The following is a 72,089-nucleotide window of genomic DNA, read 5'->3' as shown; positions in this document are numbered from 1 at the left end:
TTTTGTGATGTAGAATGGATTATGGATGGTATAGAGGCACGGCAAGGCTTGGGGATGGTGTGTGGGTGTTGTGTGGAAGGTGTGGATATGAAGAATGGTGGTGGAAATCGGCAGAGATGGAGGAGGAATGGTTTCTGAGGTTGTGGATGGGTTTTGACGAATTTGGGAGAGTGTGTGGCTGAATGGAATTTTTTGTGGCTGCAACCAAGAGGTTTATTTAAAGGAAAACAGAAATTAAAACCCTAGGTTGATTAGGAAATCAGAAATTAAGTCTAAGGATTCTAGAATTAGGAAATAAAATCAGAAACTTAAAGGAAATAGCAAGGGAAATTCGGCTAGGGTTTAAAACACAAAAGGAAAGTGTTTTAAAGCCTAGAATCAGGAAATAAGGAAGAGGAAATACCAAGGGGAGTGTGGCAAGGGTTCAAAAGGTGCAAGAGATGTGTATTTGATGTCCTAGAATGCTTAGGAAGTCTTCATAATTGCTGGAACTTTTAGGGACATTTAGGAAAAAATCAAACCAAAGTAGGAAACTTTGGCTTAACTTTCCTATTTCAAGTAGGAATCCTTGTTGGAGTAGGAATCCTTGTTCTTCTAGGAATCCTCATGTGATTAGGAATCCATCTTCAATTAGGAATCCTCATGTGATTAGGAATCCATCTTCAATTAGGAATCCTTCGTTGATTAGGAATCCTTCGTCGATTAGGAATCCTCCTTCATGTAAGCACTTTCCTACTTCAACTAGGAAACCTTGTTCAAGTAGGAATCATCATCTTCAAGTCCTCAAATTCGTCCAAACCTTGGCTCCAATTATGTGATAATCATTCCAAGCCCAATTTTGCTCCAAAAAGCTCCAAAATGCATCTTCTTGCATCCTTTGGCCTTAAAACCTGAAAACATATAAAACTAGCTTAAAAGACTACTTTAACTAAGAAAACACCATGGAAATGCATAAGAACTAGCTAACTAAGGCGCATAAATACGCTCCTATCAGTTTTTGTGTGAGTCTATGTTTGAAACATTGAGGACAATGTTTGGTTTAAGTGTGGGGGGGTAAACAAAGTGTTTTTGTGTCAAATTCGTAGGATTTTACCACCTAACATTTCAAAGGTTGTTTTTCATTGTTTTTAAGTGTTTTTAGAAAGTTTTGATGTGTTTTTATGTGGCTTTACCAAAAAATCCGAAAATTCAAAAAAAAAATAGAAAAAGTTTTGAAAAAACCCAAAAAGAGTCGTTTTAAAGTTGTTTTTGTGTGTTTGTTTGTGTCTTAGGGTACCTTCCAACACAATGATGAGGATTCGGTTTGTAATTGCATGATTGTTAAAGAGAGTTATAAACATGGATGAAAGTTTGATTTACTCTTTGGTTTATGCTTGGTTGTGGTTATAACTTATGACTTCACATGTAACCATAAAGAAAAAAAATCAGTTTTTGTAACATTCTTGAAGGAAGGAACTCAAACAAACGCTACAACCTTGTGAAACTTGAGCCTAAATGTTTATTTGGAGAGTTAAAATCTGTGCATTCTTGTTTTCTAAAGTCGTTGCATGATCTCATTATTCTTTGCTTGGTTACTACTTAGAAGGCGTTTCATCATTTAGTTCCAAACACTAGAACTCATGCCAATGTCATTCAAAACATGTTATTGAATTGCATAACACATATTCAAGATGAAGTTGTTTAGTAGTACCACCATAGCCAAAAAGCCTTCATTCCATGCATTTGTTTTTGTAGGTTGAACCCCGTTGAGCCATGTTTATCCTTACCTAGCCTAGATTAGGACCATCCATACCTTTGTTCTTGAAGCATAGTAATAAATGACTCAAAATGAATTCCTTTTGGTCTTTATTGGCAGAACATAAGTGTGGGGGAAGTGAGTTTTGTTGTGGGTGTGCCAAAGTCTTGAATGAGGCATGAAAAAGAAAAAAAAATTGAAATTCGTGGAAAAAGAAAAAGAAGAAGAAAAAATGTGAAAAGTATGAAAAAAGAGTTGAAAAGATGTGAAAAAGAGTTCTAAAGTGTTGATTGTTGAAGAAAGGGTCCAAAAAGTTGCATTTGACCCTAAATATGCATGCGTATTCCCCTTTGTGTTTAAAGTTGTTTTCTGCACTCTAAAGTGAATTCTAAGTGTCAATTTCATTGCTTTGCTTACTATTGTTTTAAGAACGTTTGTTTATCCTTTACCCTTCTTTGTTAGCCAATACCCCAAGCCCCGTTACAACCCTTTACTTTAATCTTGAGTGTTATGTGTTTCAATTTGTGGAGTTTAACATTGGTATGAGCATATGGTGTGATGTGAAAATTAACTTGACACACAAATTAAACCCTATGGATGACAATTGTAGTATATGAACAAATAGGGATCGTTCTAGACCAGGGATTAACTAGGGATGCTAATCAATGTAAAACTGACTCAAGAACCTAAAATTATAATGTAGGACACTAAACTAGACTCAATTAATGCAAAACTAGAATTTAAAACACCTAAACAAACTAAAAACTCAAAACAGCAACTAGAAGGCTCAAAACTGCCTTAAAACCACTTTCTGGGCAGTTTTGAGTACCTAACACTAGTTTGGACGAATTTGGACTATGACTTGACTCAAAACACTTAAAAACACAACTAAATGGATTTCTAACTAATCTAACACTTTAAAATAAATGGGGGATTGATTGTGACGAAATTAAAACTTTAAAACTTAACTTTGAAAACAAATGCAAAGCAAAACAGATTGTGATAAAATAGAATGGTGAGAAGCTAGTTAGAGGGTTCCTTATCCACACATGAACATATGCATACAACTCAATCTCCAATTACTCTTTCAACAAACCATGAATGACAATGCCCCAAATTAACTAGATTGCACCAATTAATTCTCAGATTTCCCTAGATTCATTGAATTGAATGGAATACGCATTACAACCAAATTATTCTTATCAAGGACCCTAACTATGGAATACGCATGATAGAGACACATATCAAAGATCATTAAGTTTAATGGAAATCATAAGCATTGACGAGGCATTCATAACTATGGGATACGCATGTTACTCTTGCCTAGGATTTACTTAACACAATCGTGACTAGCGACTTTCACTACTTATGAATACAAGTTAATAACGATTAGGTGAAATTCCCTTATATCCTAGCATCAAGTTTAGGCATGCAAATTAAGTGTCGACCCTCAACCCACATACATAAACAAGTTATCAATCAAATAGATAAGTAAATCACATTCACAATTTCTGAAATCATAATTGGAAGAAATCAAATCATATAACACATATGTCCATGGCTTCAAATTCACCTCTAACTAAAAAGAAATTAGTTCCACATGTCTAACATAATTGAAAGGCAAGTTAAATTAAACATGAAAACAGAAACAAAGAAAGAAAGAACTCCAAACACTCCACTAATGGCAGATTGCATGTGCAAGGCTTCTCCTTCCTTTGGACTGCACGGCACTCCTTCTTTCTCCTCCTTTAGTGGCTGCACAAGGTGGTGATGGTGGTGGGAAGGCACGGCAAGGGTGAATTGTGGCAGAAATATGGGAGTTTGGGGGTGGAAGGTTGATGCAAAGAGAGAACTAGGGTTTTTGGCGTGAATGAATGATATGGGGGCTGGTAGGTTCGGCCAAGAGGTTTAAGAGAGTATATATAGGCACTTAAAAACCCTAGCAATCAGATTAGGGTTTCTAGAAACCCAAATCCACCAGAAAATAGGTTAAAACAATCAGAATTTGCAAGGGAAAAGGCCTAGGGTTCGGCTGGTTTAGTGGGCTAGGGTTTAGGCTTCTAGAATGCCTTGCAAGGCAAGGAAATCAGAAATTTTAAAGGCCTAGGTGCGGCAAATTAGTGGGCTAGGGTTAGGGTTTGTAGATAGGGCTTCTAGAAAGCCCAAAACCAAGAATAGAAACTCTCGAAAATGGAAACTTCCAACTTTAGAAACTTTGGTTTCTAATTCTGAATTCTTTGTTCTTCACATTCATTTCTTCATTTCTTAAGCTCCTTTGCCCTTTAAACTCGTCCATTCCTTGTGCTTTCCAATCTAAGCTCCATTTTGCTCCAAAAGGCTCCAATTTGCATCCTTTTATGTCATATGCCCTTTAAGCCTGAAAACACATGAAAGTAGCTCAAAAGACTACTTTAACGACGAAAACATAACGAAAATGCATAAGAACTAGCTAACTAAGGCGCATAAATATGCTCCTATCAAATTCCCCCACACTTAGCTTTTGCTAGTCCTCGAGCAAAACAAAGAAACAAAAGAAAAACAAAACGAAACAAAACAAACAAAAATAACCTAAACCTTCCAACGTTGCCTCAGGGATTTCCAATGCACATGACATATTAAAAATCATCATTCCCACAGATTTTAGCTATCTTTACACTTAAGCACATACTTAATTATAGTTACCACGTACTAGTTCGCATTTAACCAAGTAAAACATGATTTTGAATGTAGTAACATGCCTTAGAGAATTTGCTCAAATCCTCACTAGATATGCACTCAATTTTCACACAGATTTTCTGACTACACACCCTATACTAGTTATATGTGAGAAGATTGATGTAAATATGAAAACGAATGCTCACATATGTTATAACAAGGAAAGCTTTTTCTGAATTTAATAAGCATGTATATGATCTCATGAAAGGAATGCTACTACTTAGACGCGAGAACCAGTGACACCATATGCTCATACCAATCCCAAACTCCACAAATTGAAATACACAACACTCAAGATAGAAGTTAAGGGTTGTAACGGGGCTTGGGGTATTGGCTAACAAAGAAAGGTGAAGGGTAAACAAACGTTCTTAAAACAATAGTAAGCAAAGCAATGAAATTGACACTTAGAATTCACTTTTGAATGCAAAAATCAACTTTTAAACTCAAAGGGGAAATTCATGCAACACTTAGGGTCAAATTCACTGTTTTGGACCCATTCTTCAACAACCAACACCTTAGAGCTCATTTTCATGCTCTTTCAACTCTTTTTCACACTTTTCACATTTTTTATTTTTTTTTCCTTTTCTTTTTCTTTTCTACCCCATGCCTCATTTAAGACTTTGGCACACAATACACAAGGCTCACTTTCCCCCACACTTGTTTTCTGCACACCCTTGATCAAAAGGAATTCATTTTAAGTCATGCTTACTATGCTTTAAGAACAAGGGTATGGATGGTCCTAATCTAGGCTAGGTAAGGATAACGTGGGTTAACAAACAATATAGGCTAAACAAGGCTCAACGGGGCTAAAACCTACAAAAACAAATGTATGGAATGAAGGCTTTTTGGCTATGGTGGTAACTACTAAACAACTTCATCTTGAATACGTGTTATGCAATTCAATGAAATGTTTTGAATGAAATTGGCATGAGTTCTAGCATTTGGAACTAAATGATGAAACGCCTTCTAAGTAGTAACCAAGCAAAGAATAATGAGATCATGCAACGACTTTAGAAAACAAGAATGCACAGATTTTAACTCTCCAAATAAAGTTTAGGCTCAAGTCTCTCAGGGTTGTAGCTTTAGTTTGAGTTTCTTCGTTCAAGCATGTCACAAAAACTGATTTTTTTCCTTTTTGATTACATGTGAATTCATAAGTTATAACTACAACTAAGCATAAACCAAGAGTAAATCAAACTTCCATCCATGTTTATAACTCTCTTCAATAGTCATTCAATTAAAAACCGAATCCTCATCATTGTGTTGGAAGGTACCCTAAGACACAAACAAACATACAAAAACAACTTAAAAACGACTCTTTTTGGGTTTTTTTTTTAAAACAAATTTTCAAATTTTTATGGGATTTTCGGATTTTTGAATCAAAACACATTAAAACACACCAAAACAGCCTAAAAACACCTAAAAACAGCAAGAAACAACATTGGAAATTATGAGTGAGAAAACCCTACGAATTTGCATCAAAACACTTTGGTTACCCCCCCCACACTTAAACCAAACATTGTCCTCAATGTTTCAAGCATAGACTCACACAAAAACACATAAACCAACACTAACAAACTAAACATGGCAGAAACGAAAGAAACAACAAAGAGAAGGGTTTAGAAACGCAAATCTGGAATTGGAGTGCTCTCTAGGTCTTCCTTTGTCAAATGCATGGGTTGCCTCCCACGAAGCGCTTGCTTTAACGTCTTCCAGCCGGACGGTACCTCCGTTTAAGCTTGACTATGTGCCACGGCATGGAGGGGTACCTCCTCCACGACATGCTCCTCAAACATCTCGTAATAGGGCTTCAATCGATGCCCATTCACTTTGAATTCTTGTTGCGTCCTTGCACTCTTGATTTGCACTGCACCATGAGGGAAAACATTAGTGACAATAAAAGGACCAACCCATTTGGAACACAACTTACCCGGAAACAACCGAAGGCGAGAATTGAACAACAACACTTTCTGCCCAATAGAGAACGTCTTGGCACGAATCATCTTGTCATGGAATGCCTTCGTTTTCTCCTTGTAAATCCGGGCATTCTCATATGCTTCATTTCGGATTTCCTCAAGCTCACACAATTGGAGCTTCCTATGTAAACCTGCGGCATCAAGGTCCATGTTAAACGTTTTGACGGCCCAGTGTGCACGATGCTCTAACTCGACGGGAAGATGGCATGGCTTCCCATAGATGAGCCGAAAAGGTGACATCCCAATGGGGGTTTTGTAGGCAGTGCGATACGCCCACAATGCATCGTTTAAGCGCAAACTCCAATCCTTCCTCGTAGGCCCCACGGTCTTCTCAAGAATTTGCTTGATTTCCCTATTCGAAACCTCGGCTTGCCCGCTCGTTTGAGGATGATAAGGTGTGGCCACCTTATGCGTGACATTGTATTTCTTGAGCAACGCCTCGATGGTTCGATTACAAAAATGGGAACCTCCATCACTGATGAGCACGCGTGGCATTCCGAACCTTGCAAAAATGTTAGTTTTCACAAAATCTGCAACCACTCGAGAATCATTAGTTCGGGTGGCTTTTGCTTCCACCCACTTCGACACATAATCCACAACAAGTAATATATAAAGAAATCCATGTGACGAAGGAAAGGGACCCATAAAATCAATACCCCAAACATCAAATATTTCAACACTAAAAATGGGGGTTTGCGGCATTTGTTGTTTAGGACCTATATTGCCCGTTCTTTGGCATCTATCACAAGACATGCAAAATGTTCTAGCATCCCTAAAGATGGTAGGCCAATAGAAACCACATTCTAATACCTTAAGTGCGGTTCTATTAGTGCCAAAGTGTCCCCCACAAGCATAAGTGTGACAAAATGTTAGAATAGCATTAAACTCAGAATCGTGCACACACCTACGTATAACTTGGTCAGGGCAATATTTCCATAAATACGGGTCATCCCACACATAAAACCGTGCCTCTTTCTTCAATTTATCACCTTGGTGTTTAAGTAATTCACTAGGAACATGTTTAGACACCAAATAATTCACCAAATCAGCATACCACGGTTCACTTACCTTGACGGACATCAGTTGCTCATCTGGGAATGTCTCCATGATAGGTACGGCATCCTCCTCATGTACCATACGGCTCAAGTGGTCAGCCACCACGTTTTCACTTCCCTTCTTGTCCCGGATTTCGATATCGAACTCTTGGAGAAGAAGCATCCAACGAATGAGTCGTGGTTTGGCCTCCTTCTTGGTGAACAAATACTTCAATGCTGCATGGTCAGTATAAATAATAACTTTAGTACCAAGCAAATAAGAACGGAATTTATCTAAAGCAAATACAACAGCTAGAAGTTCTTTTTCAGTGGTGGAATAATTTAATTGTGCATCATTTAAAGTCCGAAAGGCATAATAGATAGCATGCGGCCTCTTGTCCTTCCTTTGCCCCAAAACAGCTCCTAATGCATAATCGGAAGCGTCGCACATAAGCTCAAAAGGAAGGCTCCAATCCGGTGGAACTATGATAGGGGCCGAAGTTAGCATGTCCTTTAGGTGATTGAACGCCTTCTCACACTCCTTGTTGAAGTCAAATGCCACATCTTTCTGGAGGAGACGGCATAGAGGGTTTGAGATCTTGGAGAAGTCCTTGATAAATCGCCTATAAAATCCTGCATGACCAAGAAACGAACGAACCTCTCGAACCGAAGTAGGAGAGGGTAAGTAGCGTACAAGATCTATTTTCGATTTATCCACTTCAATTCCTCTTTCTGAAACAATATGCCCTAAAACTATGCCTTGTCTAACCATAAAGTGACATTTTTCCCAATTAAGCACAAGGTTAGTTTCTACACATCGTTTCAAAATTAGTGTGAGATTTTCCAAACATCCATCAAATGAATCACCAAACACACTGAAATCATCCATAAATACCTCAATAATCTTTTCCACAAAATCTGAAAAGATACTTACCATACACCTTTGAAATGTGGCCGGAGCATTGCATAAACCAAAAGGCATGCGACGATAAGCAAAAGTACCAAAGGGGCATGTGAAAGTTGTCTTTTCTTGGTCATCAGGCGCTATGACAATCTGATTATATCCAGAATAACCATCAAGGAAACAATAAAAAGAATGACCGGCTAACCTTTCAAGCATTTGATCAATAAACGGCAAAGGGAAGTGGTCCTTCCTTGTGGTGGCGTTGAACTTCCTATAATCAATGCACACTCGCCAACCTGTTTGGATACGGGTTGGCACAAGCTCATTCTCGGCATTCTTCACCACAGTCACTCCGGACTTCTTTGGAACACATTGCACCGGTGACACCCAACGACTATCAGAGATCGGATAAATCACTCCACAATCAAGAAGTTTGATAATCTCCTTTTTCACAACTTCCATCATTTGAGGGTTAAGACGGCGCTGAGCCTCTCGAGTTGGTTTAGCCCCCTCCTCTAGAAGTATGCGATGCATGCACGTAGTTGGGCTAATTCCCCTAATATCGGCCAAAGTCCACCCAATGGCCGTCTTGTGCTCTTTCAACACTCGGATCAACTTCTCCTCCTCTATGGCCGTGAGTGATGAAGAGACAATGACGGGCAATGTCTCGTTGTCTCCCAGAAAAACGTACTTTAAATGATCGGGTAACGGTTTAAGCTCAAGTACGGGTGCCTGAATCACTGAGGGTAACATCTTATTAGTGGAAACTGGAATTGAAATTGGGTTAGAAGGCTTAACATGGTGTTGAGGGAGTGACTCAAGGGCAGCCACTATCTCGGCCTCATCCTCACTTCTAGGCACGGCAACACCATTTTTGTGCCCAATTCCTTGTGCAATTGTCGTTTCAAGTGTATCCCTCTCCAAACAATCGAGGAAATCCTGCGCCAAATCATCAATTATATCAATAGAAAAGCAAGAATGATCGTCCTTAGGAAATTTAATACTTTCAGAAAGATTAAAATCAATGACTTCCCCATCAAATTCCATCGTTAAAGTTCCTTTAAACACATCTATCTTGGTGCGGGCTGTTTTCATGAAGGGCCTCCCTAATAGAATCGGCAATGGGGTGGAATGGGGTGAATCCTCCATGTCAAGCACGTAGAAATCCGCTGGAAAAATCAAGTTACCAACGTGCACCAAAACATCTTCCAAAACACCCTTTGGATATGCATTAGAACGATCGGCTAATTGAATTATCACACCATCATTTTTAAGCTCACCTAAGTTCATAGATGCATAAATCGAGTATGGCATAACATTAATCGAAGCCCCTAAGTCTAACATGCATTGTTCAAACTTAGTATTACCAATAACGCACGAAATTGTAAAACTACCCGGATCTTTGCATTTAGGGGGTAATTTCCTTTGTAACACAGCAGAGACGTTTTCACTTACCTGGACCACCTCTTTATTCGAAATCCTTCTCCTTGTTGTACAAAGTTCTTTTAAGAACTTAGCATACCTCGGGACTTGCTTAATCGCATCAAGGAGCGGGATATTGACTTGAACTTTCCGAAAGGTCTCTAGAATGTCCTTCTCGGCTTCTTCCTTCTTTGATTGCCTAAACCTGCCAGGAAAAGGCACATTCAGTGGAATAGAACTAGAAAAAGTCGAATTTGGACTTACCTTGGTGGTTGAGGACGATTTAGGAGGGTTAGAGGGTGGCGGCAAGGATTGGTCATCCTTGGCCGTGGGTTTTGCTCTTTGTGCCTCCTCTTGCATTAACTTGTCCTCCTCGTCTTGACTTGATTTGGATGTATTTGAGTCCGCTCCAACCTGTTTACCACTTCTCAACATGATGGCCTTAGCGGTTTCAAATCCTCCCTTCGGGTTCACAACGGTTGAACTAGGCAATCTGCCTTGTTCTCTAATTTGCCCCATAAACTCTGCAATTTGACCCATCTGCTTCTCCAAGTTGTCCACCGTTTGTCTTGGATTTGTCTCTCCTTATTTTGAGTTTGTACTTCCTGCGTCAAAGTAGTAAGTAACATAACAACTTGATCATTATCCAAAGACGTACCTGAGGTTGGTGGGGCGGTTTGCACTTGGTTTTGATTGGGGACGAATGGCTTTGTATAAAAGCCCGGTGGTTGCTGCCTAAATCCTCCTTGTTGTTGGGGTTGTTGAGGATCCCACCATTTGAAATTCGGATGGTCCCTCCACCTCGGATTGTAGGAATTAGAGTATGGATCATGGCGTGGTTGATTTTGGTTCCCAAAACCCACGGCATTGGCAGCTTCCCAACCCCCATTCTCAATCAATTGAGGGCATTGATCATTGGCATGTCCTTGCATCGAGCACACGCCACACACACTTGGTCCATGAATCTTCATTCCCTCGGCTAACTGAGAAACAATAGAAGTAAGGTTAGCTAATTGGGATTGAATCTCGGGCATAGAACTTACCTCATTCACTTGTGGCCGTGGGGGGTCCCTTTGTCCAACACCTTCGTATTGTTGTGCATTATGTGCTCGGTTGGCAATTAGAACTTTTGCAGCCCCCAGAGTCTTATCCACCAACGCTCCTCCCGCCGAGGCATCAAGCATTTGGCGTTCCATGGGAAGGAGTCCTTCGTAGAAGTATTGAATGAGTAGCTCCTCCTTCATTTGATGCTGTGGACAAGAAGCAACAAGTGATTTAAAACGTTCATAATAAGAAGGAAACGTTTCACCTGGGTTTTGTTGGATGCCACTAATCCGTTTCCTCAAGAGAATGACTCTTGAAGTTGGGAAAAACTTCTCCAAAAACGCTCTTTTCATACTATCCCAAGATGTAACCGTTCCGGGTGCTAACTCGTAAAGCCAATCTTTCGCCTTTTCCAAAAGTGAGAATGGAAAAGCCTTCATCATCAGAATACTCCCGTCAACATTGATGGGTGTCATGCTCGAACAAACAACCTCGAACTCCTTGAGATGCTTGTTGGGATCTTCCATGGAAAGCCCATGGTATTTCGGAATGTGGTGCAACAAGCTTGACTTCAACTCAAATTCGTCGGTCTTGCCTTGGGCAGCCGCGGGGTATTGAATGCATAATGGTGCGGCATTGGTCAACCCCGAGGCCGAAAGCTCTTTAATGGTCCGATTGTCCGCGGCCATAACTTCTTCTTCCACTTCTTCAAACTCAGATTCGGCCTCTGAACTTGAACTAGGTTCACTAGGTTCGGGATGCCTCCTCTTTCTTCTCAAATCACGTTCAAAATCGTCGTTAAAGTCCAAGATGTTTGCATGCACAGTTTGAGAACTCCGCATCATGCACTAGTACCTAAACCAAGAAAACAAAACAAAATCAGAAAACTAGGTAAATTAAATCAAGACACACGGCAACAACACAAGGGATTAGCAACTAATCCCCGGCAACGGCGCCAAAATTTGATGTTAAAATTAACTTGACACACAAATTAAACCCTATGGATGACAATTGTAGTATATGAGCAAATAGGGATCGTTCTAGACCGGGGATTAACTAGGGATGCTAATCAATGTAAAACTGACTCAAGAACCTAAAATTATAATGTAGGACACTAAACTAGACTCAATTAATGCAAAACTAGAATTTAAAACACCTAAACAAACTAAAAACTCAAAACAGCAACTAGAAGGCTCAAAACTGCCTTAAAACCACTTTCTGGGCAGTTTTGAGTACCTAACACTAGTTTGGACGAATTTGGACTATGACTTGACTCAAAACACTTAAAAACACAACTAAATGGATTTCTAACTAATCTAACACTTTAAAATAAATGGGGGATTGATTGTGACGAAATTAAAACTTTAAAACTTAACTTTGAAAACAAATGCAAAGCAAAACAGATTGTGATAAAATAGAATGGTGAGAAGCTAGTTAGAGGGTTCCTTATCCACACATGAACATGGTGTCACTGGTTCTCGCATCTAAGTAGTAGCATTCCATTCATGAGATCATATTTAAACATGTTGTTAACTCCGGAAAGTGCTTCCTTTGTCATACATCAATCTTCTCACATATAACTAGTATAGGGTGTGTAGTCAGAAATTCTGTGTGAAAATTGAGTGCATATCTAGTAAGGAATTGAGCAAATTCTCTAAGGCATGTTACTACATTCAAAACATCGTTTTAATTGGTTATTTGTGAACTAATAAGTAGTGACTATGATTAAGTATGTGCTTAAGCGTAAAGATGGCTAAAATCTGTGGGAATGATGATTTTTAACATGTCATGTGCATTGGAAATCCCTGAGGCGATTGTTGGAAGGTTTAGGTTGTGTTTTACTCGTTTTGTTTCGTTTATTTACTTTTCTTCGTTTTGTTTTGCTCGAGGACTAGCAAAAGCTAAGTGTGGGGGAATTTGATAGGAGCATATTTATGCGCCTTAGTTAGTTAGTTCTTATGCATTTATGTTGTGTTTTCTTAGTTAAATTAGTCTTTTAAGCTATTTTCATGTGTTTTCAGGTTTTAGAGACAAAGTGAGCAAAGGGAAGCAATTTGGAGCAATTTGGAGCAAAATTGGGCTAGAATGGAGTTCATGCATATGTAGCACAAGGGATGGACGAATTTCAAGGATTGATGAAGCTAGGAATGTGTTTTGAAGTTGAAGAATTGAAGATACAAAGTTTCCTAGTTGAAGTAGGAAAGGGCTTAAATGAAGGATTCCTAAATAAAGAAGGATTCCTAATCAATGTAGGAGTCCTAATTGAAGATGGATTCCTAGACACATGAAGTTTCCTACTCAAGCAAGGTTTCCTATGTGAAGAAGAAGAGTTAAAGTCAAAGAATCAGCTCAAGAGAAGGAATCTTATCCAAAACCTCATCCATAACCTTATCTTAGCTTATCTTATCCAAACAAACCTTATCCTATCCTATCTTATCCTAATCCTAAACTATCCACATTTCAGCCGCTTAGGAGGGTTTCTAACTAGATTAGGACACATTAAAATTGGTTTTTAGAAGCCCTTATCCACTCCTACAAAGGTGCCATACCTTATCCCTTGTTTTTCTAGAAATCAGCCACAAAACAACCTTTCTAGAAGACCTTATCCCTTCTCCTACAAAAGTGACGCCCCACCTTTCTAGAACTTCTAGAAACCTGATTATTCCTTTCCCCCTTGGTCTCTAAAAGCCTTAGCCTTTTCCTTCAAGGATTGTGTGTTATTATCCTATACAAATTAGGCCTTTAAATCCTTTTCCTTTGCTACATAGGGGCTGTGATATGATATTAACTAGCACTCAAATTAACCCTCTTTTTATCAATTGTAGTAAGTATGTAAGTAGGGATCGTTCTAGGCCGGGGATTAGGAGGGATTGCTAAATCACTTGAAAACTGACTCAAAAACGTAAAAACAAAGTTTAAAACACTAAACTAGACTCAAAGAATGTAAAACTATAACTTAAAACACCAAAACAAACCAAAAGACTCAAAATAACACAAAAACACTCAAAACTGACTTAAAACCACTTTCTGGGCAGTTTTGAACTCTAAACAAGATTTTGACGAAAATAGGGTTTAACTTGACTCAAAACACTTAAAAACACAAACTAGCACACTCTCTAACTAATTTGACACTTGAAAACAAAGGGGGATTTGGTTTTTACGAAATTGAAAACAAAACATAAACTTGTAAATCAAAACAGATTTTAAAACGAATTTGATTGAATTGAATGGATAGAAAGCTAGCTAAGGGGTTCATCTCCACACATGTTATACTTGCATTCAAAACGATTTCCAATTGCTTTTCAATAACCCATGAATTCTCAACGCCCCAAGTTAATTAGGTCCGCTTAAATTAACCTTCAGATTTTCCTAACGTTATTGAATTGGATGATTGCATACGACAACCCAAAGCATTCCCCACAAGTCCCCTACATGATTGCATAATAGAGATACAAGCAAGAATCATTAAGTTCTATGAAAACCATAAGCATTGACGAGGCACTCGTAACTATGAATTGCATGAAACTTATGCCAAGAATTTACTTAACACGATTGTGATCAACAACCTTTACTACTTGTGAATATAAGTTCATAACGATTAGGTGAAATTCCCTTATATCCTAGCATCAAATTCATGCATGCAAACTAAGTGTCGACCCTCAATCAACATACAAGAATAAGTTTTAATTCACATAGATAAGCAAATTGAAATCACAACTTATGAAACGCAATTAGAAGTAATCAAATCATATAGCAAGCATAAACATGGTTTCGAATCCCCCCTAGCCAAGGGGGGTTTAGTTCCTCATACTCGCAAAGCAAAGATACATAAATTTAGAAATTAAAACCCTAACAAAGAAAACACCTAGAAGGCTCCAACTTGGCAGCAAGATCATCAATGATTTCCCTTTCCTCCTTGCTGCAGCAGAGAAGTTTAGAACAGGTTTTGGGTGGTATTTAGGGTGTAGAATGGATGGGGAATGGTAGGGAAAGGTTTAGGGTTGATGGGGGTACGGCTAGGGATGATTTTTGCGCAGAATTTTGGGATTTTGGTGATGGGAAGGTGCGGCAGAATGCAAGGGCAGATTTCTGGCATGAATGATTGTGTATGAGAGGTGGTATATCCGGCCAAAAGGGTTTAATGAGTATATATAGGCACTTCAAAACCCTAACAATCAGATTAGGGTTTCTAGAAGCCCAAATCCACCAGAAATTAGGTTAAAACAATCAGATTTTTAGTGGGAATAAGGCCTAAGGTGCGGCTAGGGTTAGGGTTTAGAGATGGGCCTTCTAGAATGCCTTGCAAGGCAAGGAAATCAGATATTCTAGAGGCCTAGGTGCGGCTAGGGTTAGGGTCCACAAGGAATTAGGGTTTAGGTCATCTAAAAGCCCAAAACCAAGAATAGAAACTCTCGAAAATGGAAACCTCCAAGAATAGAAACTTCCAACTTTAGAAACTTTGGTTTCCAAATCTGAATTCTTTGTTTTTCACTTTCATTTCTTCATTTCTTAAGCTCCTTTGACCTTCAAACTCGTCCATTCGTTGTGCTCCATTAGCATACACTCCATTCTAGCTCAATTTTGCTCTAAAATGCTCCATTTTGCACTTCTTTGCATACTTCGTCTCTAAACCTGAAATTGCACGAAAATGACTTTAAACACTAAAATAACTAAAGAAAAACAACATAAATGCTTTAAGAACAAGCCAACTAAGTCGCATAAATATGCTCCTATCAGGCTGCGAATTTCAGCCTATAAATACCATCTTTTGCTGCACCATTTAGTCACCATCCTCTACCATATTTTCACTACACCATTCACCCAAACATACCTTGTGTGCCGTGAGTTTGCAAGGAGAAGAAGGAAGACAACTTGGAGCCGTGCATGCCATTCAAGGAGCTTGGATTGTGGAGCGTTTCTAGGTGTTTTCTATCTTTGTTTTAATGTTTAAATTTATTTATCTTTGTTTATTTGCGAGTATGAGGAACTAAACCCCCCTTGGCTATATGATTTGATTACTTCTTGTATGTTGATTGAGGGTCGACACTTAGTTTGCATGCATGAATTTGATGCTAGGATATAAGGGAATTTCACCTAATCGTTATGAACTTATATTCACAAGTAGTAAAGGTTGTTGATCACAATCGTGTTAAGTAAATTCTTGGCATAAGTTTCATGCAATTCATAGTTACGAGTGCCTCGTCAATGCTTATGGTTTTCATAGAACTTAATGATTCTTGCTTGTATCTCTATTATGCAATCATGTAGGGGACTTGTGGGGAATGCTTTGGGTTGTCGTATGCAATCATCCAATTCAATAACATTAGGAAAATCTGAAGGTTAATTTAAGCGGACCTAATTAACTTGGGGCGTTGGGAATTCATGGTTTATTGAATAGCAATTAGAGATCGTTTATTATGCACGTGTGACATGTGTGGAGATGAACCCCTTAGCTAGCCTTCCATCCATCCATTTAAACCAAATTCGTTTTAAAGTCTTTTCAATTTACAAAGTTTTGTTTTGTTTTCAAAATTCGTCCAAAATCAATCCCCCTTTAGTTTTAAGTGTCATATTAGTTAGAAACCCATTTAGTTTGTGTTTTTAGGTGTCTTGAGTCAAGTTTAAACCAATTTTCGTCCAAATTCTTCCCTAGTGTCCAAAACTGCCCAGAAAGTGGTTTTAAGGCAGTTTTGAGTGTTTATTTGCTGTTTTGAGTCTTTTGGTTTGTTTTAGTGTTTTAAAGTTTAGTTTTACATTCTTTGAGTCTAGTTAGTGTTTTAAACTTGTTTTTACGTTTTTGAGTCAAGTCCAAGTGATTTTGCAATCCCTCCTAATCCCCAGCCTAGAACGATCCCTACTTACATACTTGCTACAATTGATAAAAAGAGGGTTAATTTGAGTGTCAACATAATTTTCACATCAGGCCTTGGAAGAGGATGGCTTGTTGTAGGCTACTACAGCAGTCCCTACAACGTTCTCTTTCTTCATAGTCTTCTCGGCAGTTACTAACATGTTTAGTAACTCGGAGAGAGTACTATCCATCTTATTCATGTTGTAGTTCATTACGAACTGCGAGAATGAATCAGAAAGAGAAGCCAATATGAAGTCCTGGGCCAATTCCCCGTCAAGTGGAGTACCAAGGTTCTCCAATTGTTCAATGAATCCTATCATATTCAGTACATGTTGATGCACTGGAGCCCCCTTGACCATCTTGGTCTTCACAAGTTCACAGACAGTGCTAAAGCGACGGTGGCGCGTCCCTTCACCATATAACTCCGTAAGATGAAGTATTATGGAAGATGCACTGTCCATGCCCTCGTGCTGTCTCTGTAGCTCCTCATTCATGGAAGCCAACAGATAGCACTTGGCTTGTGTATCATCCTCAACGTGCTTGTCATACTTAGCACGTTCATCCTCAGTGGCGTCAGGGCCAAGAGGTATGTGAGGTGGAGCCTTGGCTAGTACGTAAACAATCTTCTCCAAGGTTAGGAGAATCTTGACATTACGATACCATGATGGGAAATTGTGCCCCTCTAGGCAATGTTTGTCGAGTATTTTCGCGAGTGTGCTTCCAACCATATCTATATACATAAACAAATAAAATAATTAGATTGATTGTTGATTAAGTCAAACGATTTGGGTCTTTAAACCGAATGACACCACCCAACATTTTTGGCAAATTCCATATCCCTCAAGATGGAATCCGGGAGATTTCAAAGAAAGCTCCTAGTGGGTTACGGGAGGCTCACTATTACCAAGCCCACCTCACGATGATACGATGTCGGCTAGCAACAATAATAATGAGAGGGTACAAGTACCCATTCACAACAACCTCTTGTGATTACCCATCTTTTTGGCCTCTAGAGAAAAATACCTCACGATGATACGATGTTGGCACCTTTTCTCTTAGTTAAGTTTTGTCCCACCATGCCGGTTTAGGAAGGGGTTCAAGCATGACCTCACGATGATACGATGTCGGCCACACTCGTTGCCTACCTTTGATGCGAAATAGATAAGCACACAAATTAAACCCTCTTTTTGTCAAATTGTAGTAAATATGTAAGTAGGGATCGTTCTAGACCGGGGATTAGGAGGGATTGCTAAACACTTGAAAACTGACTTAAAAACATAAAAACAATGTTTAAAACACTAAACTAGACTCAAAGAATGCAAAACTAAAGTTTAAAACACTTGAACAAACATAAAACTCAAAACAGCAACCTAATGACTCAAAACTCCCTAAAACCACTTTCTGGGCAGTTTTGAGAACCTAACAAGAACTTGAACGAATTTGGGTGAAAACTTGAATCAAAACACTTAGAAACACAAATCAAAACATATTCTAACTAATCTAAGACTTCAAAATAAAGGGGGACTTGTTTTGGACGAAAATTGAAAACAAAACAGAAACTTTAAAACAAAACAGATTGTAAAACGTTTTTGGATGAAAAGGATGGATAAAAGGCTAGTTAGGAGGTTCTTCTCCACACATGTCACACTTGCAAACAAAACGATTTTCAGTTGTTCTTCCACTAAATTATGAATACTCAACGCCCCAAATTAACCGTGAATTGCACTAATTAACCCTCAGTTTTTCCACGAGTTATTGAGTTGGATGATTGCATACGACAACCCAAAGCATTCCCTACAAGTTCCCTACATGAATTGCATAATAGAGATACAAGCAAGAATCATTAAGTTCTATGAAAAACATAAGCATTGACGAAGCATTTGTTACTATGAATTGCATGAAACTTATGCCAAGAATTCATTCAACGCGATCGTTTTCAAGCGACCTTCACTACTTGTGATTATAAGATTGTAACTATTAGGTGAAACTCCCTCATAATCTAGCATCATATTCATGCATGAAAACTAAGCGTGCACTCTCAATCAACATACACAAATAAGTTATCAATCAAGTAGATGAACGAATTGAATCCACAACTTATGAAATAACAACTGAATGTAATCAAATCATATTGCAAGCATGTACATGGTTTCGAATCACCCCCTAACTAAGAGGGGTTAGTTCCTCATGATCGCAACACAAAGAGTATCAAAATTAAACATGGAAATCAAAGGAAAGACAACACCTAAAACGTTCCAGCAATCCTCAATTGAATGGCATGAACGTCCTAAGCTTTCTCCCCTCCTCTTGGCTGCGGCACAAGGACTAGAGACAGGTTCTAGTGGTTCTTTGGATGGATGAGGAGGTAAGGAATGATATGGTAGTGTTTTGGGGACATGGGGGTTGCGGCAAAGTGTGGAAATATGGCAGATTGGTGAAGGAAGGCTGCGGCAAAGGGGGATCAATGTGTTTTGACGAATTTCTGACTTATGGAGGAGGTGGTATATGCGGCAAGGCTAAGAACATATATATATAGGCACCACAAACCCTAGGGAAATCAGGTTTAAGCAATGGGCTAGGGTTTAGGTGCGGCAAAGGGTTGAAAGTCCACCAGAAAATAAGGTTTCTAGAAAGCCTTGCAAGGCAAGGCACAAGGGAGGTTCTAGAAGGCCTAGGGGTCCAAATCTGAAAGGGATTGGGCTTATGGTGCGGCAAGAAGTGAGAATCCAAGAGGAATTGGGCTAGGAAGGTGCGGCATTGTCCAAGAAGGTAAGGATGGGTCATCTAGAAGCCTAAAGCCAAGAATAGAAACTCTCACAAATGGAAACCTCCAAGAATAGAAACTTCCAACTTTAGAAACTTTGGTTTCTAATTCTGAATTCTTTGTTCTTCACTTTCATTTCTTCATTTCTTAAGCTCCTTTGACCTTCAACTCGTCCATTCCTTGTGCTCCATAAGTAAAACCGCCATTTTTGCTCAATAATGCTCCATTTTGCACTTCCTTGCATACTTTGTCTCTAAAACCTGAAAACACATAAAACTAGCTTAAAAGACTACGTTAACTAAGAAAACACCATGGAAATGCATAAGAACTAGCTAACTAAGGCGCATAAATATGCTCCTATCAACCTTAACCTCATCAAATGTTTTAAATAAACTCCTCCTGAATATAAGCATGCACTTTGTCACTTCCCCATGATAGGGTGAAGGCGGTGTACAAGTCATAAACGCTTGGAGCCTACCACGGTGGAAGGCCACGAAAAAGTGTTCTAAGCACTCTTACGCTTACAACTTAATATTGTTTGGTTGAGGGATTTTAAGGTCTCATCAATTTTATTTATTTAATCATATTCAAATAAATTGTCCTATTATAACTATTAGTCCAAAATTAATGAAATTAGTAGCATATGATATCCCCACTATTCGTTTTCATAAAACAAATCAAAATCAAAACATCTTTCATAATATTGGAGATATATATAACTACTATTTGAATTCATTATAGTTTAGTAGCGTATGATACTCCCACTATTTGTTTTAAGAAAAACAAATCAATATCAAAAACGAATTTTTCAAATATTGGAAGTAACTACTACTACTACGGTTTTTGCATTCCTTTGAAATTGAACTTTATAGTTATCTTAGGCTCTTGGATGACCATGGACTTATTAGGTTATTGCAACAACGAGCCAACATTGTTGAATATAAACTCGGGGAGGTTGTGTCAATTTAATTACGTGCTTATCAATCCAATTAAAACCATTTTCATTGAGCCATTAGAAATGAAAGACAATCATCCATTGCTAATTTGGGCATTGGACCCTTTTAATCTTTAATCTCATGTCAAAACCCTCTTTTAATTATGTCTCCTTACCAATAGTTAAAGAAACTCTAGTCTAGCACTAGAGGGAATCAACTAACGAATAGAGATTAAGAAGTAATAAGAATTACAAACCGATTTCTACAAATTCCTATAAATTACATGTACTAAAAGGGGAGAGATAGAATAACATCAAACGTGACAAGGTCCAATTAAACAGTAATTAAAACACATTCCCAAGGTTCAAACAATTTGATTTTAGCGCCTTATCATATAGCTCAATTATCGTTTAAGGCATAAGTCCAAAATCATCCATTTCATAACTACTTAAACACATTTAAATAATCATAAAGGAATGCAACATAGACATTTAGATTTAGTGCATATGAGCATAATATAATTATGAGTTTAAACAACTAACAAAATTAAAATCAAATGTTTTAACTTTCTAGTTAGTAAGGGCCTAAATGTAAATATGAAAAGTTAAGGGTAAAAACGTAAATACTCAAAAGTATAAAATATCAACTTTTCAAAGATTACAAAAGACCCCTCAAGTGGATAAATCCACTAGGGTGGCCGGCCATTAAAGGGGAAGGGGAAGTCTCATCCACATGCACAAATTTAATGCAAAGTAGAAAAAATTACAATTTTGCTTGTCACTTGGTTTTGGCGTTGAACGGCTTTAATGAAAAAGTTTGATGGAAATCTCCTAGACAAGTCTAGCGTTTTAATAAGTTTTAATATAGTTATGGATGGTAAGAACATCACCCAAAACCATAAAACCATGATGAAAACCAAATAAAACCATTTTCACCCAAAACCCAATTATGAACACCAAGAACAAAACCATGAACACTTTTTCAAGATTTGTGTATTCTTGGTGATTTTTCAAACTGATATGATATTAACTAGCACTCAAATTAACCCTCTTTTTGACAATTTTAGTAAGTATGTAAGTAGGGATCGTTCTAGGCCGGGGATTAGGAGGGATTGCTAAATCACTTGAAAACTGACTCAAATACGTAAAAACAAGTTTAAAACACTAAACTAGACTCAAAGAATGCAAAACTAAACTTTAAAACACTAAAACAAACCAAAAGACTCAAAACAGCAAATAAACACTCAAAACTGTCTTAAAAACATGTTGAGGTATTTCCTTCCTAGTGCTACAAACATGTTGAGTATAAGAACACAAGTAAGGGTGTCGAATCCACAGGGACTAATTAGACCTATATAACCACTTGTTTTGCAAGAACCCTAATAGAAAGTAGAACTAAACAATTTAGGCAGTTTTGAGGTTGTAACTTGAAATACACGGAAATGAAATGAATACAAGTAAATGAATCACAAGTAATGTAATGAGGTAGAACCAAGGGAGTTGAGGTTAGGGATTGTAACAATATGGAGAAGGCTAGGGATTCGATTTCACCTTTTCTAATCAATTCCATGTTGTTAATTCAGATTATGCTCATCAATCTATCTATTTCTTGAGTTTGTTTCACTTAGATATGATCATCCATATGATGTGTGGTTTTGATCAAATATTCCTAGTCATGAACCTAATTGTGATGTGCAACTTTGGTTCCTAAACAAGAATGTATTAAGCATAAGAAACTTTCATAAAACCAAAGGACACACTTGGCATGATGTTTGCCAAACATTCCCTTCAATCATTCCCATATCTGCCAAGGTTATGCATGATGTGTGCTCTAAGATTGGCTAAACAACTTATGGTTAATTCAAATGGTGATCAAGCATTAGAATCAACACACAAAGTCACAATTAAATTAGAGAATGAAACAAGAAATAGAATGATAAACTGAGCATTCCAAATTAACTACATGGCAATCTTTCTAGGCTACATCGAATCCCTATAGGGAGATTAGTTACACTTCATGTTTACAAAGATTTGACATATAGATATAACACATGAGTGTACATAAAATTGAGAAGAAAAACCCCTTGAAGCAAAACTGGAATCGAAAATCACTTGAGAATGGCCTTCGGTGCTAGCTCTCCAAGTGTGGTGTAACTCCTCCAAGAATGATGTATAAATGAAGGTGGTACGGTTGTGGTGAAATGGTTGGTGTAATATGGTGAAGAGGATGGACAGAAAATGGAGAGGTTGTGTGTAAGAAGAATAGAATGAATGTGTAAGGAATGTCGAATCTGGAGTGGGGTAGATAGAATGTAGGTTATGGAATGTAGTGTATATAATGGAATGTAGAGTTGGTGTCGAATTGAAGATGGAATTCCCCCCCCCCATGTTTCAGATTTCTTGAAGGAGCTCACTTAAAGGGAATGGATGGAATAGCTTTTGGATTCAGATCCAAGATTGGATCTCAACAATTGTAAAATATGGAGTGCTAGTGTGTGTAATGATGGGGTAATTCCTTTCTGAAATGGATAGTGCACGGCATGTGGTTGAATGGGCAAGCATGTGGTCATTTAAATGGAGGAGCATTTGAAATCTGCAAGGACAGGCTGTCAAGGATTAACAATGCACGGCATGGGTGAATTAGTGGGTGAAATGGTAACCAAATGCATGGCAAGGTGTGTTAAACCTCCCAATCTGAATCCAATGCATGTGCCATGCATAAAATCACCCAATCTGGCCGAATTGCATCCTTTGTCAATTCCTGAAATTCTAGCAACCAACTTGTCCTCAATTCTTCACTTGGACTTCAAGTTAACTCACAAGATGTTCTCCATGCTTGAACTAGCTCTCGGCCACAAAATGTGGTGTTTTTGCTTCATTGCCTTCCAATTAATCCTAAAACAAACTTAACTACACACTAACACCAAATAATGTAAAATGCAACAAGCTTGATCAAAAACATCACAAAGACACAAAATATGAATGCTATAAATGCATATAAAATGTGAACTAACAAATACCCCCAAACCTGGTTTTTGCTAGTCCACGAGCAAACTTAGAATTAAAACACACAAAACACTAACATCTAACAAACACTAACAACTAACTACACCACTTTCGCTGGCCAAACGATTGCACTGAGCATGTGCAACAAGCCTTTGAACCCCTAGGTGTCCCTAGTTGGAGGAGTTGTGTCTCCTGAGGGTTTACAAAGATGACACCCTCAAACATCTACAAAATCTGCACACAATTTGGTTAAACATGCTTTAAACAAACTAATCAAAACCAATGAAACTTTGTTTTACACTCAAACTCAAAAGCCTTGCCATTCCAAAGAATCATATCAATTGTAATGTATAAAGATATTTCACCATGTCTTACAACTTCAAGGTTACCATACCCAAATGCTTAAGAAAGAATTCGCCTCAACTCTATTCCTCACGGTTTTCACTCAAGTTCTCACTCAGATCCTAAGGTTTAGTCTCTCCACTAACATATGTGAGTGAAGTTATGTAAAGGAAATCAAAATTCTCACATACAAACTTGAAATGAAAGCACAATTCTGAGTAGATCTCATGAAATGAATCAAATGCTAAGAATATAGATAACACACACACTTACCATCACCCATGAATACATCCTCAATGATCAACTAGGTCTTTCTCAAGATTGTAATGTAAGGCTTAGGTTATAGGTTATGAAAGAAGTGATATGGAATACTAGAGCTTGGGGCATACCAAAGTGTCCTTGAGGTCCATGCTTTTTACTTGAATTTATCTTCTTTCTTCTTCATTTTTGGTGTCCAAGCCCTATGTCTTATAATAAGGAGATTTGGAATTTGTTTTCACTTGATTCTCTTCTCTTTTTTTTTTTTTTCTTTTCTTTAAGTCTCCCAAATTTTTTTAGAACCACACTTCACATAGGTGCCTTTGGTACACGCCACAATCTTGCTCTATCAATCAATTTACCTTTGGACTTCATCACATTGGCATTCCCAAAGCTATAAGGTACGGCTTGTATTGAGCTAGGATGGGGTTATAGTATGGTGTGGGTGATGAAATGATTAGGCAAAAGTGTTTGGCTGCAAAGAGGGTGAATGGAGCACACAAAGGGATAGGATTTAGCCTTTTAGAAGTTAAAACATGCATAGCCTAACATCATCTCATTGAGTTCATTCAAGAATGGTACTAAACACCTGGTATCTACAAAGAAGAGTAATTCTTAGCATTCAAAAAAAAAAAAAAAAAATAGTAGCAATGAGATCATTTAAAGTGAAGTTTGCAAGAAAAAGATAGGAGTAGAAACACTTTAAACCCTCTCAAAGAAGCAATTTAGGCTCAAAATAACTCACTAGGGTAGTCTCCACTATTCTTCTTGGTGAATTTGAGTATGGTACCTCTATCATCATATCACAAGTGTTACAACTTTATACATGCCAACAAGATACAAAACTCTTTCATAGTGACCCCAAAGTTTGTTTGCAAACATAGCCTTCATATACATTCGTATTAGTAAGCAAAAACAAATTTAACCAACACAAACACAAACAAACGCTAAAACATGCTTTTCAACACTAAAACAAACCTTTCACACTCAAACAAACAACTTAACCAAAACCATCACAAAAACAAACTTTCCATCCATAATACCCCCAAACCTAACTTAAACATTGTCCTCAATGTTACATTTGAATGTAGTGCAAGTAGGCAAAAAAAAATATGGCATGGAAACAACATAATCACAACATAAGGAAAGAACACGAACCACACTAGGTTGCCTCCTAGTAAGCGCTTCATTTAATGTCTAGGCAAGACATGGCAGCTTGTTCATGGTGTTGTAAACTCAAGAAAATCCACAACTTGATACATTAGCTCATCCTCCACATTGTCCAAGTATGGTTTCAATCTCTGCCCATTGACTTTAAAGGAGGTGCCATTCTTCATGCTCTCAATCTCCACAGCTCCGTGTGGAAATGTTTGCACCACCTTGAATGGTCCAACCCACCTAGACTTCAATTTTCCTGGAAAAAGTCTCAAACGTGAGTCATACAAAAGTACTTTCATACCTTGGTGAAACTCCTTCCTTAGGATGGCCTTGTCATGATAGAGCTTAGTCCTTTCCTTGTAGATTTTGGCATTCTCATATGCCTCATTTCTAAGCTCTTCCAACTCATTAAGTTGGAGCTTTCTTGCTACTCCCGCATCCTTGTAATCAAAATTGAACTTCTTGATGGCCCAATATGCACGGTGTTCAAGCTCCATTGGCAAATGACAAGCTTTCCCAAACACAAGTCGATATGGACTCATGCCAATGGGAGTCTTGTATGCTGTCCTATATGCCCAAAGTGCATCATTCAACCTCAAAGACCAATCCTTCCTTGTAGGGCTCACAGTTTTCATCAAAATGTTCTTGATCTCCCTATTGCTAATCTCCACTTGTCCTGAGGTTTGAGGATGGTACGGGGTTGACACTTTGTGGTTGATGTTGTACTTCTTCATCAAGGATTCAAAGGGTTTGTTGCAGAAATGGCTACCACCAACACTAATAATAGCTCTTGGTGTTCCAAACCTACAAAAAATATCATTTTTAAGAAAGTTCAACACAATCTTATGATCATTAGTTCTTGTAGCAATGGCTTCAACCCATTTAGATACATAATCTACGGCTACTAAAATGTACAAGTAACCAAAAGAGGATGGGAATGGTCCCATGAAGTCGATTCCCCAAACATCAAAGAGTTCTACCACCAAAATGTTGTTCAAAGGCATCTCATTCCTTCGGCTTATGTTCCCCATTTTCTGGCACCTATCACACTTAGAACAAAAATCAAAAGCATCTTTGAATAAAGTAGGCCAAAAGAAACCAGATTGTAAAACCTTTAGGGATGTCTTTTTGGCACCAAAATGTCCTCCACATGCCAATGTATGGCTAAATGTTAGAATGCTTTGGTGTTCACTCTCTGGGACACATCTCCTAATGATTTGGTCAGGACAATACTTAAACAAGTATGGTTCATCCCAAATGTAATGTTTTACCATAGCAAGGAACTTCTTTCTTTCCTGAAACGAAATGTCATCTCTCAATACACCACAAGCAAGGTAATTGACAAAATCAGCATACCATGGTTCTTTTTCTTGAACAACAAAGAGTTGTTCATCTGGAAATGATTCATTTAGAGGCAAGGGTGGTCCAACTCCATGGTTCTCATCAAGCCTAGACAAATGGTCAGCCACAACATTGTCACTTCCCTTCTTATCTCGGATTTCCAAATCAAACTCTTGTAATAAGAGTATCCATCTAATTAGGCGCGGTTTAGCATCCTTTTTTGTCATCAAATACCTAAGGGCTGCATGATCAGAAAACACAATAACTTTAGATCCCACAAGATATGACCTAAACTTTTCTAAAGCAAAGACAATAGCAAGCAACTCCTTTTCAGTTGTGGAGTAGTTGAGTTGAGCATCATTGAGAGTCCGGCTTGCATAATAGATCACATGTGGGAGTTTGTTAACCCTTTGTCCTAAAACTGCACCAATAGCATAATCAGAGGCATCACACATCAATTCAAAAGGTAGGGACCAATCTGGTGCCATAATGATAGGAGCCGAGGTTAGTTCATGTTTCAAAGTATTGAATGCATCCATACAAGCTTTATCAAAGTGAAACACAACATCTTTAGCTAACAAATTGCATAATGGCCGAGTTATCATTGAAAAGTTCTTAATGAAACGTCTATAAAAGCCTGCATGCCCTAAGAAACTTCTCACTCCCTTCACGGTTGTGGGAGCTGCCAGGTTGTTAATGATGTCAATTTTGGCTTTGTCTACCTCCATTCCTTTGCTAGAGATCACATGTCCCAAAACAATGCCTTGTTTCACCATGAATTGGCATTTTTCCCAATTGAGAACCAAATTTGTTTCCTGACATCTTTGAAGCACTAAGGAGAGATGGTTAAGACATTCATCAAAAGAGGAACCAAACACTGAAAAATCATCCATGAATACCTCGATGAACCTTTCCACCATGTCAGAAAAGATTGCCAACATACATCTTTGGAATGTGGCCGGGGCATTGCAAAGTCCAAAGGGCATTCTCCTATATGCAAATGTGCCAAATGGGCATGTGAATGTAGTCTTCTCTTGATCCTCCGGGGCAATTGCAATTTGGTTGTAACCTGAGTAACCATCAAGAAAACAATAATGTGAGTAACCTGCCAATCTCTCAAGCATTTGATCTATGAAAGGCATGGGAAAGTAATCTTTTCTAGTGTTAGAATTCAACTTCCTGTAATCGGTGCAAACTCTCCAACTAGCCGTGGGTCTTGTGGGCACAAGTTCTTGGTTTTCATTTCTCATTACTGAGATTCCCACCTTCTTTGGTACCACTTGAATGGCACTCACCCATTTGCTATCAGAAATAGGATATATGATCCCCACATCTAACAACTTCAATACTTCATCCCTCACAACTTCTTTCATGTGTGGATTGAGCCTTCTTTGTGGCTCACGGGTTGTCTTTGCTCCATCCTCCAAAAGGATCCTATGCATGCACCTAGTAGGGCTTATTCCCTTGATATCTGCAATAGACCAACCAATAGCAGATTTGGACTCTTTTAACACCCTAAGTAGTTTATCTTCTTCATTCAGAGTGAGGTCCGAGGCTATGATAACTGGAAGAGTTTCAAATTCAGCTAGATATGCATATTTTAGATGTGGTGGAAGTGGTTTAAGTTCAAGTTTAGGTGCCTTAACAATGGAAGGGATTAAATGTGACCTTGATGGTTCTAATGACTCTACAAGAGGTGAAACATTTAAAGGATATGGTGCTAATGCTTCCAAGGCAGCAACCACTTCCATGAATGCATCTTCATCATCAAACTCATCTTGAGATTGAGTCAAAACAGTTTGTAATGGCTCATTAGATTGTGCCTGCAAGAACTTAGAGAAAACAAGTGAATCAAACACATCAATGGCATAGCAATCAAGGGATGAAGAAGGGTGAGAAAGAGACTCAAACACTTTGAATTGGATAGTTTCTCCTAGCACGGACATAGTGAGGAGTCCATTTTGCACATCAATGATGGTCTTGGCCGTGGCCATGAATGGTCTTCCAAGCAAAATAGGCAACTCTCTATCATGTATAGGTGCTTCCTCCATGTCCAACACTACAAAATCTGCAGGCAATATGAGTTTATCAATTTGAATTAGAATGTCCTCAACTATACCTCTTGGATACTTCACGGATCTGTCCGCAAGTTGTAATGAAATGGTGGTGGATTTCAATTCCCCCAAACCTAGTTGAAGGTACACGGAGTATGGCATTAAATTGATGCTAGCACCCAAATCAAGCATGGCCTTCTCCACTTTCTTGTCCCCAATGGTGATGTTGATAGAGAAACTCCCCGGATCTTTGAGCTTTGGTGGAAGTTTCCTTTGTAACACCGCACTTACATTCTCCGACACTACTACCTTCTCATGGGGTCCATACTTCCTTTTGTAATTGTTTAACTCTTTGAAGAACTTCCCATAAGCCGGCATGTTCCTAATGACATCAAGCAAAGGTAAGTTAACATTCACCTTACTTAGAATATCAAAAATTTCCTTAAATGACTTATCATGCTTGCTCTTAGCAAGTCTTCCAGGGAATGGTATTGGTGGAGTGTAAGGCTTCTTGGCCTTGTGAAGATTTGGTGCTTCATTTGAGGAAGAAGCATGGCTTGGTTCCTCATTTGGTTTCTCATTTCCACCTACATTCACATGATCAAATTCATTAGTAACTTCATTTCCAACTCTATTATCAATAACCTTACCATTTCTGAGTGTAGTGATTGCTTTGGCTTGCTCTTGGTTCCTTTGAAGTATCACGGGTTGGCTTGGAAATTTGCCAACCTCTCTTTGGTTCAAGGCATCTGCAATCTGCCCGAGTTGTGTCTCCATTTTGGTTAGGGCAGCAGAATGTTGTTGGAAGGTGCTATTTGTGGCTTGTTGGAATTGCAAGGTGTTTTGAGCCAACCACTTAACCGTATCTTCAAGTGTAGAGGCAGGTTTTGGTTGGAAGTTTTGGTAGTTGTTGTTGTTCTTCCATGAAAAGTTGGGATGATCTCTCCACCCCGGATTATATGTGTTTGAAAATGCATCATTCCTTGGCCTTTGATTGTAAGAATTCATGAGGTTCACTTGTTCTTGGACAAACTCGGGATAGGCCTCCCTAGATGGACATTGATGAGTAGGGTGGCTTGGTATGTTGCAAATGGCACACACCTCATTTGGTTTTGGCACCAAGTTGAGCACGGATTCAAGCTTTCTTTCTAGGTTAGCTACCTGCAAAGAAAGATCATGATTATCATTTGTTTCATACACTCCAAGTTTCTTACCTCTTACATCTTTGTGTTGAGCATTAGATCCCAACATCTCATAGATGTTGTATGACTCTTGAGCATTCTTTTTCTTCAATGCTCCACCTGCGGCATTATCAACGGTTGATTGACAAGTTTGGGTTAGTCCATCATAAAAAATTTGCATTTGTAAATGAAAAGGTAACCCATGGTGTGGACATTGCAACAAAAGGCCTTTAAAACGTTCCCAACACTCATTGAAGGGTTCTCCATCATCTTGTTTGAAATTGAAGATTTGTCCCCTTAATGTGGCTGTCTTTTGAGTGGAAAAGAACTTCTCCAAAAACTTTTTAGCCACGGCATCCCATGTGGTGAGTGAACCCGGAGCTAGAGTCATCAACCAACTCTTGGCCTTGTCTTTCAAAGTGTAAGGAAACACTCTCATCCTCAAATTGGCTTCACTTACTCCCTGCAAAGGTAAACCACTCACAACATTGTAAAACTCTTTAACATGAGCTAAAGGATCTTCATTAGGTATGCCATAAAAAGAAGGAAGCATATGAAAATGTGAAGATTTAAGATCATAGTTTCTAGCTTCCGTGGACAACAAGATGCATGAAGGAGAGTTTGGTATGATTGGTTGAGCAAAGTCCTCCAAGGCTCTAAGTTCATCTTGGTTGGCAGCCATCTCGTCTCTTTCCCAATGAATGTGCTCAGAAGTTGCACTTGTGGAACTAGATGAAGTTCCTTCCTCTTCCTCTCGGACAAGGGATGAACTAGATGGCACAAAGTTGTCCAAAGTGTTGCCTTTCAAACGTTCAATTCTTTGGCCCAACTCAACAAGTCTATGTGACATATACTACCTAAAACAAAACAAAAACAAACAAGCTTAAATAGAAATCAAAACTAAACTCTACTTAGAATGAAAATAACAAAGTTTAAATAGCAAAACAAGCAATTACAAGGGACTGAAATCAGTCCCCGGCAACGGCGCCATTTTTGTTGAGGTATTTCCTTCCTAGTGCTACAAACATGTTGAGTATAAGAACACAAGTAAGGGTGTCGAATCCACAGGGACTAATTAGACCTATATAACCACTTGTTTTGCAAGAACCCTAATAGAAAGTAGAACTAAACAATTTAGGCAGTTTTGAGGTTGTAACTTGAAATACACGGAAATGAAATGAATACAAGTAAATGAATCACAAGTAATGTAATGAGGTAGAACCAAGGGAGTTGAGGTTAGGGATTGTAACAATATGGAGAAGGCTAGGGATTCGATTTCACCTTTTCTAATCAATTCCATGTTGTTAATTCAGATTATGCTCATCAATCTATCTATTTCTTGAGTTTGTTTCACTTAGATATGATCATCCATATGATGTGTGGTTTTGATCAAATATTCCTAGTCATGAACCTAATTGTGATGTGCAACTTTGGTTCCTAAACAAGAATGTATTAAGCATAAGAAACTTTCATAAAACCAAAGGACACACTTGGCATGATGTTTGCCAAACATTCCCTTCAATCATTCCCATATCTGCCAAGGTTATGCATGATGTGTGCTCTAAGATTGGCTAAACAACTTATGGTTAATTCAAATGGTGATCAAGCATTAGAATCAACACACAAAGTCACAATTAAATTAGAGAATGAAACAAGAAATAGAATGATAAACTGAGCATTCCAAATTAACTACATGGCAATCTTTCTAGGCTACATCGAATCCCTATAGGGAGATTAGTTACACTTCATGTTTACAAAGATTTGACATATAGATATAACACATGAGTGTACATAAAATTGAGAAGAAAAACCCCTTGAAGCAAAACTGGAATCGAAAATCACTTGAGAATGGCCTTCGGTGCTAGCTCTCCAAGTGTGGTGTAACTCCTCCAAGAATGATGTATAAATGAAGGTGGTACGGTTGTGGTGAAATGGTTGGTGTAATATGGTGAAGAGGATGGACAGAAAATGGAGAGGTTGTGTGTAAGAAGAATAGAATGAATGTGTAAGGAATGTCGAATCTGGAGTGGGGTAGATAGAATGTAGGTTATGGAATGTAGTGTATATAATGGAATGTAGAGTTGGTGTCGAATTGAAGATGGAATTCCCCCCCCCCATGTTTCAGATTTCTTGAAGGAGCTCACTTAAAGGGAATGGATGGAATAGCTTTTGGATTCAGATCCAAGATTGGATCTCAACAATTGTAAAATATGGAGTGCTAGTGTGTGTAATGATGGGGTAATTCCTTTCTGAAATGGATAGTGCACGGCATGTGGTTGAATGGGCAAGCATGTGGTCATTTAAATGGAGGAGCATTTGAAATCTGCAAGGACAGGCTGTCAAGGATTAACAATGCACGGCATGGGTGAATTAGTGGGTGAAATGGTAACCAAATGCATGGCAAGGTGTGTTAAACCTCCCAATCTGAATCCAATGCATGTGCCATGCATAAAATCACCCAATCTGGCCGAATTGCATCCTTTGTCAATTCCTGAAATTCTAGCAACCAACTTGTCCTCAATTCTTCACTTGGACTTCAAGTTAACTCACAAGATGTTCTCCATGCTTGAACTAGCTCTCGGCCACAAAATGTGGTGTTTTTGCTTCATTGCCTTCCAATTAATCCTAAAACAAACTTAACTACACACTAACACCAAATAATGTAAAATGCAACAAGCTTGATCAAAAACATCACAAAGACACAAAATATGAATGCTATAAATGCATATAAAATGTGAACTAACAAAACACTTTCTGGGCAGTTTTGAACACTAAGGAAGAAATTGGACGAAAATTGGTTTTAACTTGACTCAAGACACTTAAAAACACAAACTAAATTGATTTCTAACTAATATGACTCAACAAAGTAAAGGGGGATTGATTTTGGACGAATTTAAAAACAAAACAAAACTTTGTAAACTAGAACAGATTTTAAAACGAATTTGGTTTAAATGAATGGATGGAAAGCTAGCTAAGGGGTTCATCTCCACACATGTTATACTTGCATTCAAAACGATTTCCAATTGCTTTTCAATAACCCATGAATTCTCAACGCCCCAAGTTAATTAGGTCCGCTTAAATTAACCTTCAGATTTTCCTAACGTTATTGAATTGGATGATTGCATACGACAACCCAAAGCATTCCCCACAAGTCCCCTACATGATTGCATAATAGAGATACAAGCAAGAATCATTAAGTTCTATGAAAACCATAAGCATTGACGAGGCACTCGTAACTATGAATTGCATGAAACTTATGCCAAGAATTTACTTAACACGATTGTGATCAACAACCTTTACTACTTGTGAATATAAGTTCATAACGATTAGGTGAAATTCCCTTATATCCTAGCATCAAATTCATGCATGCAAACTAAGTGTCGACCCTCAATCAACATACAAGAATAAGTTTTAATTCACATAGATAAGCAAATTGAAATCACAACTTATGAAACGCAATTAGAAGTAATCAAATCATATAGCAAGCATAAACATGGTTTCGAATCCCCCCCTAGCCAAGGGGGGTTTAGTTCCTCATACTCGCAAAGCAAAGATACATAAATTTAGAAATTAAAACCCAAAGAAAGAAAACACCTAGAAGGCTCCAACTTGGCAGCAAGATCATCAATGATTTCCCTTTCCTCCTTGCTGCGGCAGAGAAGTTTAGAACAGGTTTTGGGTGGTATTTAGGGTGTAGAATGGATGGGGAATGGTAGGGAAAGGTTTAGGGTTGATGGGGGTACGGCTAGGGATGATTTTTGGGCAGAATTTTGGGATTTTGGTGATGGGAAGGTGCGGCAGAATGCAAGGGCAGATTTCTGGCATGAATGATTGTGTATGAGAGGTGGTATATCCGGCCAAAAGGGTTTAATGAGTATATATAGGCACTTCAAAACCCTAACAATCAGATTAGGGTTTCTAGAAGCCCAAATCCACCAGAAATTAGGTTAAAACAATCAGATTTTTAGTGGGAATAAGGCCTAAGGTGCGGCTAGGGTTAGGGTTTAGAGATGGGCCTTCTAGAATGCCTTGCAAGGCAAGGAAATCAGATATTCTAGAGGCCTAGGTGCGGCTAGGGTTAGGGTCCACAAGGAATTAGGGTTTAGGTCATCTAAAAGCCCAAAACCAAGAATAGAAACTCTCGAAAATGGAAACCTCCAAGAATAGAAACTTCCAACTTTAGAAACTTTGGTTTCCAAATCTGAATTCTTTGTTCTTCACTTTCATTTCTTCATTTCTTAAGCTCCTTTGACCTTCAAACTCGTCCATTCCTTGTGCTCCATTAGCATACACTCCATTCCAGCTCAATTTTGCTCTAAAATGCTCCATTTTGCACTTCTTTGCATACTTCGTCTCTAAACTTGAAATTGCACGAAAATGACTTTAAACACTAAAATAACTAAAGAAAAACAACATAAATGCTTAAGAACAAGCCAACTAAGTCGCATAAATATGCTCCTATCAAATTCCCCCACACTTAGCTTTTGCTAGTCCTCGAGCAAAACAAAGAAACAAAACAAAACAAAAACACAATCTAAACCTTCCAACATTTGCCTCAGGGATTTCCAATGCACATGACATGTTAAAAATCATCACTCCCACAGATTTTGGTCATCTTCACACTTAAGCACATACTTAATCATAGTCACCACGTACTAGTTCACATTTAACCAATTAAAACATGATTTTGAATGTAGTAACATGCCTTAGAGAATGTGCTCAATTCCTTACTAGATATGCACTCAATTTTCACTCAGATTTTCTGACTACACACCCTATACTAGTTATATGTGAGAAGATTGATGTAAATATGAAAACGAATGCTCACATATAAGTATAACAAAGAAAGCACTTTTCGGAGTTAATAAGCATGTTTAGATATAATCTCATGAATGGAATGCTACTACTTAGATGCGAGAACCAGTGACACCATATGCTCATACCAATTTTAAACTCCACAAATTGAAACACATAACACTCAAGATTAAAGTCAAGGGTTGTAACGGGGCTAGGGGAGTTGGCTAACAACGAAAGGATAGGGAAAACAAACGTTCTTTAAGCAATAGTAAGCAAAACAATGAAATCGTACTCAGAATTCCCATTAGCATGCAGAAATTAACTTTTAAACACAAAGGGAAGATTCAACAACAATTAGGGCCGAATTCACTGTTTTGGACCCTTCCTTCAACAAACAACACTTAAGAACTCTTTTTCACATCTTTTCAACTCCTTTTCATTCTTTTCACAACTTTTTCGTTCTTTTTTTTTTCTTTTTATTTTCCACGAAATTTTTCTTTTTCTTTTCTTTTTCGTGCCTCATTCAAGACTTTGGCACACCCACAACAAAACTCACTTCCCCCACACTTGTTTTCTGCCAACAATGACCAAAAGGAATTCATTTTGAGTCATTCATTACTATGCTTCAAGAACGAAGGTATGGATGGTCCTAATCTAGGCTAGGTGAGGATAATGTGGGTTAACGAAGAAAACATAGGCTAAACAAGGCTCAACGGGGTTAAAACCTACAAAAACGACTGCATGGAATGAAGGCTTTTTGGCTATGGTGGTAACTACTAACTTCATCTTGAATATGTGTTATGTAATTCAATAACATGTTTTGAATGAAATTGGCATGAGTTCTAGCATTTGGAACTAAATGATGAAACGCCTTCTAAGTAATAACCAAGCAAAGAATAATGAGATCATGCAACGACTTTAGAAAACAACAATGCACAGATTTTAACTCTCCAAATAAACGTTTAGGCTCAAGTCTCACAAGGTTGTAGCGTTTGTTTGAGTTCCTTCCTTCAAGCATGTTACAAAAACTAATTTTTTTTTTCTTTATGATTACATGTGAATTCATAAGTTATAACCACAACCAAGCATAAACCAAAGAGTAAATCAAACTTTTATCCATGTTTATAACTCGCTTTAACAATCATGCAATTACAAACCGAATCCTCATCATTGTGTTGGAAGGTACCCTAAGACATAAACAAACACACAAAAACAACTCTTTTTGGGTTTTTAAAACAATTTTTTCAAAATTTTATGGGATTTTCGGATTTTTGAATCAAAACATAAACAGCATAAAAACACTTAAAAACAGCAAGGAACAACATTTAGAAGTTATGAGTGATAAACCCTACGAATTTGCATCAAAACACTTTGGTTACCCCCCCACACTTAAATCAAACATTGTCCTCAATGTTTCAAGCATAGATGCACACAAAAACACATAAACAAACAAACAACTAACATAATAAACATAGCAGAAACGAAATAAGCAACAAAGAGAAGAGTTTAGGAACGCAAATCTGGAATTTGAGTGCTTTCTATGTCCTCCTTTGTTGAATGCATGGGTTGCCTCCCAAGTAGCGCTTGCTTTAACGTCTTCCAGCCGGACGATGCTTCATCGAAGGTTTATGGAACCCCACGGCATGGAGGGGGTTTTCCACAACCTGTCCTACGAAATTATTTATTCTTTGGGTCCTTGAATGGGATGGGATAATGATCCTTTCTTATTGTCGTGTTTTGGTTCTCCGAATCAACACGAACTCTTCCACCACTTTGACTTCGATTAGGTACCTGCATCATACAAGGTAACAACCTATTAGTTGAAATGGGAATCGAATTTGGAATAGGTGGCTTACCTTTGTACGACAAAGAAATGGTAGCACTATGGACAGATGCACAAGGATTGCACTCGGCCAGATTTGGTGACTTCAGGGGTGGGGCCGTGCTCCCCTTGTTGTTCACTTCAATTCCTTCCTCGATGGTAGTTCGAGGTACTTTCGTCTTGATGAGTGTTGAACATTCCTGCCCTATATTTGCAATTACATTAATGGCACAACAAGAACGAACAACATTAGGAGTCTCAATAAATTCAGAAACTTTAAAACAAATCATGTCACCACCAAATGCCATAGTGACTTCTCCTTTGGCCACGTCAATCTTGGTTTGAGCTGTTTTCATGAAAGGTCGGCCAAGCAACAGTGGTGGTGGTGGAGAGTGGCCTGTATCCTCCATATCGAGCACGTAGAAATCTGCCGGGAAAATCAAGTGATCTACCTGCACCAAAACATCTTCCAAAACTCCCTTTGGATAGGCATTAGATCGATCGGCCAATTGAATAATCACGCCATCATTTTTCAACTCGCCTAAATTCATAGATGCATAAACTGAATATGGCATGACATTTATAGATGCACCTAAATCTAACAGGGCGGAATCAAAGCGAGTGTTACCAATGACACAAGGAATTGTAAAACTACCCGGATCTTTGCATTTGGGGGGTAGTTTGCGTTGCAACATGGCGGAGACATTCTCACTTACATGTACCACTTCTTTCTCCCGAAAACGTTTCCTTGTTGTACAAAGCTTCTTTAAGAACTTGGCATACTTCGGGATTTGCTTGATTGCATCCAAAAGGGGTATGTTGACTTGAACTTTCTTAAATGTCTCTAGAACATCTTTTGCCTCCTCTTCGTTCTTGGATTGCAAAAATCTGCTACGAAAGGGTACATCCGGAGGAATAACATTAGAATTAAATGGAATTGGACCTTTCTTACCTGTGTTGGCTAAATTGGAATGCTTGGGTGGTTGAGGCAAGGATTGCTCAATCCTTGCCGTGGCCTTTGCTTGGTCCTCCTCTTCAATTTTCAACTTCTCGTCCTCCTTGGGGCCAGATTTGGATGGTTTTGGCTCGATTCCTACTTCTTTCCCACTTCTTAGCGTGATAGCCTTTGCAGATTCGAATCCACCTTTCGGATTGACCACCGTTGAGCTAGGCAACCTTCCTTGCTCACGAAATTGCCCTATGAACTCGGCAATTTGTCCCACTTGCTTCTCCAAGTTGTCCACCCTCTTGTCTTGGATTTGCCTCTCTTTGGCTTGATTTTGGACTTCCTGTGTCAAGGTAGTAAGTAATTGAAAAATCTTATCATTATCACTTGAATTACCTGCATTGCTTTGGGCAGGTTGTGCTTGGGCTTGTGATGGTGCCAACGGCTTTTGATAGAAACCCTGGGGTTGTTGCCTAAATCCGCTTTGTTGTTGGCCTTGTTGGGGGTCTCGCCAGTTGAAATTCGGATGATCACGCCAACCGGGATTGTAAGTATTGGAAAACAGATCACCACGTGATTGGTATTGGTTGCCATATCCCACAGCATTGAGTGTCTCCCACCCTCCATTCTCTATCAATTGGGGGCACTTGTCCGTATGGTGGTTTTGCATGGAACATACGCCACAAGAAGCTACGGTTTTGACTTTTGAACCTTCCACCACCTGAGAAAGCAACGTAGTAAGGTTAGCCATTTGATTTTGAAGTTCGTTTATGGCACTTACCTCATTGACTTGATGTTGCTGTGGCATGCTCCTTTGTCCAACACCTTCGTATTGTTGAGCGTTCAACGCTCGATTAGAAATCAACATTTTTGCAACCGTAGGGGTCTTGTCCACCAATGCTCCTCCCGCTGAGGCATCTAACATTTGCCGTTCGATTGGTAGAAGTCCCTCGTAGAAATATTGTAAAAGAAGCTCCTCCTTCATTTGATGCTGTGGACATGAAGCAACAAGAGATTTAAAACGTTCGTAATACGTAGGAAAAGACTCACCTTCATCTTGTTGAATTCCACTTATCCTTTTTCGTAGGAGGATGACTCGAGAAGTTGGAAAAAACTTCTCCAAGAAGGCCCGTTTCATGCTCTCCCAAGATGTGACAGTTCCGGGAGCCAATTCGTACAACCAATCTTTCGCCTTTTCCAAGAGAGAAAAGGGAAAGGCCTTCATCTTCAATATGCTCCCATCCACGTTGATTGGAGTCATGCTTGAACACACCACCTCGAATTCTTTCAAATGCTTGTTAGGATCCTCCATGGACAAACCATGGTACTTCGGAATGTGGTGTAGCAAACTTGACTTCAACTCGAATTCCTCGATCTTTCCTTGGGCAGCCGCTGGGTATTGAATGCATAGGGGTGCAGCATTGTCCAATCCCGAAGCCGAAAGCTCCTTGATTGTACGATTGTCTTCTGCCATAACTTCCTTCTCTTCACCCACTCTTGCCGTGGGTTGGTCCTCTTCTTCAATGGGATGTTCCTCACGCTCAGGTTCAGGAATTTGATCTTGTTGATTCCTATTCCTTCTCAAAGTCCTCTCAAAATCGTCGTCAAAGTCCAAGTTGTGTTCACGAATCGGATGAGAACTCCGAGTCATAAACTAGTACCTAAAACAAGAACAAAACAAACTCAGAATCTGGACGAATTAAAACAAACTAAAATAAACAATCCAAGGGATTAGCAATGTTGCTAATCCCCGGCAACGGCGCCAAAATTTGATTTGATATTAACTAGCACTCAAATTAACCCTCTTTTTGACAATTGTAGTAAGTATGTAAGTAGGGATCGTTCTAGGCCGGGGATTAGGAGGGATTGCTAAATCACTTGAAAACTGACTCAAATACGTAAAAACAAGTTTAAAACACTAAACTAGACTCAAAGAATGCAAAACTAAACTTTAAAACACTAAAACAAACCAAAAGACTCAAAACAGCAAATAAACACTCAAAACTGTCTTAAAAACACTTTCTGGGCAGTTTTGAACACTAAGGAAGAAATTGGACGAAAATTGGTTTTAACTTGACTCAAGACACTTAAAAACACAAACTAAATTGATTTCTAACTAATATGACTCAACAAAGTAAAGGGGGATTGATTTTGGACGAATTTAAAAACAAAACAAAACTTTGTAAACTAGAACAGATTTTAAAACGAATTTGGTTTAAATGAATGGATGGAAAGCTAGCTAAGGGGTTCATCTCCACACATGTTATACTTGCATTCAAAACGATTTCCAATTGCTTTTCAATAACCCATTAATTCTCAACGCCCCAAGTTAATTAGGTCCGCTTAAATTAACCTTCAGATTTTCCTAACGTTATTGAATTGGATGATTGCATACGACAACCCAAAGCATTCCCCACAAGTCCCCTACATGATTGCATAATAGAGATACAAGCAAGAATCATTAAGTTCTATGAAAACCATAAGCATTGACGAGGCACTCGTAACTATGAATTGCATGAAACTTATGCCAAGAATTTACTTAACACGATTGTGATCAACAACCTTTACTACTTGTGAATATAAGTTCATAACGATTAGGTGAAATTCCCTTATATCCTAGCATCAAATTCATGCATGCAAACTAAGTGTCGACCCTCAATCAACATACAAGAATAAGTTTTAATTCACATAGATAAGCAAATTGAAATCACAACTTATGAAACGCAATTAGAAGTAATCAAATCATATAGCAAGCATAAACATGGTTTCGAATCCCCCCCTAGCCAAGGGGGGTTTAGTTCCTCATACTCGCAAAGCAAAGATACATAAATTTAGAAATTAAAACCCAAAGAAAGAAAACACCTAGAAGGCTCCAACTTGGCAGCAAGATCATCAATGATTTCCCTTTCCTCCTTGCTGCGGCAGAGAAGTTTAGAACAGGTTTTGGGTGGTATGTAGGGTGTAGAATGGATGGGGAATGGTAGGGAAAGGTTTAGGGTTGATGGGGGTACGGCTAGGGATGATTTTTGGGCAGAATTTTGGTGATGGGAAGGTGCGGCAGAATGCAAGGGCAGATTTCTGGCGTGAATGATTGTGTATGAGAGGTGGTATATCTGGCCAAAAGGGTTTAATGAGTATATATAGGCACTTCAAAACCCTAACAATCAGATTAGGGTTTCTAGAAGCCCAAATCCACCAGAAATTAGGTTAAAACAATCAGATTTTTAGTGGGAATAAGGCCTAAGGTGCGGCTAGGGTTAGGGTTTAGAGATGGGCCTTCTAGAATGCCTTGCAAGGCAAGGAAATCAGATATTCTAGAGGCCTAGGTGCGGCTAGGGTTAGGGTCCACAAGGAATTAGGGTTTAGGTCATCTAAAAGCCCAAAACCAAGAATAGAAACTCTCGAAAATGGAAACCTCCAAGAATAGAAACTTCCAACTTTAGAAACTTTGGTTTCCAAATCTGAATTCTTTGTTCTTCACTTTCATTTCTTCATTTCTTAAACTCCTTTGACCTTCAAACTCGTCCATTCCTTGTGCTCCATTAGCATACACTCCATTCCAGCTCAATTTTGCTCTAAAATGCTCCATTTTGCACTTCTTTGCATACTTCGTCTCTAAACTTGAAATTGCACGAAAATGACTTTAAACACTAAAATAACTAAAGAAAAACAACATAAATGCTTAAGACCAAGCCAACTAAGTCGCATAAATATGCTCCTATCACAAACCCAAAAACAAAAGTGACAAGGTTTCTACTTTCTAGCTTTAAAATGATGTGTGAGTGTCTTACAATAAAACACAAACACATGCTCAAAACCACCCCAAAACCGTGCCTACCCTACGTAACAAAACCACAAATTTTGTTCATGACTTATTCTTCATTCATGCATACAAAACAACTTTTACATGCATATCTTTTACAACTCTTGATTTATATTTTTCAATCATTGAAAAACAAAAGATAAACATACTTTCAAATGAAGAAATAATATGTCATACTAGTCTTAAACTCATTTTTCATTCATGCATACAAAACACTTTTGCAAACATATCTTTCTCAACTTTTGACTAACATTTTTCAACTATTGAAAAACAAAAGATAAACATACTTTGAATGAAACAATAATTATGTCATGCATAATATTAATACCCATATGCATAAAATCCAAAAGGACACATTATACATAAACCATTGGCTCTGATACCACTTGTAGGGAAAACTATGAGATTCTAGAATGGGATTTCAAATAGACTATCATGCATATACAAATCATATTGAATATACGAAAGCAGCGGAAGCATTTATAACATATTATTAAAGCTATAGTCATGCAAATCCCCTTCAAGGTTCATAGGTTTATATATAATGCATAAAAACATTTTAAAGAACCAAGAACAAAGTGAAGGTTAGTCTTATACCTCTTGATCTAGACTTGAGACCAAGGATGGACCACCTCCAAGCCCTTTGCTCCTTGAAATCCTTGAGCCTAGCTTCCCTCCTTGCCTCCTCCACTTTGATAGAATGAGTGCTCCTAGGTTCTCTTCAAGTTTCCAAAGTAGGAAACCTCTAAAGATCCTCACCCACTAGTGTAGTGAGAAGGATGAAGGAATAACCAAAAGGGTGTAAGAGATGTTAGTAAAAACTCCCGTTGGTGGCCGGCCTTTGTGTAGTTTAGAGAGCTATTTTTCTTTTGCCTCTTTGTTGTTTTAACACACAAAAATGATAGGAGCATATTTATGCGCCTTAGTTAGCTAGTTCTTATGCATTTCCATGGTGTTTTCTTAGTTAAAGTAGTCTTTTAAGCTAGTTTTAAGTGTTTTCAGGTTTTAAGGCCAAAGGATGCAAGAAGATGCATTTTGGAGCTTTTTGGAGCAAAATTGGGTTTGGAATGATTATCACATAATTGGAGCCAAGGTTTGGACGAATTTGAAGACTTGAAGATGATGATTCCTACTTGAACAAGGTTTCCTAGTTGAAGTAGGAAAGTGCTTACATGAAGGAGGATTCCTAATCGACGAAGGATTCCTAATCGACGAAGGATTCCTAATCAACGAAGGATTCCTAATTGAAGATGGATTCCTAATCACATGAGGATTCCTAGAAGAACAAGGATTCCTACTCCAACAAGGATTCCTACTTGAAGTAGGAAAGTTAAGTCAAGGTTTCCTACTTTGGTTTGATTTTTCCTAAATAAACATGTTTGTGCAGCCACAAACAGCCCCATTCTACCACCATTCACCCAAATTTCTGCCACAAAACCACCCTAGCCGCACCACCCATCAACCCTAAACACTTCCATACGTCCTCCATCCATTCTACATCATCAAAACAGCCCAGGAACCACCAACATCCAATCTGCCGCAAGCAAGGAAAGGGGACAGATTCACTCAATTGTTTGGCTCTTCATTCTGAGTTGTTGAACAATTTTAGGTGTATTCTATCTTATATTTCAATGTCTAATTCATGTAATCTTTGTTTTGCATTGAGTATGATTGGCTAAATTCGTTTTGGCTAAGGGTGGATTCAAAACCATGATTAGATATGTGAAATAAGTTGATTACTTTCAGTTATCGTTGCATAAGTCGTGAATACAATTTGCTTAACCGTTTGATTTAGAACTTATTCTTGTATGTTGATTGAGAGTGCACGCTTAATTTGCATGCTTGAATTTGATGCTAGGATATAAGTTTGTTTCACCTAATCGTTATGAATTTATATTCGCAAGTAGTGAAGGTCGCTAGTCACGATCGTGTTAAGTAGATTCCTGGCAAGAGTATCATGCTTTTCATAGTTACAAATGCCTTGTCGATGCTTATGATTTCCAAAGAACGTAATGATTCTAACTTGTATCTTTATCATGCTGTTCATATAGAGAACTTGTTAGGAATAATTTGTTTGCGATGCATATTCATCCAATTCAATGATTCTAGGGAAATCTGAAGGTTAATTTAAGCGGACCTAATTAACTTGGAGTGTCGAGGTTCACAACTTATTAAATTGATAACTGGAAATTGATTTACATTGCATATATTTCATGTGTGGAGAAGAACCCCTTAGCCATTCCATCATCCATTGATTCATCACAATTTTGTCTTACAATCTGTTTTCTTTTTCAATCTGCCCATTTAATTATTTTCGTCCAAAATCAATCCCACCTTATTCCTTTAAGTCATATTACTTAGAACTTGTCTTAGAATATGTTTTTAGGTGTTTTAGGTCATTAGGAAACCAAAATTCGTCCAAGTTGTGTTAGAGTCCCAAAACTGCCCAGAAAGTGGTTTTTAGGCAATTTTGAGTGTTTGTTTGCTGTTTTGAGTCTTTTGGTTTGTTTTAGTATTTTAGATTTTAGTTTTGCATTCTTTGAGTCTAGTTTAGTATTTTAAACTTTGTTTTACAGATTTGAGTCAGTTTAGAGTGTTTTAGCAATCCCTCCTAATCCCCGGTTTAAGAACGATCCCTACTTATCCATACTACATTTGTCAACAAGAGGGTTTAATTTGTGTGTCAACATAACTTTCACACCAAAAAACCCTAATGAACAATATCTTATAAAGTTCCTTATAGAGACAAAAGAAACCTAGTCAACACTTGACTAAATATCTCACCCTTTCCACCTTAAAGTGGCCAGCCTCTTTGTTGTTTGTTTGGGCTTTGGGCTTTTATTATTTCAAGTCATCCAATGCTTGAATAAAAGCCCAATGGGTTTAGGCCCAATGGGCCCAATTAAACCCGAACGTTTCTTAAGCCCAAAACGATCTTTATCGCTTTTATGATTTCTTTAGACTTTCTAAATTAATCACAACAATTAATTAATCCAATTAATTATTTCCATCATCCATTAGTTACTCACTACAATAGTGTTGTGGCGAACAATCTTTTAGGTTCTAATTAGCAAGGCAGTGAGGTGATTGGCATCAATCCAATTGCTTATATTTAATTCAATCACTTAGTGAATTAAAATTTCATTTTAATTCACCTTTCTTCTTTGACGACTACATTTAATCATCTAGAAGAACTCACAAGCTATGAGTGACATCTAACCATATGTCATAGCTACCCAAGCTAATGTAGAAGTTTATTCGAAGAACCTAGTCAGTTGGAATTATAATGTAATTCAATCCTTCTCTAATACAATACTCTCAATCACATCATTAGGGTATGGATATATCATGTCAAACCCCTAATGTGATTATTCCTTCTTATATGATCCAATTGAGTTGTATAGGAACGCTTTCCTTTATTACGCTCGATACTTCGGCCGAAGATTCCCGAATCATATCTTAGAGTATTCTTCCTCTCTTATCGAGGATTAGAGATTCCTTGTTGCGCATACACTTGCCTTCATGACTAAGTGGCTTAACCCCAACTATGCCGTTGACATTCTGATAGAGTGACGTTGACATAATCAAAGATTAAGTACTTAACCACAAGACAACGACGATGCCTCAGGTCAAAGGACTACTTACATTATTCCAACCATTAGAGTTACTTGCTTGACATGTGAGTAGACCTCCATGCAAGTACTCTCTTTCGATTGTGTTCAGTGAACTCATTCCCTTAATGAGCACCTACATACTTGTCTTAGTGTCACAACACGAATGGGATGAGACTTTCCATCCTTCCAATTGAAGTGGACACAGTATGTACCGGTCTAAGCATTGTCAGTATCCCTCCGACAATCCAACGATCAGGAACCTTTTGGACATAATGGTTATGTGAAGAAGGTCTCTGTAGTCTAACTTCATTAGATTACTTCTTCAATCGATCCATTGTCCATGGATTCACTATTCAGGACATATATCGTTTATTGAGATAGTCCTAATTAGTATCTTTGCCATTTGATGTATAAGAATCATCCATACATCGATTCATTTATCCTGAAAGATTTCTTCCAAAGATTGACTTTCAGGGTATATTTCCAACACAAGCTGCACATGCAAAGGAAATGGAGTAGTCCTCTCTCAAGCCTATAAATACCACCTCCCATATACATCAAAAATACCCCCTTTCATCTCAGAAATTCGTCCAGCCACATTCCAAACCATTCTCTCCAAATTCAGCCAAAAATCACCCCTAGCCACACCACCCATCAACCCTAAACCTTTCCATACCATTCCCCATCCATTCTACACCATAAAAACCACCCAAACCCTGTCCAAAACCTCTCTGCCGCAGCAAGGAAGAAGGAGGAACTTTGGATGCACCTGCTGCCAAGTAGGAGTGTTTTAGGTGTTGTCTTTCTTTGAATTTTAGTGTCTAATTTTATGTATCTTTGCTTTGCAAGTATGAGGAACTAAACCCCCTTGGCTAGGGGGGGATTCAAAACCATGTTTATGCTTGCTATATGATTTGATTAGTTCCAATTGCGTTTCATGAATTGTGAATTTAATTTACTTATCTCTATGAATTAAAACTAATTTGTGTATGTTGGTTGAGAGTGCACGCTTAATTTTCATGCATAAGTTTGTTGCTAGGATATAAGGGAGTTTCACCTAATCATTATGAACTTATATTCATAAGTAGTAAAGGTTGTTGATCACAATCATGTTAAGTAAATTCTTGGCATAAGTTTCATGCAATTCATAGTAACAAGTGCCTCGCCAATGCTTATGGTTTTCATAGAACTTAATGATTCTTGCTTGTATCTCTATTATGCAATTCATGTAGGGGACTTGTGAGGAATGCTTTGGGTTGTCGTATGCAATTCATCCAATTCAATAACTTTAGGGAAATCTGAGGGTTAATTAGTGCAATTCACAGTTAATCTGGGGTGTTGGGAATTCATGGTGTGTCGAAGAGCAATTGGAAATCATTTTGTATGCAAGTATAACATGTGTGGAGAAGAACCCCTTAGCTAGCTTCTCATCCATTCAATTTAATCAATCTCGTTTTACAATCTGCTAGTTGTTAAAGTTTTTGTTTAGTTTTAAATTTCGTCAAGAACCAATCTCCCATTTATTTCAAAGTGTTAGATTAGTTAGTAATCACTTTAGTTTGTGTTTTTAAGTGTTTTGATTCTAGTGGTAAACCAATTTCGTCCAAATTTGTGTTTGTGCTCAAAACTGCCCAGAAAGTGTTTTTAAGGCAGTTTTGAGTCTTTTGGTTGCTGTTTTGAATCTTTTTGTTTATCTTAGTGTTTTAAACTTTAGTTTTGCATTCTTCGAGTCTAGTTTAGTGTTTTAAACTTTGTTTTTAAGTTTTGAGTCAGTTTTCAAGTGATTTGGCAATCCCTCCTAATCCCCGGCCTACAACGATCCCTACTTACATACTTCCTACAATTGATAAAAAGAGGGTTTAATTTGTGTGCTTATATATTTCGCATCAAATGCAAAGAGGTGTTGCATTTGCCAACCCCGAGGCCGAGAGTTCCTTAATTGTACGATTGTCCGCTGCCATGATTTCTTCTTCAAATTCAGATTCGGCCTCTGAACTTGAACTAGGTTCACTACGTTCCGGATGCCTCCTCTTTCTTCTTCTCAAATCTCGTTCAAAATCGTCGTTAAAATCCAAGATATGTTCACGAACCGGATGGGTACTCCGAGTCATAAACTAGTACCTAAACAAAGAAAACAAAACAAAATCAGAAAACTAGTAAAAGACACACAAAACACACGGTAAACCCAAGGGATTAGCAAGTTTGCTAATCCCCGGCAACGGCGCCAAAATTTGATGTGAAAATTAACTTGACACACAAATTAAACCATATTGATGACAATTGTAGTAATGATGCAAGTAGGGATCGTTCTAGACCGGGGATTAACTAGGGATGCCAATCAACAAATATAAATTCAAAAAACACTAAACTAGACTCTATAAACTCAAAACTAACTTAAAACACTCAAAACAGCAAATAACAATAAAAAAGACTCAATTCTAGACCTAACAAGTGATTTGGACGAAAATAGAACTTCAAAGACTCAAAAGACTTAAAGGAAACAAGTTTTGACTCTAAAAACAAGACTTAAAAGCAAGGGGTTTGGTTTTGACGAAATTGAACTTTTAAAACATAAACTTTGTAAACAAACTTAAAGACTCACGAAATTGATGAAATAGAATGGTGAAAGGCTAGTTAGAGGGTTCCTTCTCCACACATGAAACATATGCATACGACTCGATTTCCAGTTACTCTTTCAACAAACCATGAATGACAATGCCCCAAATTAACTAGATTGCACCAATTAATTCTCAGATTTCCCTAGATTCATTGAATTGAATGGAATACGCATTACAACCAAATTATTCTTATCAAGGACCCTAACTATGGAATACGCATGATAGAGACACATATCAAAGATCATTAAGTTCAATGGAAATCATAAGCATTGACGAGGCATTCATAACTATGGAATACGCATGTTACTCTTGCCAAGGATTTACTTAACACAATCGTGACTAGCGACTTTTACTACTTATGAATATAAGTTAATAACGATTAGGTGAAATTCCCTTATACTCTAGCATCAAATTCATGCATGCAAACTAAGTGTCGACCCTCAATCAACATACATAAACATGTTATCAATCAAATAGATAAGTAAACCACATTCACGATTTATGAAATCATAACTGGAGGAAATCAAGTCATATAAAACATAAGATCATGGCTTTGAATTCCCCTCTAACTATAAAGGAATTAGTTCCTCATGTTCGCAAATAAATAAAGATAAATAAATTTAAACATTGACATAAAGATAGAAAACACCTAGAAACGCTCCAACAATCCAAGCTCCTTGAATGGCATGCACGGCTCCAAGAGTCTTCTTCCTTCTCCTTTGCAAACTCACGGCACAAGAGGGATGTTTGGGTGAATGGTGTAGTGAAAATATGGTAGAGGGTGGTGATTAATTGGTGTGGCAAAGGGTTGTATTTATAGGCTGAAAATCACAGCCCCTAGGTAGCAAAGGAAAAGGATTTAAAGGCCTAATTTGCATAGGAAAATAACACACAATCCTTGAAGGAAAACAAATCAGAAATCCAAAGGGAATGGGAGGATAAGGTGCGGCATTAAACTAGGAAAGGATAAGGGCTTATAGAAACCAAAATCCCAAGGGAATTGGGTGAAAACTCACGGCAAAAATTGGAGGGAAAGTGGCTGAATTGCAATGCAAGGTAAAGGTCTTCTAGAAAGGTTCTAGGCGCCACCTTTGTAGGAAAGGATTAGGTCTTCTAGAAATCTGATTTTAAGCATCCTAATATAGTTAGGAATCCTCCCTCGCAGCTGAAATATAGGTGGATTAGGATTAGGATAAGATAGGATAGGATAAAGTTTGTTTGGATAAGATAAGCTAAGATAAAGTTATGGATAATGTTTTGGATAAGGTTTCTTCACTTGAGCTGATTCTTTGGCTTTAACTTCCCTTCTTCAAGTAGGAAACCTTGTTTGAGTAGGAATCTTCAATCTTCTAGAAATCCAACTTCAACTAGAAATCCATTGTTGACTAGGATTTCATCTTCAATTAAGCACTTTCCTACTTCAATTAGGAAACTTTGCATCTTCAATTCTTCAACTTTGAAACACATTCCTAGCTTCTTCAATCCTTCAAATTCGTCCATTCTAGCTCAATTTTGCTCCAAAATGCTCCAATTTGCATCTTTTTGCTTACTTTGTCCTTAAAACCTGAAAACACATGAAAATAGCTTAAAAGACTAGCTTAACTAAGAAAACACAATATAAATGCATAAGAACTAGCTAACTAAGGCGCATAAATATGCTCCTATCACATAAAAGCCCCAAAAGTACTCCCATTGAGGGAGTGGCCGGTTTTGGAGAGGTGAAAGAAGTGATGTGTGTGTTGATTGGTAAGTTTGACATAAAGCATGCAAGTGGTGCAAGTGGTGTGTGTGAAAGGGAATTAATCCTTACACACCCACCAATAATTCTATCATCTTTCTAAACAAATATCTAATACATTTAAACATACGAAAAACATAAAACATAAACTTTATAAAATAAATCAAAACTTTGAATCAAAACACCAAACTTTTTGTTCTTGCCAAAAATGTCAAGAACAATGAAGAACACTCATGAAAAACTCAAAAAATTTCCAAGAACATTTTTCACCCAAAAACATCCCAAAACCATTCAAACTTAAGGGAAATAACATATAACCAAACTATGGTACATAGGGGTTCCAAAAGTTACTTGAAAACACTTTTAACAAGTCAAACAAGAACCCAAAAATCCACCCTTTGGATTTGGCCGAAAATTCCCAAAAACATGGCACCAAATTTTAGCTCCAATATTCATGCTCATATGAACTACATCTACAACATTTGAGATGGCAAATTTTCTAACAAAATTTACATTGAAAGAAACAAGAATAAAGCTTGTAACATATTACAACTTTTAAATCAAAGACTATGAAATACAAAACCCAAAAGGATTCACCAACTACTAGACCTAGGCTCTGATACCACTTGAAGGAAATTTTGTGAAAAACATGTTCATTTGAATAACATCTATAGCATGCAATTAACAATTAAAAGGCGGAATCATGCTTGTATGCACTCAAAAACAAAACATTACCCATGAAATTCAAAGCCTAGTAGATTGGTGAACCTTGACTCAACTTAAAACAACATTTGTTAGTTGAGAAATTATACCTTTGTAGATTCCTCTTTGCATAAGCAAAGGCTAATCACCCAAAGAGAGGGCCTTCATTCCTTGCATCTTAGATCTATGGATTTGGATGGATGAAATGGTTCTCCAAGTTCCCAAAATTGAGAACCTCTAAGTCTCTTCACCAAGGTTAGATTGGAGAAGAAATGAGTGACCTTGGAGTAGTAGGATTGCTAGCTAAACCCTCCAAGGAGGCCGGCCACTTTAGAGAGAAAGGAGAGCTTATGTTCTCATCCTTTCCCCAAAAGAAAAAACCTAGATGAATTTTGGCTATAAAGTCATATTTATACCTTAATTCATTGGAGTGGCAAACTTGTAAATAAGTCCAAAACTCACTCCATCTCTAAATGGCCGGCCTTAGGGTATTATTGGGCTAATTGGGCCTTTGTGAATCATTATTCATTAAGTTGTCATACAACTTAATTCAATGGGCTTGACGTTTGAAGCCCATTGGGCCTTAAGGTCCAAAACTATCCCGAGGTCTTTAACGAACTTATTCGTTTGATTAATTAACATATTAATTAATCCTTGCCATAAATAATTAAACCATTTAATTATTCTTACTCATCTCCATTGTTTCTTCAATCTCCACCTTACACGGTGTACGATCCATTAGGTTCCTTTTAGCGAGGCAGTGGGCGATTAAAACCATTTCAAATCGATTGTGAATTGAAACTTACTTTCAATTCTCCCTTTAGTGATTATACACGTTTAGGGCTTCCACAAACCATGAGTGACACCTAGCAGCATATCATGGTTACCCAAGCTAATCAGAAGAGGTGGAGAACCTATGCAGTTTAGGATTACAAATGCAATACGGTCTTTCTCTAATACAATACTCTTGACCACATTGTTTGGTTTGATAGTTTATTCATGTCTACTATCCAATGTGATTCGTGTGCTTATATGATTACCTTGAATGTGATTTGGAACGACTTCCTAAATCTCATTCATACTCTGGCCAGAGATTCTTAATCATATCATAGAGTATTCTCCCCCAAACGGTTTGAAGGTTAGAGATCCCTTGTTGCGCATTCACTTGCCTCCATGGCTAAGTGGCTTAACCCCGACGATGCCGTGGACACCCGCGAATGGGGTGACTTTGACATAATCAAAGATCAAGTACCTTACCACAAGACAACTATGATGCCTCAGGTCAAATGACTACTTTGCATTATCCCAACCATGAGTTCTCATGTGACTGATAGGAGCATATTTATGCGCCTTAGCTAGTTAGTTCTTATGCATTTATGTTGTGTTTTCTTAGTTAAGTTAGTCTTTTAAGCTATTTTCATGTGTTTTCAGGTTTTAAGGACAAAGTAAGCAAAAGGATGCAATTTAGAGCATTTTGGAGCAAAATTGGGCTAGAATGAAGTTCATGCACATGAAGCACAAAGGATGGACGAATTTGAAGGATTGATGAAGCTAGGAATGTGTTTTGAAGTTGAAGAATTGAAGATACAAAGTTTCCTACTCAAGCAAGGTTTCCTATATGAAGAAGAAGAGTTAAAGCCAAAGAATCAGCTCAAGATAAGGATCTTATCCAAAACCTCATCCATAACCTTATCTTAGCTTATCTTATCCAAACAAACCTTATCCTATCCTATCTTATCCTAATCTTAAACTATCCACATTTCAGCCACTTAGGAGGGTTTCTAACTAGATTAGGATGCTTAAAATCAGATTTCTAGAAGACCTAATCTTATCCTACAAAAATGGTGCCTAGGAACCTTTCTAGAAGCCTAAAAATCTGCCTTGTATTTCTTTCTAGAACCCTAGCTTTGTGCCGCACCCTATACCTATTTCCCTTGGGATTTTGGTTTCTAGAAGCCTTATCCTTTCACACTCTTTGTGCCGCACATTATCTCCCATTCCTTTTGGGTTTTTGACTTGTTTTCCTTATAGGATTATATGTTATTATCCTGTGCAGATTAGTCCTTTAAAACCTTGTCCTTGGCTATCTAGGAGATGGGATTTTCAGCCTATAAATTGATGCGAAAATATATAAGCACACAAATTAAACCCTCTTTTTGTCAAATTGTAGCGAAGATGTAAGTAGGGATCGTTCTAGACCGGGGATTAGGAGGGATTGCTAAACGCTTGGAAACTGACTTAAACACTCAAAAACAAAGTTAAAAACACTAAACTAGACTCAAAGAATGCAAAACTAAAAGTTAAAACACTTAAACAAACCTAAAACTTAAAACAGCAACTAGAAGGCTCAAAACTGCCTAAAAACCACTTTCTGGGCAGTTTTGAGCACCTACACTAATTTGGACGAAATTTGATGAAAACTTGAATCAAAATACTTAGAAACACAAATCAAAACACTTTCTAACTAATCTAAGACTTCAAATTAAAGGGGGAATTGTTTTGGACTAAAATTGAAAACAAAACAGAAACTTGAAACTAAACAGATTGTAAAAACGATTTTGGTGAAATAGATGGTTAAAAAGCTAGTTAGGAGGTTCTTCTCCACACATGTCACATTTGCAAACAAAACGATTTTCAGTTGTTCTTCCGATAAATTATGAATACTCAACGCCCCAAGTTAACCGTGAATTGCACTAATTAACCCTCAGTTTTTCCACGAGTTATTAAGTTGGATGATTGCATACGACAACCCAAAACATTCCCTACAAGTTCCCTACATGAATTGCATAATAGAGATACAAGCAAGAATCATTACGTTCTATGAAAAACATAAGCATTGACGAAGCATTTGTTACTATGAATTGCATGAAACTTATGCTAAGAATTCATTCAACGCGATCGTTTTCAAGCAATCTTCACTACTTGTGATTATAAGATTGTAACTATTAGGTGAAACTCCTTCATAATCTAGCATCATATTCATGCATGAAAACTAAGCGTGCACTCTCAATCAACATACACAAATAAGTTATCAATCAAATAGATGAACGAATTGAATCCATAACTCATGAAATAACAACTGAATGTAATCGAATCAAATTGCAAGCATGTACATGGTTTCGAATCACCCCCCAACTAAGGGGGTTTAGTTCCTCATACTCACAACACAACGTTTATTGAATTGAGACATCGAAGACATAAGAAAGATTACACCTAAAATGCCAAAGAAGTCCACTTTGAATTCTGCACAGAAAGCTCCTCTTTCTTCTTCTCCTTGTTGCGGCAGAGTTGGTTTAGGGGGTTTTTGGATGGTTTTGGATGACTTTGGATGAGGGAGAATGGTGGAAAACTATCTAGGATAGGTGTAGGGCACGGCTAGGAAGGTTTGGGGTCAGAGAATATGGATTTGGGTGTAGGTTGGGCTCGGCAAAGGTGAGGGACAGGTTCTGGCGTGAATGGAGTTTGCTGGATGTGTTTTTGGTTTTTAGAAGGGAGTTAGGATGGTAGGGTGGTGCGGCAAGGTGTGGGAAAGAGTTATGGAAGTGTGGAATGGTGTCTAAAGGTGGAGGATGGTGGCTGGAATGGATCAAAGGCTGCGGCAAGATGTGGTTTTGGTGATGGTGGCTGCGGCAAGGTGTGGGAAAGAGGGAGATCATTTTCTGATTTTATGGAGAGGGAAGAAGATGAACGGCCAGGTGGTAAAAACACAAATATATACGCACCTAAAACCCTAATGAAATCAGATTAGACAACAATGGGCTAGGGTTTGTGCGGCACTTAAGTGAACATGGGCTAGGGTTTGTAAAATAGGCTTCTAGGAAGGAAATGTGCGGCTTGGGTTTAGGAGACTTCCAACTCTCGAAATTAGAAACCTCCAAGAATAGAAACTTCCAACTTTAGAAACTTTGGTTGCCAATTCCGATTTAGGAAAGATCAACCCAAAATGAAACTTTTAGGCTTAGCTTTCCTACTTCAAGTAGGAAACCTCATATCTTCAACTCTTCAATTTCATCCCAACCTTGTGTTCCAAGCATGTCCTTTTCAATCCAAGCTCACATTTTGCTCCAAAAGCTCCAATTTGCATCGTTTCATGTAATACGTCCGCTAAACCTGAAAACACAAGAAAGTAGCTTAAAAGACTACTTTAACGAAGAAAACATAACAAAGATGCATAAGAACTAGCTAACTAAGGCGCATAAATATGCTCCTATCAAATTTCCCCACACTTAGCTTTTGCTAGTCCTCGAGCAAAACAAACAAAAGAAAGAAAACAAAATGAAACAAACTAACCAAAACAAAACCTAAACCTTCCAACGTTTGCCTCAGGGATTTCCAATGCACATGACATGTTAACGATTGTTATCCCCACAAATTTAAGTCATCTTTACACAAGCACATACTTAATTAAAGCCACCACTTACTAATTCACAAGTAATCAATCAAAACAATGCTTTGAATGTAGTAACATGCCTTAGAGAATTCCCTCAATTCCTTACAAGATATACACTCTATTTTCACTCAGATTTTCTAACTCCACACCCTACACTAGTCATATGTGAGAAGATTGATGTAGAAATGAAAACGAATGCTCACATATATGTATCACAAAGAACGCAATTTCTAGAGTTAAGAAGCATGTTTAGATATGATCTCATGAATGGAATGCTACTACTTAGATGCGAGAACCAGTGACACCATATGCTCATACCAAATTCAAACTCCACAAATTGAAACACATAACACTCAAGATAGAAGTTAAGGGTTGTAATGGGGCTTGGGGTGTTGGTTAACAAGGAAAGGATAAGGAAAACAAACGTTCTTCAAGCAATAGTAAGCAAAGCAATGAAATTGAGACTTAGAATTCACTTAGAGTGCAGAAATTAACTTTAAAACACAAGGGAAAGATTTAAACAACTCCTTAGGGCCGAATTCATTGTTTTGGACCCTTACTTCAACAAACAATACTTTGGAACTCTTTTTTTCAAACTTTTCACACTTTTTTTTTTTCTTCATATTTTTTTTTTCTTTTTCTTTTCTTTTCTTCTCTTTTTTTTTTCTCGTGCCTAGGGCACACAATTCCTCATGAAAAACACTTCCCCCACACTTGTTTTCTGCAAACATAGATCAAAAGGAATTCAATTTGAATCATGCTTTACTATGCTTTAAGAACAAGGGTTTGGATGGTCCTAAACTAGGCTAGGTGAGGAAAACATGGGTTAACACATAACGAAGGCTAACAAGGCTCAATGGGGTTAAAACCTACAAATCACAATGACATAGGGCACACGGCTTTTTGGCTAAGGTGGTGGTCACTACACAACTTCATCTTGAATATGTGTTATGCAAATCAATAACATGCTTTGAATGAAATGGGCATGAGTTCTAGCATTTGGAACTAAATGATGAAACGCCTTCTAAGTAGCAACCAAGCAAAGAATAATGAGATCATGCAACGACTTAGAAAACAAAGAATGCACAGATTTTAACTCTCCAAATAAACGTTTAGGCTCAAGTCTTACAAGGTTGTAGCGTTAGTTTGAGTTTCTTCCTTCAAGCATGTTACAAAAACTAATTTTTTTTTTCTTTTATGATTGCATGTGAATTCATAAGTTATAACCACAACTAAGCATAACAAAGAGTAAATCAAACTTTCATCCATGTTAATCACTCTCTTTAACAGCCATGTAATTACAAACCGAATCCTCATCATTGTGTTGGAAGGTACCCTAAGACACAAACAAACACACAAAAACAACTCTTTTTGGGTTTTTAAAACAAATTTTTAAAATTTTTATGTAATTTTCGGATTTTTACTTCAAAACACACTAAAACACGTCAAAACTGCTCAAAAACACTTAAAAACAGCAAGGAACAAGTCTTCAAGTTTAGGGTGATACAATCCCACGAATTTGCATCTAAAACACTTAGTTACCCCCCCACACTTAAATCAAACATTGTCCTCAATGTTTCAAGCATAAAATCACACTAACCAAAAAGAAACATAAAACAGCAAGTAAAACAACTAAATAGGCAGATTCAAAATAAACAACAAAGAGAAGGGTTTAGGAACGCAAATCTGGAATTGGAGTGATTCCTTGGGCTTCCTTTGTTGAATTGCATGGGTTGCCTCCCAAGTAGCGCTTTCTTTAACGTCGTACAGCCGGACGAAAAGCCCTTTTATTCTCCATTTGTGCTCACGGCACCCAAAGAAATATCCTCCACGGTTTGTTCAACAAAGTTCTCATAATATGGCTTCAAACGGTGTCCGTTCACTCGGAATTCATGACCTGTTTTGAGACTTTGAATCTGGATGGCACCATAAGAAGATATGTTAGTAATAACAAACGGTCCAATCCACTTAGAACGTAACTTACCGGGAAACAACCGTAACCGGGAATTGAACAATAGCACTTTCTGCCCAATTGAGAATGATTTCCCACGGATCATGTTGTCATGGAAAGCTTTGGTCTTTTGCTTGTAAATGCTTGCATTATCGTACGCCTCAAGCCGTATCTCATCAAGCTCATTCAATTGCAATCTCCTTTGACTTCCTGCTTCCTCGAGGTTCATGTTAAATCTCTTAATGGCCCAAAGTGCTTTGTGCTCCAATTCAACAGGAAGATGGCACGCCTTGCCATAGACAAGTCGGAAGGGGGACATCCCAATGGGGGTTTTGTACGCCGTACGATATGCCCAAAGTGCGTCATCAAGTCGTAAGCTCCAATCCTTCCTCGTTGGCCCAACGGTCTTCTCAAGTATTTGCTTGATCTCCCGGTTGGAAACCTCGGCTTGCCCATTAGTCTGAGGATGGTAAGGTGTAGAAACCTTATGGGTGACACTGTATTTTCTCAATAACGCTTCAATAGTCCGATTGCAAAAGTGTGACCCTCCGTCACTAATGATCACTCGTGGCATTCCGAACCTTGCAAAAATGTTAGTTCTAATAAAATCTGCAACCACCTTAGAATCATTAGTCCGGGTGGCCTTGGCTTCCACCCACTTTGACACATAATCAACCGCAAGCAAAATATATGTAAAACCATACGAAGAAGGAAAAGGACCCATAAAATCAATACCCCAAACATCAAAAATTTCAACATTTAGGATAGAAACCTGCGGCATTTGGTCCCTAGCACTAATACCACCCATTCGTTGGCATTTATCACATGTTAAGCAAAAAGTTTTAGCATCTTTAAAAATACTCGGCCAATAAAATCCACATTGTAACACCTTAAGGGCTGTGCGTTGTGTACCAAAGTGCCCTCCACATGCATATGTGTGACAAAAACTCAAAATTGAATGACATTCAGAATCGTGCACACAACGACGTATAATCTGATCGGGGCAAAATTTCCATAAGTACGGATCATCCCACACATAAAACCGTGCATCATGCCTAAGTTTATGACGTTGGTGCCTAGTGAACTCACTTGGAATACGTTTTGACACCAAAAAATTAACAATATCGGCATACCAAGGTGCACTAACCTTAATGGACAGCAATTGTTCATCGGGGAATGTCTCCAAAATCGGCACCAACTTCTCATTATGCACCATTCGGCTTAGGTGGTCAGCCACCACGTTCTCACTTCCCTTCTTGTCCCGAATCTCTATGTCGAACTCTTGAAGTAATAATATCCATCGAATTAGCCGTGGCTTGGCCTCCTTTTTGGTGAGCAAGTACTTCAGAGCTGCATGATCAGTGAAAACAATTACTTTAGTTCCAATTAAATATGATCGAAATTTATCTAAAGCAAAGACAACGGCAAGAAGTTCTTTTTCCATAGTGGAGTAGTTCAATTGTGCATCGTTCAACGTCCGTGAGGCGTAGTAAATGACATGCGGCCTCTTGTCCTTTCTTTGTCCTAAAACAGCTCCTAAAGCATAGTCGGACGCATCACACATGAGCTCGAAAGGTAGACTCCAATCCGGTGGAACAATGATGGGTGCCGTGGTCAACAACTCCTTGAGTTGGTTGAATGATGCCGTGCACTCCTTGGTAAATTCAAACGCCACTTCTTTTTGTAGGAGTCGGCAAAGAGGTTGTGCTATCTTCGAGAAATCTTTGATAAACCTACGATAAAATCCTGCATGGCCAAGAAACGAACGAACCTCTCTAACCGAAGTCGGAGAGGGTAAGTGACGTACAAGATCTATTTTCGCCTTATCAACCTCAATACCCTTTTCAGAGATTATATGACCTAAAACGATACCTTGTTTAACCATAAAATGGCACTTTTCCCAATTAAGTACAAGGTTAGTTTCAACACAACGTTTTAGGATCACACTTAGATTATGCAAGCAACTATCAAACGAATCACCAAATACGCTAAAATCATCCATAAACACTTCAATTATCTTTTCTACATGATCAGAAAATATGCTCATCATACATCTTTGAAATGTAGCAGGTGCATTACATAAACCAAAAGGCATGCGACGATATGCAAAGGTACCAAACGGGCATGTAAAAGTGGTTTTTTCTTGGTCCTCGGGTGAAATGACAATTTGATTATAACCAGAATAACCATCAAGAAAACAATAAAAAGCATAACCCGCTAACCTCTCAAGCATTTGGTCAATGAACGGCAATGGGAAGTGGTCCTTCCTCGTGGTGGTGTTTAGCTTCCTATAGTCAATGCACACCCTCCAACCGGTTTGAATACGTTGAGGGACAAGCTCATTCTCAGCATTAGCTACCACCGTCACTCCTGATTTCTTCGGTACGCATTGAACAGGCGAAACCCACCTACTATCCGAGATTGGATAGATAACCCCACAATCTAGAAGCTTTATGATCTCCTTTTTCACTACTTCCATCATCGGAGGGTTGAGACGGCGTTGAGCCTCTCTAGTTGGTTTGGCCCCCTCCTCAAGAAATATGTGATGCATACAAGTCGTAGGGCTTATACCTTTGATGTCGGCCAATGTCCAACCTAGAGCAGATTTGAACTCCTTCAAAACGCGAAGCAACTTCTCCTCCTCTTGCGCCGTGAGGGAAGAGGAAATGATGGCAGGTAGTGTTTCCTTTTCTCCCAAGAAAATGTACTTCAGATGGCTTGGCAAAGGCTTGAGTTCAAGGATAGGTGCCTGAATTATAGATGGAAGCAATTTGTTAGTCGAAATGGGAATGGACTCACGGTTAGTATACTTACCATCAAGCTTAGGTAAGGACTCAAGGGCAGCCACAACTTCAAGTAATTCCTCACTAGGGGGCACGGCCTGGGATGACTCATGTATGCCGTGGGCATGCACGCAATCTGCCCCCTTTGTTTTGAGCTCCATGCCTCGTGTAATGACTTTTTCAAGCGCATCGTCATTTAAATCGTCGAGATATCCCTGCGCCAAAGAGTCAATTATATCAATAGAAAAGCATGAATGGTCCTCACTAGGGTATTTAATGGAATCAGAAAGATTAAAATTAACAACTTCCCCATCGAATTCCATGGACAAAGTTCCACTATACACGTCAATCTTCGTCCGGGCCGTCTTCATGAATGGCCTTCCAAGTAGAATGGGCAGCGAAGGAGCATGGTCCGACTCATCCATTTCGAGGACATAGAAATCCGCCGGGAAGACCAAATGATTAACCTGCACAAGAACATCTTCCAAAACTCCCTTTGGATAGGCGTTTGGTGCGAAATAGATAAAGCACACAAATTAAACCCTCTTTTTGTCAAATTGTAGCAAAGATGTAAGTAGGGATCGTTCTAGACCGGGGATTAGGAGGGATTGCTAAACGCTTGGAAACTGACTTAAACACTCAAAAACAAAGTTAAAAACACGAAACTAGACTCAAAGAATGCAAAACTAAAAGTTAAAACACTTAAACAAACCTAAAACTTAAAACAGCAACTAGAAGGCTCAAAACTGCCTAAAAACCACTTTCTGGGCAGTTTTGAGCACCTACACTAATTTGGACGAAATTTGATGAAAACTTGAATCAAATACTTAGAAACACAAATCAAAACACTTTCTAACTAATCTAAGACTTCAAATTAAAGGGGGAATTGTTTTGGACTAAAATTGAAAACAAAACAGAAACTTGAAACTAAACAGATTGTAAAAACGATTTTGGTGAAATAGATGGATAAAAGGCTAGTTAGGAGGTTCTTCTCCACACATGTCACACTTGCAAACAAAACGATTTTCAGTTGTTCTTCCGATAAATTATGAATACTCAACGCCCCAAGTTAACCGTGAATTGCACTAATTAACCCTCAGTTTTTCCACAAGTTATTAAGTTGGATGATTGCATACGACAACCCAAAACATTCCCTACAAGTTCCCTACATGAATTGCATAATAGAGATACAAGCAAGAATCATTACGTTCTATGAAAAACATAAGCATTGACGAAGCATTTGTTACTATGAATTGCATGAAACTTATGCTAAGAATTCATTCAACGCGATCGTTTTCAAGCGATCTTCTCTACTTGTGATTATAAGATTGTAACTATTAGGTGAAACTCCCTCATAATCTAGCATCATATTCATGCATGAAAACTAAGCGTGCACTCTCAATCAACATACACAAATAAGTTATCAATCAAATAGATGAACGAATTGAATCCATAACTCATGAAATAACAACTGAATGTAATTGAATCAAATTGCAAGCATGTACATGGTTTCGAATCACCCCCCAACTAAGGGGGTTTAGTTCCTCATACTCACAACACAAAGTTTATTGAATTGAAACATCGAAGACATAAGAAAGATTACACCTAAAATGCCAAAGAAGTCCACTTTGAAATCTGCACAGAAAGCTCCTCTTTCTTCTTCTCCTTGCTGCGGCAGAGATGGTTTTGGGAGTTTTTGGATGTGATTTTTGATGTAGGAAGGGAATTAGGATGGTATGGGGGTGCGGCAAGGTGTGTGGGTGGTGTATGGAGGTGTAGGATGGTGTATAGAGGTGGAGAATGGTGGCTGGAATGGATGAAGGCTGCGGCAAAGTGGGGAATAGGGTTTTGACGAATTTCTGAATATGGAGAGGGAGAGATGAAGTTCGGCTAGGGTGGTAAAACACAAATATATAAGCACCTAAAACCCTAATGAAATCAGATGGGCTAGGGTTAGGTGCGGCACTTAAGTGAACATGGGCTAGGGTTTGTAAAATAGGCTTCTAGGATGGAAAGGTGCGGCTTGGGTTTAGGAGGAATGGACTAGGGTTTAACATGGCAGATTTTAGATGATTAGGGCCTAGGGTTCGGCATGGGTTGAAGGTCCACAAGGAAATTTGGGTTTAGGTCATCTAAAAGCCCAACGCCAAGAATAGAAACTCTCGAAAATGGAAACCTCCAAGAATAGAAACTTCCAACTTTTAGAAACTTTGGTTGCCAATTCCGATTTAGGAAAGATCGACCCAAAATGGAAACTTTTAGGCATAGCTTTCCTACTTCAAGTAGGAAACCTCAAATCTTCAACTCTTCAATTCCATCCCAACCTTGCGTTCCAAGCATGTCCTTTTCATTCCAAGCTCACTTTTGTGCTCCAAAAGCTCCAAATTGCATTATTTCATGTAATATGTCCTTTAAACCTGAAAACACATGAAAGTAGCTTAAAAGACTACTTTAACGAAGAAAACATAACAAAGATGCATAAGAACTAGCTAACTAAGGCGCATAAATATGCTCCTATCAAATTCCCCCACACTTAGCTTTTGCTAGTCCTCGAGCAAAACAAACAAAAGAAAGAAAACGAAACGAAACAAACTAACTAAAGCAAACCTAAACCTTCCAACGTTGCCTCAGGGATTTCCAATGCACATGACATGTTAAAGATTGCTATCCCCACAGATTTGAGTTATCTTTACACAAGCACATACTTAATTAAAGCCACCACTTACTAATTCTCAAGTAATCAATCAAAACAATGCTTTGAATGTAGTAACATGCCTTAGAGAATTCCCTCAATTCCTTACAAGATATACACTCTATTTTCACTCAGATTTTCTAACTCCACACCCTACACTAGTCATATGTGAGAAGATTGATGTAGAAATGAAAACGAATGCTCACATATATGTATCACAAAGAACGCAATTTCTAGAGTTAAGAAGCCTGTTTAGATATGATCTCATGAATGGAATGCTACTACTTAGATGCGAGAACCAGTGACACCATATGCTCATACCAAATTCAAACTCCACAAATTGAAACACATAACACTCAAGATAGAAGTTAAGGGTTGTAATGGGGCTTGGGGTGTTGGTTAACAAGGAAAGGATAGGGAAAACAAACGTTCTTCAAGCGATAGTAAACAAAGTAATGAAATTGAGACTTAGAATTCACTTAGATTGCAGAAATTAACTTTAAAACACAAGGGGAAGACTTAAACAACTCCTCAGGGCCGAATTCAATGTTTTGGACCCTTACTTCAACAAACAATACTTTGGAACTCTTTTTCACACTTTTCATATTTTTTTCTTCATTTTCTTCTTTTTCCACGAATTTTTTCTTTTCGTTTTTTTTTTCTTTTCTTTCCACACGTGCCTATGGCACACAAAATCACAAAAGAAATACTTCCCCCACACTAGTTTTCTGCCAACATAAATCAAAAGGAATTCAATTTGAATCATGCTTTACTATGCTTTAAGAACAAGGGTTTGGATGGTCCTAAACTAGGCTAGGTGAGGAAAACATGGGTTAACAAATAACAAAGGCTAACAAGGCTCAATGGGGTTAAAACCTACAAATCACAATGACATAGGGCACACGGCTTTTTGGCTAAGGTGGTGGTCACTACACAACTTCCTCTTGAATATGTGTTATGCAAATCAATAACATGCTTGGAATGAAATGGGCATGAGTTCTAGCATTTGGAACTAAATGATGAAACGCCTTCTAAGTAGCAACCAAGCAAAGAATAATGAGATCATGCAACGACTTTAGAAAACAAAGAATGCACAGATTTTAACTCTCCAAATAAACGTTTAGGCTCAAGTCTTACAAGGTTGTAGCGTTAGTTTGAGTTTCTTCCTTCAAGCATGTTACAAAAACTAATTTTTTTTTTCTTTTATGATTGCATGTGAATTCATAAGTTATAACCACAACTAAGCATAACAAAGAGTAAATCAAACTTTCATCCATGTTAATCACTCTCTTTAACAGCCATGTAATTACAAACCGAATCCTCATCATTGTGTTGGAAGGTACCCTAAGACACAAACAAACACACAAAAACAACTCTTTTTGGGTTTTTAAAACAAATTTTTCAAATCTTTATGTAATTTTCGGATTTTTACTTCAAAACACACTAAAACACAATAAAACTGCTCAAAAACACTTAAAAACAGCAAGGAACAAGTCTTCAAGTTTAGGGTGATAAAATCCCACGAATTTGCATCTAAAACATTTAGTTACCCCCCCACACTTAAATCAAACATTGTCCTCAATGTTTCAAGCATGAAATCACACTAAACAAAAAGAAACACACAAACAGCAACTAAAACAACTAAATAGGCAGATTCAAAATAAATGACAAAGGGAAGAGTTTAGGAACGCAAATCTGGATTTGGGGTGATTCCTTGGTCTTCCTCTGTTGAATTGCATGGGTTGCCTCCCAAGTAGCGCTTTCTTTTACGTCTTGCAGCCGGACAATGCTCCTTTGAAGGTTATTGAACCCCACGGCATGGAGGGGTGTTTCCTCTACACCTTGTCCTTCGAACCACTTCATGCATTGGGTCCTTGAATGGAATGGGATAATGATCCTTTCGTAGTGTCATGTTGTGCTTCTCTAAATCAACACGAACTCTCCCACCATATTGACTTTGATTAGGTACCTGCACCGTACAAGGTAACAACCGATTAATTGAAATGGGAATTGAAATTGGATCAGGTGGCTTACCTAGGTGCGGCATAGGAGTGGGAGTACAATGGACAGATGCACAAAGGTTGCACTCGGCCAAATTTGGTGATTTCAAGGTTGAGGCCGTGCATTCTTTGTTGCTCACTCCAATTCCCTCCTCGATGGTAGTTCGAGGTGCATTCTTCTTGACTAGTGTTGAACATTCCTGCCCTATATTTTCAATTACATTAATGGCACAACAAGAACGAACATCATTAATATTCTCAATTGATTCAGGAATCTTAAAGTTAATCATATCACCACCAAAGGCCATAGTTACGGCTCCCTTGGCCACATCAATCTTGGTTTGAGCCGTTTTCATGAATGGTCGTCCAAGCAAGAGTGGTGATGGTGGAGAGTGGGTTGAGTCCTCCATATCAAGCACATAGAAATCTGCAGGAAAAATCAAATGGTCTACCTGCACCAAAACATCTTCCAACACTCCCTTGGGATATGCATTAGATCGATCGGCTAATTGAATTATAACGCCATCATTTTTAAGTTTTCCTAGATTCATAGATGCATAAACAGAATATGGCATGACATTAATTGATGCACCTAGATCTAGCATAGCATGTTCAAATCTTGTATTACCAATTACACAAGGGATTGTGAAACTACCTGGATCTTTGCATTTAGGTGGTAGCTTCCTTTGCAACATTGCAGAGACATTCTCGCTTACATGTACCACCTCCTTCTCCCTAATCCGCTTCCTCGTTGTACAAAGCTTCTTCAAGAACTTGGCATACTTCGGGATTTGCTTGATTGCATCCAAAAGAGGTATGTTAACTTGAACTTTCCTAAATGTCTCTAGAACATCTTTTTCCTCCTCTTCATTCTTGGATTGCAAAAATCTGCTAGGAAAGGGCACATTGGGTGGAATAATGTTAGAATTAACTGAACTTGGACCTTTCTTACCTAGGGTGGACGGATTGGAGGACTTAGGATCAATGGTTGCTTGCGGCAAAGGTTGCTCCACCTTTGCCGTGGGTTGCTTTGGGTTCTCCTCTCCAGATTTCAACGTTTCATCTTCTTTGGGACCTGATTTTGGTGGTGTAGGACCTGCCCCAACTTCTTTTCCACTCCTTAGCATGATTGCATTTGCGGTTTCAAAGCCTCCCTTTGGATTTGGAATGGTGGAACTAGGGAGTTGTCCGGGATCTCGAAACTTACCTACAAACTCGGCAATCTGCCCAATTTGTTTCTCAAGTTGATCCACCCTTCTGTCTTGGTTTTGCATAGCTTTAGCTTGATCTTCCTGCCCATTAGACAACTTAGTTAGTATCTTAAGAAGTGCATCATTGTCAAGAGACGTACCTGAGGCACTTGGGCCGGATTGGGCTTGATTTTGGGGTGGGCCGTAAGTTTTGGGAAAGAACCCCGGGGGTTGTTGCCTAAAGCCTCCTTGGTTTTGAGGTTGTTGGGGCTCCCTCCACTTGAAATTTGGGTGATCTCTCCAACCGGGATTATATGTGTTTGAATATGGATCGTTCCTTGGTTGGTTTTGCCCTTGAAACCCAATTGCATGGGCGCTTTCCCATCCACCATTTTCAATCAACTGTGGACATTTTTCAGAGACATGTCCTTGGATGGAACATACGCCACATACAATTGGTCCTTGCATCTTCATGCCCTCGGCCATCTGAGACACAAGAGAAGTAAGATTAGCCAATTGTGAATGAAGATCAGAAGTTGAACTTACCTCATGTACTTGGTGCCGTGGGGGTCCTCTTTGGCCTACACCCTCGTACTGTTGAGCGTTCAACGCTCTATTAGCAATCAAGACCTTGGCAGCCATGGGTGTTTTGTCCACCAATGCTCCCCCCGCCGAAGCATCAAGCATTTGACGTTCTAGAGGTAGGAGACCCTCGTAGAAGTATTGCAAAAGCAACTCCTCCTTCATCTGATGCTGTGGACAAGAAGCAACAAGTGATTTAAATCGTTCATAATATGTAGGAAAAGACTCACCTTCCTCTTGCTGAATTCCGCTTATCTTTTTACGTAGGAGGATGATGCGAGAAGTTGGAAAGAACTTCTCCAAGAACGCTCTTTTCATACTCTCCCAAGAAGTGACAGTGCCGGGAGCTAACTCGTATAACCAATCCTTGGCTTTATCCATCAAAGAGAATGGAAAAGCCTTCATCTTCAAGATATTTCCGTCAACATTGACGGGAGTCATACTAGAGCAAACTACTTCAAATTCTTTCAAATGTTTGTTAGGATCTTCCATGGACAAGCCATGGTATTTAGGAATATGATGAAGCAAACTTGACTTTAATTCAAACTCATCCGTCTTACCTTGGGCAGCCATGGGGTATTGAATGCACAAGGGTGCGGCATTATCCAAACCTGAGGCGGAAAGCTCCTTGAGTGTACGATTGTCCATGGCCATGCCTTGGACTTCTTCAAATATCCCTGCCGTGGCTTCCTCCTCCTCTTCTTGTACGTTTTCTTCAAGGTCAGATTCGGAATTGGGTGGATGGTGTTCTTGCTGGTTTCTAGCTCTTCTTAACTTCCTCTCAAAATCGTCGTCAAAATCCAAGACGTTTGCACGAATCGGTTGAGAGCTTCTAGTCATACATTAGTACCTAAGAAACAAGAAACAAAATTAGGTCAGAAACTTAAACAAAGTCAGAAACAAAGTGAAATAAAAGAAACGAAAACAATCCAAGGGATTAGCAAAATTGCTAATCCCCGGCAACGGCGCCAAAAAATTTGGTGCGAAATAGATAAAGCACACAAATTAAACCCTCTTTTTGTCAAATTGTAGCAAAGATGTAAGTAGGGATCGTTCTAGACCGGGGATTAGGAGGGATTGCTAAACGCTTGGAAACTGACTTAAACACTCAAAAACAAAGTTAAAAACACGAAACTAGACTCAAAGAATGCAAAACTAAAAGTTAAAACACTTAAACAAACCTAAAACTTAAAACAGCAACTAGAAGGCTCAAAACTGCCTAAAAACCACTTTCTGGGCAGTTTTGAGCACCTACACTAATTTGGACGAAATTTGATGAAAACTTGAATCAAATACTTAGAAACACAAATCAAAACACTTTCTAACTAATCTAAGACTTCAAATTAAAGGGGGAATTGTTTTGGACTAAAATTGAAAACAAAACAGAAACTTGAAACTAAACAGATTGTAAAAACGATTTTGGTGAAATAGATGGATAAAAGGCTAGTTAGGAGGTTCTTCTCCACACATGTCACACTTGCAAACAAAACGATTTTCAGTTGTTCTTCCGATAAATTATGAATACTCAACGCCCCAAGTTAACCGTGAATTGCACTAATTAACCCTCAGTTTTTCCACAAGTTATTAAGTTGGATGATTGCATACGACAACCCAAAACATTCCCTACAAGTTCCCTACATGAATTGCATAATAGAGATACAAGCAAGAATCATTACGTTCTATGAAAAACATAAGCATTGACGAAGCATTTGTTACTATGAATTGCATGAAACTTATGCTAAGAATTCATTCAACGCGATCGTTTTCAAGCGATCTTCTCTACTTGTGATTATAAGATTGTAACTATTAGGTGAAACTCCCTCATAATCTAGCATCATATTCATGCATGAAAACTAAGCGTGCACTCTCAATCAACATACACAAATAAGTTATCAATCAAATAGATGAACGAATTGAATCCATAACTCATGAAATAACAACTGAATGTAATTGAATCAAATTGCAAGCATGTACATGGTTTCGAATCACCCCCCAACTAAGGGGGTTTAGTTCCTCATACTCACAACACAAAGTTTATTGAATTGAAACATCGAAGACATAAGAAAGATTACACCTAAAATGCCAAAGAAGTCCACTTTGAAATCTGCACAGAAAGCTCCTCTTTCTTCTTCTCCTTGCTGCGGCAGAGATGGTTTTGGGAGTTTTTGGATGTGATTTTTGATGTAGGAAGGGAATTAGGATGGTATGGGGGTGCGGCAAGGTGTGTGGGTGGTGTATGGAGGTGTAGGATGGTGTATAGAGGTGGAGAATGGTGGCTGGAATGGATGAAGGCTGCGGCAAAGTGGGGAATAGGGTTTTGACGAATTTCTGAATATGGAGAGGGAGAGATGAAGTTCGGCTAGGGTGGTAAAACACAAATATATAAGCACCTAAAACCCTAATGAAATCAGATGGGCTAGGGTTAGGTGCGGCACTTAAGTGAACATGGGCTAGGGTTTGTAAAATAGGCTTCTAGGATGGAAAGGTGCGGCTTGGGTTTAGGAGGAATGGACTAGGGTTTAACATGGCAGATTTTAGATGATTAGGGCCTAGGGTTCGGCATGGGTTGAAGGTCCACAAGGAAATTTGGGTTTAGGTCATCTAAAAGCCCAACGCCAAGAATAGAAACTCTCGAAAATGGAAACCTCCAAGAATAGAAACTTCCAACTTTTAGAAACTTTGGTTGCCAATTCCGATTTAGGAAAGATCGACCCAAAATGGAAACTTTTAGGCATAGCTTTCCTACTTCAAGTAGGAAACCTCAAATCTTCAACTCTTCAATTCCATCCCAACCTTGCGTTCCAAGCATGTCCTTTTCATTCCAAGCTCACTTTTGTGCTCCAAAAGCTCCAAATTGCATTATTTCATGTAATATGTCCTTTAAACCTGAAAACACATGAAAGTAGCTTAAAAGACTACTTTAACGAAGAAAACATAACAAAGATGCATAAGAACTAGCTAACTAAGGCGCATAAATATGCTCCTATCAGCGTTAAATCTATCGGCCAATTGTATTATTACCCCATCATTTTTCAATGCTCCTAAGTTCATAGATGCATAAATGGAATATGACATAACATTCATAGAAGCACCTAAATCAAGCATGGCAGATTCAAATCTAGTATTCCCAATAACACAAGGAATGGTAAAGCTACCTGGATCTTTACATTTGGGAGGTAATTTGCGTTGCAAAATGGCAGACACATTCTCACCTACCTTGACCACTTCCTTGGTCGACATCCTCTTCCTCGTGGTACACAACTCCTTCAAGAACTTAGCATACCTCGGAACTTGCTTGATTGCATCTAACAAAGGTATGTTAACTTGAACTTTCCTAAAGGTTTCAAGGATATCCTTTTCTGTCTCTTCTTTCTTCGTTTGCATGAACCTACTAGGAAAAGGCACATTTGAAGGGAAAACATTAGTATGAACTGAATTGGACACATTCTTACCTTTGTGGGACGAATTGGGCAGAATTGGAATATTAGGGACTTGCGGCAAAGGTGGAACCACCTTTGCCGTGGGCTGCTTTGATGCCTCCTCTTCCAATTCCAAAAGTTCATCCTCCTTATGACCTGTTTTTGGTGTAGAACCTGCCCCAACTTCCTTACCACTTCTTAGGGTGATTGCTTTGGCACTTTCGAACCCTCCCTTCGGATTTGGAATGGTGGAACTAGGGAGTTGTCCGGGATCTCGAAACTTACCTACAAACTCGGCAATCTGCCCAATTTGTTTCTCAAGTTGATCCACCCTTTTATCTTGGTTTTGCATAGCCTTAGCTTGATCTTCCTGCCCATTAGACAACTTAGTTAGTATCTTAAGAAGTGCATCATTGTCAAGAGACGTACCTGAGGCACTTGGGCCGGATTGGGCTTGATTTTGGGGTGGGCCGTAGGTTTTGGGAAAGAACCCCGGGGGTTGTTGCCTAAAGCCTCCTTGGTTCTGAGGTTGTTGGGGCTCCCTCCACTTGAAATTTGGGTGATCTCTCCAACCGGGATTATATGTGTTTGAATATGGATCGTTCCTCGGTTGGTTTTGCCCTTGAAACCCAATTGCATGGGCGCTTTCCCATCCACCATTTTCAATCAACTGTGGACATTTTTCAGAGACATGTCCTTGGATGGAACATACGCCACATACAATTGGTCCTTGCATCTTCATGCCCTCGGCCATCTGAGACACAAGAGAAGTAAGATTAGCCAATTGTGAATGAAGATCGGAAGTCGAACTTACCTCATGTACTTGGTGCCGTGGGGGTCCTCTTTGGCCTACACCTTCGTACTGTTGAGCGTTCAACGCTCTATTAGCAATCAAGACCTTAGCAGCCATGGGTGTTTTGTCCACCAATGCTCCCCCCGCCGAAGCATCAAGCATTTGACGTTCTAGAGGTAGGAGACCCTCGTAGAAGTATTGCAACAGTAACTCCTCCTTCATCTGATGCTGTGGACAAGAAGCAACAAGTGATTTAAATCGTTCATAATATGTAGGAAAAGACTCACCTTCTTCTTGCTGAATTCCGCTTATCTTTTTGCGGAGGAGGATGATGCGAGAAGTTGGAAAGAACTTCTCCAAGAACGCTCTCTTCATACTCTCCCATGATGTGACAGTGCCGGGAGCTAACTCATATAACCAATCCTTGGCTTTATCCATCAAAGAGAATGGAAAAGCCTTCATCTTCAATATATTTCCGTCAACATTGACGGGAGTCATACTAGAGCAAACTACTTCAAATTCTTTCAAATGTTTGTTAGGATCTTCCATGGACAAGCCATGGTATTTAGGAATATGATGAAGCAAACTTGACTTTAATTCAAACTCATCCGTCTTACCTTGGGCAGCCCTAGGGTATTGAATGCACAAGGGTGCGGCATTGTCCAAACCTGAGGCGGAAAGCTCCTTGAGTGTACGATTGTCCATGGCCATGCCTTGGACTTCTTCAAATATCCCTGCCGTGGCTTCCTCCTCCTCTTCTTGTACGTTTTCTTCAAGGTCAGATTCGGAACTGGGTGGATGATGCTCTTGCTGGTTTCTAGCTCTTCTCAACTGTTGGAAATGTGCCCTAAAGCCAATCATGTGATGATACTTTACGGACATTTCACATGTTAAACTAATCTAGTTTTACATATAAAGGGCAAAGATTATTGTTTGAGCCGTCTCATATAAATGTTATATGCTTAAACGATAAAGTCCAAGGAATTTGTGATTGAGAGAATGTAATCTAATGAAGTTAGATTCTTGAGACCATTCTTTCGTAGACACATCCTAAACGTTCCTGATCATAGGATTGCCAATTGGGCATTGACAGTCCGTCAAGATCGGTACGTACTATGTCTTCTCTCAGGGAGAGTGATTAGTCTCGAATCATTGGTGTGTGTAACATCAAGACAAGTACGGTAGGTGCTCAATAGAGAATGAGTTCACTGAACGCGATCAACGAAGAGTTCTCATATTCCATGTCCATAAGAACTCATGGTTGGGATAATGCAAAGTAGTCCTTTGACCTGAGGCATCATAGTTGTCTTGTGGTTAAGACCTTGATCTTTGATTATGTCAAAGTCATCCCACCAGGAGGGTGTCCACGGCATCGTTGGGGTCAAGCCGCTTAGCTATGGAGACAAGTGAATGCGCAACAAGGGATCTCTAACCTTCAAACCGTTTGAGGGAGAATACTCTCTGATATGATTTGAATCTCTGGCCAGAGTATGAATGAGATTAGGGAATGCGTTCCGAATCACATTCAAGGTAATCATATAAGCACAAGACACACATTGGATAGTAGACATGAGAAAATAAACTATCAAACCAAACAATGTGGTCAAGAGTATTAGATTAGAGAAGGACCGTATTGCATTTGTAATCTCGAACTGAATAGGTTCTCTAACCTCTTCTGATTAGCTTGGGTAACCATGATATGCTGCTAGGTGTCACTCATGGTTTGTGGAAGCCCTAAACGTGTATAATCACTAAAGGGAGAATTGAAAATAGTTTCAATTCACAATCGATGTAAAATGGTTTTAATCGCCCACTACCTCGCTAAAAGGAACCTAATGGATCGCACACCGTGAAAGGTGGAGATTGGAGATTAAACGGAAATGAGTAAGAATGATTAAATGGTTTAATCATTTATTTATGGCAAGGATTAATTAATATGTTAATTAATCAAACGAATAAGTTCGTTAAAGACTTCGGGATAGTTTTGGACCTTAAGGCCCAATGGGCTTCGAACGTCAAGCCCATTAACTTAAGTTGTATGACAATTTAATGAATGAAGATTCATTAAAGCCCAAAAGCCCAAAATCCCCTAAATGGCCAGCCATGATGAAATGAATTAGGGTTTTGGTTGTTTAGGTCACTTAAAGAAGTGACTATATAAATGATTTTATAGCCAAATATTCATTAAGTGAAAAATGGGTTTATTTTTGGGGAAAATAGGTGAGAATTGTCTCTCCATTTTCTCTCTAAAGAGGCCAACACCTTGGAGGGTACATCTAGCAATCCTACTACTCCAAGGTCACTCATTTCTTCTACAATCGAACCTTGGTGTCGAGAATTAGAGGTTCTCAATTTTGGGAACTTGGAGAACCTATTCTTCCATCCAAATCCATGGATCTAAGAAGCAAGGAATGAAGGCCCTTTATCTCTTTGGGTGATTAGCCTTTGCTTATGCAAAGAGGAATCTACAAAGGTATTAATTTCAACTCACTTATGTTTTGAGTTGATTA

General features: G+C 38.5%; 1 non-coding gene across 1 annotated transcript; it reads left to right on the top strand.

Moving 5' to 3' along the window:
* The first annotated feature begins 29,916 nt into the window (after positions 1-29,916).
* LOC114821863 (small nucleolar RNA R71) lies at positions 29,917-30,027 on the top strand. Its single transcript, XR_003769699.2, has one exon. It is a non-coding gene; the product is annotated as a small nucleolar RNA R71 (small nucleolar RNA).
* Positions 30,028-72,089: the final 42,062 nt, after the last annotated feature.

This window comes from Malus domestica, chromosome 14 (assembly GCF_042453785.1).
Source record: "Malus domestica chromosome 14, GDT2T_hap1".
Classification (NCBI taxonomy): Eukaryota; Viridiplantae; Streptophyta; class Magnoliopsida; order Rosales; family Rosaceae; genus Malus; species Malus domestica.
The sequence above is the reverse complement of the archived record's forward strand: the minus strand, read 5'-3'. Positions and strand labels throughout refer to the sequence as shown.